The following is a 72,089-nucleotide window of genomic DNA, read 5'->3' as shown; positions in this document are numbered from 1 at the left end:
TAGGAGATCTCCTGCTATTACAACTGATCTCCAGCCAACAGAGATCAGTTCACCTGGAGAAAATGGCGGCCTTGGCAATTGGACTCTATGGCATTGAAGTCCCTCCCCTCCCCAAACCCCGCGCTCCTCAAGCTCCGCCCCAAAAACCTCCTGCCGGTGGCAAAGAGGGACCTGGCAACCCTACACATGGAAAGGGGTGGGTTAACTGCTTGTTTTAAGGAACAAAAAAATCTTATGGGTGAGTAGAAGGGAATCCTGCTACACCTCAGAGCCCTCAAGTATGCTGTGAAAGTACTTTTATGTATATTTATTCATTAAAACATCTATATCCTGGTTTTCCTCATGATTCAAGGCTGCTTACAATTATCGTTAAAAACATTTTCTGTTAAAATCAAAAGTAAATAGCAAACCCTAAATCTCTTCCTCCTCTAGGGCTGTCAGCCTCCAGGTGGGGCCTGGAGACCTCAAGGAATCACACCTCAGAGGGAAGTCCCTCCCCTCTCCAAATCTTGTTCCCCTCAGGCTCTGTCCCCAAATCTCCAAGTATTTTCCAACCCGGAGCTGGCAACCCTACCCCCCTCCCCTCTTAAAAGATGCCTTGCAGCGCCTCCGGAAGATCTCCAAGGAGGGTGAGGGGGGGTCACCTAGGGCGGTCAGGTCCCTCGTTGCCACCGGCAGGAGGTTTTTGGGGCGGAGGGCGGGGTTTGGGGAGGGGAGGGACTTCAATGCCATAGAGTCCAATTGCCAAAGCGGCCATTTTCTCCAGGGGAACTGATCCCTATCGGCTGGAAATCAGTTGTAATAGCAGGAGATCTCCAGCTAGTACCCGGAGGTTGGCAACCCTAGGTTCACCTCTTCAGGGAGCCCGTTGAATAACATGAAGTACATTTAGCAAATTGTTATTTTTGTTGATTTATTTCATGAGCATATTATTCAATGGGTCACCTTTAAAGACCTTCACAGTGTGGGACCCACATATCTGAGGGACTGTCTCCTTCCATAAGTCACTGTGCACCAGCAGCAGTGGTCAGGCAGCGTTCTGTTAGCTATCCCACCGCTGAGGGGGGCCCGTCTGGCACTGACCAGAGCCCGGGGCTTTTCCATCGTGGCTACGGCTCTGTGGAAGGGGCTCCCTGGCTTCCCCTGTCCCCCCTCCACCTGGCAGAGGCAGCTCCTTCCAGTCGAGTGGAGGGGAGGGAGGAGAAGCGAGTGGAGGGGGGAGAGGGGGAGAGAAAGAGCGAGAGGCACAAGGTCCGGGGTGCACTGCTGCTGGAGATCTGCTGCTATTACAACTGATCTCCAGCTGATACAGATCAGTTCACCTGGAGAAAATGGCCGCTTTGGCCATTGGATTCTATGGCATTGAAGTCCCTCCCCTCCCCCAAACCCTCCCTCCTCAGGCTCCGCCCCAAAACCTTCCCACCAGTAGCAAAGACCTGGCAACCCTACTAAGGGCCCTTATCTGAGAGAAAGAACTTGCCTTTTTAATGTTATGTTTGTAAAACACTGTGCACATTATTGGTGCATAAATAATAATAATAAAATAATAATGTCACTTTTTAGAGGAACAATTAACTATTCTAGTGGTTTTTCCCATTTCTGTTAACTCTCCTTCTTCATTGGGGCTTTATTTATTTAGAACTCTCTCCAATGATCTGTTCCGACACAGGGGTGACCGGGCTTCCTGCACTTTCTTATTTCTTGTTTGGAACAATTCAAATAATAAAAAATAGATTTGTGAATATACCTGCCAGTTTCTCTCTGTTACTCTTTAGGGGAAAGAAAAAAAGAGTATTCAAATGAGTTTGGGGACCTTTGTGGGAAGATCCCTGAATCCTGAAAGTTTCATGAGTTTTCTCACTGAGTTGTTATTTATTTGAAAGCACATTTTCATCCAATGAATATTTAGTATTTATTCATTTCTGCTCTCCTGTTCCATCTAGGAGGAGAAATGATCCTGTGCAATGTTTAATAGGGTTGCCAGCCTCCTGGAGATCTCCCTGACTTAAAGCTGCTCTCCAGAGATCAGTTCTCCTGGAAGAAATGGCTGCTTTGAAGGGTGGAATGTATGGCATTATAACCAGCTAAGCTTGCCAGCTGCCCGCTAATGAGGGGCAAACTCCTGGTAATTGTTGCTGATGTCTGCCGGTGCTCAGCTGGACAGTGGGTGGAAGCAGGCTGGTAAAATTGGTGTGGGGGAGCCTAGTGAGAAGAGGGAGAGCCTGGTGGGAACAAAGAATGGTACCTAGTGGGTCAGGTGAATCTAGGAACGCATCCTGATGAATATATGGCTGAAAACCTCCAAGCCAAGATTCCTTGATTCTGGCTCCTTACCAAGGGTTGCTAGCCTCCAGGTGGTGGCTGGAGATCTCCTGTTATTACAACAGATCTCCAGTAGACAGAGATCAGTTAACCTGGAGAGAATGGCTGCTTTGGAACATGAACTCTATGGCATTATACCCCATTGGAGACCCTCCCCTCCCCAAACTCCACCTTCCTCAGGCTCCACCGCCCAAATCTCCTGGTATTTCCCAAACCAGAGCTGGGAACCCTACCCTTACCCCTTGTCATTTTAGGCCTTCCCTGGAGACTAGGGTTGTGTCATAGGCCAGCCCAAACTGTCCTCCTCCTCCGAGGAAGAGGAGTGGGAACCTGGGTGCAGTCCTCCAAGGACCACACTGGAACAGCAGGAGCAGGCATTAGAGCCACCAGGACCCATGACAAGAGATGAGGGCTGCTCTTTCTGGCAGCAGAAGCAACAGCAGCAGGACTCCTCACCTGCAAGTTCTCCCAAGCCAGCTGAGAAGCAGAGAATCAGGGCCCGGCTTCAATTAAGAGAAAGAAGGCAAAATGCCAGGTGGGCCTTGAGAGAGAGAAAGGAGACAATTAAGCCTAATCAGGACGGAGTAGAATAAGCTGGAACTGATAGGCTGATAAAAGGCCAGGCAGTTTGCCAGAGCTCTCTGGGTTCAACACATGTTGAAGGCCACTGACTGAGATTGCAACCAGGTGCTCCAAGCAACTGAAGCTATCTCAGTTCACCCTGGCGTGCAAACTGCAGTCTGATATGAGAAACAAGGAGATAGAGCTGGTAAGTGCTTTGTCTGCTAATTACCTTAGTCTAGCCCGGTCCCCGGGAAGAGAAAAGCCTGCATCAGGCTCTGGTCGGCACAGCACTCCCATTGCTGTTGTTGAAACCGGAGGCCAAGCCTCCGGCCTGGTTCCTGCCTGCACACTACACTCCTGCCGTAGTACGACAGGTTGCCAGGTCCCTCTTCGCCACCAGTGGAAGGTTTTGGGGTGGAGCCTGAGGAGGATGGGGTTTGGGGAGGGGAGGGACTTCAGTGCCATAGAGTCCAATTGCCAGAGTTTTCTTTTCTCCAGGTGAATTGACCTTTATCGGGCTGGAGATCATTTGTAATAGCAGGAGATCTCCGGCTAATACCTGGTGGTTTGCAACCCTACTGGAGCCTCTGACAGATCTGTAACTTTAAGCCTAGCCGTTGGAGTCCTAGTAATCAGTGACAGCAGCAGAATCAAAAAATTTTGTTCCTGCCATAAGGTGTGGGGTGGAATCTCAACGAAAGTGTCAATATTCTATGCAAATTAATTAGAAGGAAGTGTCCATCCATCATCCACTTTATCTACTGCAGCTGTGTTGGTAAATCTGTTATAAAGCTTGCCCTTCTAATAAGACGGTGATTGTCAAGAATAGATGTGTGGGGTAATAATTTACTTCTTTTATTTCTTCGTAGGGTTCAGATTTATCTCTGGTACTCCTGAAACACAGTGGGTGAAATATAATGATCTTTATTTCTGTCTTCACTTCACCTAAAATATTTACGTAGCTCTTTAAATATTTAATGTTTACTATATTATATATTATCCGGGGAGATTCTGGGATCAATAAATTCCTCTGTCTGCCCTCAGGTATCCAAAGGCTTATTTAAGTGACATACCAAAGCAACTTAATGCTCCGGTTAACTCAGAGAGGCATGTCCCATCGGTCCAGATGGAAGGAATTCATTCAAGGTCTTACAGCAGCACGGAGTGAAATATAAACTCATGAAATGGAAAACATACTAAAATGGGAGGGGGAACATCGAGTTAAAGGCTTGGTTGCCAACTTGAGTACTTGGCATTGTGCAGGAATGGTGTATCCTAAATCTTGTGGTGAGGGCCACTATACTGATAGCTGCATTAAAATAGAATCTTGTTCCTCCCTGGAAATCTGAAATAGAACCCTTAAAGTTGTAAGCTTTATGGGAAATCTTGTAACAACTACTGCAACACGCTCTTAGTAGGACCACCTTTAAAGATGGGTGAGAATCTTCATGAGGTACAGAATATGAACAAAGATATTAACAAGGGCTTGATGCAACCAGCATATAATACCTATCCTGTATCAATTACATTGCCTCCCAGTTTGTTTCTGGGATCCAGCAATGCTGGTTTTGACCCCAGTGTTTAGCTCCAAAGGAACTAAATGACCATCTCCATTTGTAAGCATTTGTCCAGACTCTTTGTTTGAAGGGGCTCCGTGGCACTAACCTGAAATTACAAATGTATGTTTGATGTACAAGGGACTTCCTAGCTTCCCCATATCCCTAAAACTCCCTTCCCCTGTAAGCACCCTTACTTTAAGCCTTCTGATGTCAGGACAAAGAAGTTAATAGCAGCCATGTGTAGGGTTGGTAGGGCCCCCTTGGCCACTAGTGGGGGATGGGGGGGAAGTGTTGCCAGATCCAGGCTGGGAAACTCCTGGAGATTTGGGGATGGAGCCTGGGGAGGACAGAGGCCTCAGTGGGGTACAACACTACAGAGTCCCCCCCTCCAGAGCATCCATTTTCTCCAGAGGAACTGATCTCTGTAGTCTGGAGATGAGCTGTAATTCTGGGAGATCCCCAGGTCCCACATGGATGCTGGCATCCATAGCCATGTGGGTACTATTAAAATCTAAACACTCAGAACACAAGCTCCATAATGCCTTTTAATACCTGTCCTGGTTTGGAATTCTATTAAATTATTAAAGGAGCAAGGAATGTTGTTTTCAAAGTCTGCAGGAGCCTGGTTTAGCTTGGGACGACGGCATGGCGAAGGGGCTCTTGCCTCCCCCTGGCCATTTTCCAGAGGCAAAACAGCCAGGGTGGGGGGTTGTTTACTTAACTATGGAGCTGTGCGGCTCTAACTGGGAAACTGCCCTTCAAAAACATTCACTGTCATTTTGATTTAGTATTTCAAAAAGAGTGTGATTACTGTCTAAGGCTTTCACTGTCAGAGTTCATTGGTTCTTGTAGGTTATCCAGGCTGTGTAACCGTGGTCTTGGTATTTTCTTTCCTGACGTTTCGCCAGCAGCTGCTGGCGAAATGTCAGGAAAGAAAATACCAAGACCACGGTTACACAGCCCGGATAACCTACAAGAACCAGTGTGATTACTATTGTTCCAAAATTTTAGGAATATTCATTCAGTTTCATGTTTTGGGTACATTTTTCGAGTTTGGGAATTTCAGGTATCGGTAGTCCTGGCTTCTGTCTGGATTTGAGTAATGTTGCCACATTTTGCAACTGGAGGGACCTGAAATTTGGACACGGGGGTCTACCACCAAAGGAGTCATTTCCTGTGGCTTTGAGACTTAACAGCAATGAACACAGCAGTTTTCCATGAGTTGGATGGGAGGAATCTGAAAGTGCTTTATGAGCAAACTTTGTCTTTTATAGGAAGTGGAAGATGGTTTGGGGAACGGGAAAGCTTTTAAACAGAAGAAGGAGAGGACGACTGATGAATTTCAGGAAACGTGGGACAGAGACCTCACTGAACTGACCTTAAGGGGAGGCATAGAGAAAATCAGTTTAAAGTAAGAGTATTGCTCTTCCTTTTTAACTCACCATTATAGAAGGGCAACTTTCAGGTAGAGAGGATAGGGTTTATTCTTCATTTTATTTTCTTACTGCTCGGTATGTAGATTATTTTTGCCCCATGGTGTTTTATTTTTTAAACAATGACAACAGGAATGAAGTTAAATTTTTGCATTCATGCAATTGACCTGATGATGGTCTGTCTGCCTGCACCTACCAATAGAACTAACTCGACCATTGTGCTTTATGGACTATTCTACTGAGAATGAACTGAATAAGTTGGCCCATACTTACCAAGGAACAAAAAGAAGGTGGGGAGACTTCCACTGGGGTCTGAAATAATCTAACAAACAAGATTCCCAAGACTTCCCCTACATTCAGGATAATTTGAAGTAGGTGCCCAGAGAAAGCCTGGAATTCTTAACTGGAAGAAAGAGACTTTAAGAGAAGACTAAACTGGCATTTCTGTAAAAATATCTGGTGATGGTCATGGCAGTAAAAGGGAACAAATCCTCAACCGTTTTGAGGCTGTGGACATACTGGGAATTCTGACACAAGATGGTAGGTGCTGTGAGCTCCAGGCAGCTGGTCAAGGTTCTGTTTCTCAGAAGTTTGTTCTGACTGCTTTCTCTCCGTTTGTGTGATAACTGTAATCTACCAAGGGAACCAGGCTCGGCTTGGTAACCAACTGTGCCTTTGGTTTTCTGTATATGTTCCAACCTGTCTGTATTCCCCCCGGCAGAGTCCTCGTACCTTCCACTGTAAGTTCCTGCTACTCACCTTATGCTTCCCAAATAAACCAGCCTCTTAGAATACCCTGTCTGGACGTTTGGTGATTGGGATTCAACAGGTGAACTCAGACCTTACATTAGGACTCCACTCGGATTCCTTTATTCTGAAAGCCCATCATTTTGTTTTTTTCTTTGTTTTGGTTTTTTGGGGAAATGAGGTTGAAGCCTGTTCCCTGAGTTCTGCATGGCAGCAGCAGCTGAGTTCACCCTTTCCCCTGGAGGGAGGGATGACGGGTTGTCCCAGGAGGGGAGACCCGGGACAGTTACAGCCAGAGAAGTGCTTCGCCAACTCCTCCGAGAGGAGGTGAGAATACAGACCCTGCGCGCCCGAGAGGAGGCTGCGGGAAAGGACTTCCAGCGACCCATCCTGGAGGGAGATTCCTTGCTTTGGGCCATGGGCTCGGGAGAGGCCGCGGGTGTGGAGGTGGATCTAAGGTGACACCGAAGCCTAGACAGGAGTTCCCGAACTCCGCAGTGGAAGGAGTCCTGCCGGCAGCGCAGTGCAGAGAGGTTGAGGGGCAGTAGGGACAGGCTATTGGATCGGTACCACCGTGTGAGTGAGAATGCAGCCAGGGGTAACGAATGTCTCCTGGAGGGCCCCGATCCCATACCCTTATCCCTCATGGGGGAGCGAGTGGAGACGGCAGGTCCTACTCAACCCTGTTTTTGCCAAGAGACGGAATGATCATTTGCTGAAGCGGTCGATGCCCAGGCCGCGGAGCTGGAGGCGCTGGCGGCCACATAGGCATTCGGAGCACAACCCAAGGGTCCGGCGATGCCTGACACGGATGAGGGGGACTGGATATTCCACTCGCTACCCTCATTTTATGACCTTCCAAGCAGAGAGGACACAGACGAAGTCCAACATCTGCGGGCTCAAAACGAGGCGTTGCAGGAGTACATGGCTCGGATGCAGAATCAAATGGATTTAATGGGGCAGGACTTAGGCGAGATGCAGAGGGTGCAAACTCTTGTACTGATCCCGCTGTCGCCTCTACAACCAGGTCACCCAGGTGTGCTGTTCCAAACAGCATCAGGTGGGTCGCAGCAGACCTCTGCTCCGTTTCCCCCCAGCTCCACAGCCAGGAGCACCCCAGCCGGTGCCAGGATTACCGGGGGTGCCAGGACAACCGGGGGTGCCGATGCCTGGAGGTTTGGCACCACGGCAACCAAGAGGGTTGCAGCCCAGAGTCGGGGGACCCACTCCGCCACCCAGAGGTGTGGGACCGATGCCTGCAGCGCCGGGACTACCAGGGGCATACATGCAACCATGGCCACAGCCCTTGCCTCCACCGGTTGCCCTGCCAATGACTTTTGATGGGTCTGATGAAACTTTTCCCTGTTTTTTGCATCAAGTGGATAGCTTTATGAGGTAACAGGGACATACCTTCCCCACAGAAGACAGTTGGGTTAGTTTTGTCTCGTCCCTCTTGGAAGGCGCGGTGGCGGCGTGGATGATCCAACAGTTTGATTTCCGGACCCGATCCGTTCAGACCCTAAATGACTTTATGTGGGTGCTACGAAGACGCTTCGAGGACCCTTTCTGGAGTGAAAAGGCTAAGGTTGCCATTCTTCAACAGCGCCAAGGCACTAAGTCGGTCAGAGAGTATGCCAGCAAGTTCAACGGCTCGCTAGTAGAATTATGGACTGGAGCGAGGCCTCCCGGGTACAGTGCTTCCAAGAAGGATTGCATCCTGAAGTGCTGTTCTGGGCTTACATGCAGAGGGATCCACCTACACTCGAAGAATGGATTCTGCTCGCGGAAGAAGTGGAATGCCGGCGGCAAAACCTCTCCCTTTCCAGACAGAGAGCTAAGGGAGTGGAGCCGCGACCGGAGCGGGCAATCTCAAAGATGCCCGCACAGCCACCGCGGAGGACAGTGGCTCCCGTGACTGAGCGACTCCAATGGATCCAGAGCGGCGCCTGCCTCATCTGTGGAGTTGTGGGCCATTTCGCCGCGGTCTGCCCGGTACGACCTCGTGGAAACGTATTATCGCATTTGTATTCGGGAGGGGGATGAGCCATTAACTGCCTTTTCTAGTTGCTTTGGGATGTTTGAATACCGTGTGATGCCCTTCAGGTTGAAAGGAGCTCCGGGGGGTTTCATGCAAATGATTAATGAAATCCTTCATGACTTGTTTAAAGGAGTGGTGGTTTACTTAGATGACATTCTCATTTACTCCCAAACCTTGAATGAGCACGTTACTTTGGACAAAGAGGTTTTGCAACGTCTCAGAGAAAACCACCTCTATGCTAAGGTTTCCAAATGTGAGTTCCATAAAAAAGAACTAACGTTTCTAGGCTACAGGATTTTGCATCAAGGGTTAACCATGGACCCAGACAAAGTACAGGCGGTGGTGAATTGGGAGGAGCCAACTACTCGCAAAGAGGTGCAAAGATTTCTCGGTTTCGCTAACTTTTACCGGAAGTTCCTCAGCAATTTTGCACAGGTGGTGCTTCCAATTACTGATCTTCTAAAGACCAAGGGGAAGGGGGTTGCTGCTACCCAGCCTTCCGCAAAAAATAGACTGGACCCCGGAATGTCAGGTAGCCTTTGAAACGTTTACGACCGAACCAGTGCTGAAGCATCCGGATTGTGACAGCCCGTTCATTGTCCAAGTAGAAGCTTCTGAAGTAGCCATGGGAGGGGGCTCTTTTGCAAGAGGGTGAGGATGGCCAGTTATACCAATGTGCCTATTTCTCAAAAAGGTTTTCCCAAGCTCAGCTTAATTGGCCCATTTTGGAAAAAGAAGCAGCGGCGGTGAAACACGCTTTGACAGTCTGGAGACACTTTCTTGAAGGTTCTGAAACTCCCTTCCAGGTTTGGACGGATCACAAGAGCCTTGAGGCCTTACCCGGGACTCACAAACTCACCACAAAACAAGTTAGATGGGCAGACTTCTTTTCTCGATTTCATTTTGTGATCAACCACATTCCGGGCAGGAAAAACCTCTTAGCTGATGCTCTTCCCGGCTCCCCCAATACCCAGTTAAGGTGGATGGAGCGCCCCATCAAATCTCTGTTTACTCCAGAGCAAAGAGGTATCCTACCCATCCTAGCAGTTCAAATGCACGCTCAAGCACGGCAAACCCAGACCGTGAGTAACTCCTCTCCGCCCACTGAGGGGGCTTCACCTCCTGTTCCTCCGCCGTCGCTTGGAGATGCTAGCGGTAACAGCCTCCAGCAGGGAGTGAACCTGTCGTCCCAGAAGGACTGCACAGTTCCTTCCGTGATGCTTTGATCCGCAAATGCCAGGCAGAGATGAGTAACAATGCCCTACTGGTCTTGAGCGATGGGGGGGAATGTGGGTGAAAGACACTAAATTGTATGTGCCTAAAGCTTTATGGGCGGAAGTGTTAGGACTTGCTCATGGAGCGAAAACCGCTGGACACCTTGGTTTCGTTAAAACATTGCATCAGTTCCATCAGTTCTGGTGGGCGGGTATGCGTTCAGACCTGGACCCCTTCATCCGCAGCTGTTCAATATGCGCCACAGCAAAATATCCTACCGGCAAGCCCACCGGGCTACTAAAACCTTTAGAAGTGCCTCAGGGGCCATGGGAAGTCATTGCCATGGATTTCATGACTGATCTGCCATTAAGCTGGGAAAAAACTGAACTATGGGTGATTACTGACCTTTTTTCCAAACAGGTGCATCTAGTCCCTTGCGCTGGCATGCCCTCAGCTCAAAGACTGGCTCACTTGTTTGTAACACATGTTTTCAAATATTTGTTCCCGCGCAAGATAATTTCCGACCGCGGGTTGGTATTTGTAGCCAAATTTTGGAAAGCGTTCCTCAAATTAGTTGGAGTGGAACAAGGATTGTCAAGTGCATTTCACCCCCAAACGGATGGACAAACCGAGAGTCAATGCTGTACTAGAATGTTATCTCCGTTGTTATGTGAATTACCACCAAGATGATTGGGTTGACCTATTACCTTTTGCAGAGTATGCATATAATAATTCTGTTCATCAGTCCACAGGTTTCAATCCCTTCCGCATTGTGCACAGCAAAGAATTTGGACCTGTAGGTCAGGCGGATGTGTCGGGGGAGGAGGTAGGGGCGGAGATATCAGATTGGATTCAAATCATACAGTCTACGTGGCCTTGGTTAACCAAAAACCTAGAACGGGCCAAGAGACAGTATAAAGCCCAGGCTGACAAGTATCGGGCCCCTGGTTGGACATTCAGGGTGGGTGATCTGGTTTATCTCTCCACCAAGAATCTGCGGTCTCTGTGACCCTCTAGAAAGCTAAGTGAGAAGTACATCGGGCCTTTTCCTATTTCTCGAATCATTAACGAGGTAACGGTGGAGTTACAACTGCCAAAAACGTTAAAGAGAATCCATCCAGTGTTTCATGTCAGTTTACTGAAACAGTACGTGCCAGCACCTCAGTGGCACCCAGAAAATCCCCCAGAGGTTCCCGAAATGGTGTGAGGGGAGGAACACTGCGATGTTTCCAAGATTCTTGACTCCCGTTTCCATGGGGGGGCTGGAGTACCAAGTCCGTTGGAAGCATTTCAGCCCCGCCCATGACGAATGGGTTTAGCATTGTCATATCTCCGCCCCTCGCCTACTACGTCAGTTCCATGCCTCGTATCCGGATAAACCCGCCCCATCGAACGGGGAGGGGGGCCTTAGGGGGGGCAGAATGTGAGCTCCAGGCAGCTGGCCTTCAAGGTTCTGTTTCTTAGACCTTAAAGGTGCAACCATCAAATGGCTGCCACAGGAGGCTGAGCCAGTCACAAAATGGCTGCTTTTTTTAAAAAAAAAAAAGTGAAGCAGAACAAATCTCCAATGGCCATTAAGTAGGGTTGCCATATCCCTCTTTGCCACTCGCGGGAGGTTTTTGGGGTGGAGCCTGGGGAGGGCGGGGTTTGGAGAGGAGGGACTTCAATGCCACAGAGTCCAATTGCCAAAGAGGCCACTTTCTCTATCGGCTGGAGATCAGTCGTAATAGCAGGACATCTCCAGCTACTGCTTGGAGGTTAATTCAAAGAACAGCACCAAAGCTCAAAGAACAACAACTATTCTATGTATGTTTACTAACAACCAATATGCAAAACATCAAATATCACTTTCACTGCAATAAAGCTAAACACAAAAATGCAATGTGTACATTCACAATAAATCATGTAATACAGAGCAAGAATATACATAATCTGTTCAAAAGTCCAACCAAAGGCATGGGGCAGTCATGAACCACAGCAGGTAAGTGAAGAACAAGGCTCCAGAATAGAATGGTGGTAACCTGTAGTAACTGCGTGGGTGGCAAACTCCAGGTGGGAGAGAGTGTCCTTCATTGTCTGATGTTGGACTGAACAGCGGAACAGAAGTGACCAGTAGAAAAAAGTGACTAGTACCTGGAGGTTGGCAGCCCTACCATTAAGAAGCCTTGCTGGTCAAAAGCCCCATCTAGCCTTGTCCACTTGGGGACCCTTGTATTTGGGTATGGTGAAATATGGAAGTTTAACTCCTCAGAGGGGGGGAAGGGGGGTTCTAGTGGCTTTGGACCTTGGCGAGCAGGGGAAATTCCTCATCCCCTTATAATAGAAGGCCCATTCTGCCACATCCACAATTTAGAATCCCACCCCTGATCCCCGGCAGTCTCACTGAAATTCTCTTCGCTTCACTCAGCATTCCTCAGGTATTTCACCCAGGTGGGATCCCTTCAAAGTCATCTCAACATCTTGCTTCCTGTGAAATTCAGTGGATATTAAACACCTCAGCTTACTTACTTGGACGAAAGTTCTACTAACATCAGTGGGGATTATTTCAAGTAAACATATGCAAGATTTCACAGTGGGTAGCTGTGTTAGTCTGTCTGCAGTGGTAGAAAAGAGCAAGAGTCCAGTAGCACCTTAAAGACTAGTCTTTAAGGTGCTACTGGACTCTTGCTCTTTTCTACTATATGCAAGATTTGTGTTTCATTAACATTCCCAAAATATATAGGATTACAAGTAAAGTGGGAGCCTTTTGAGGAATGCCAAGGACATAAAGAATTTTGAAGTTCTGACAGAACAAAATAAGTCTTTTCCTTAAGAGAAAAAAATTCTAGCGCTCCTGAGAAAAGCAGTTAATTAAACTGGCCATTCACATAGGAAAGGTGAACGATAATGACACCAAAGGGGGAAAGTGCAGGAGGAATTCGATTGCCAAGGCTATTTGGGTGGCAGGTCTGAAGAAGGAGAAGACACTTGAGGGTTGAAAGGGCGAAGGCAGAGCGGGAGCAATCCCATGCAATGGCTGCTGGAGGTGGAATTGAGGGCAACAATTAATGCCACTCTATCATATTAAGAAGATGTGAAGCACCAGTTTAACTGCCCCCATGATTCGAGAGCATCCCTGATATTTTAGTTGAGGATATTAATTATGACTTTTGCCTCACAGTCAAGAGGCTTCTTGGAAAGTTCTCAAGTTTTCTTTTTCAAAATACATTATAGAGCATTCTAAATCTGCATTAGAATGCTGCAAAAAAGAAGGGGAAAAACCCCTCTGGATTTGGTTCCGGCCATTGATGAATGGATGTTTCCTCGCGGTGACCCCACTGACCACTTCGGGGCTTGCATTTATGCTTGCATTTTCTGACCGTCAGAGGTCACCACGCTCTCCCCAATTGTTTCTCCACATTTTCCCCTCATGTTCTGGTTGCTGGCTAAACACAAATCCAGAAAACATGGGCAAACCATGCAGAAACATGCAGGGAGAGCAAGGTGACCTCTGACGGTCAGAAAATGGATGCATAATCAAAGCAAAGCAAAGTAGTCAGTGGTGTCACCATAGGGTTGCCAACCGCCAGGTACTAGCTGGAGATCTCCCGCTATTACAACTGATCTCCCACTGACAGAGGTCAGTTCACCTGGAGAAAATGGCCGCTTTGGCAGTTGGACTCTATGACATTGAAGTTCCTCCCCTCCTCAAGCCCCGCTCTCCTCAGGATCCACCTCAAAAACCTCCCGCCGGTGTTGAAGAGGAACCCGGCAACTCTAGGTCACCACGAGGAAACAGCCATGCATAAATGGCCTCAGAGTGTAGCCCTGTTGGTCTGCAGTAGAACGGCTAGGATTGAGTCCAGTAGCACCCTAGTGTAAGCATACGGGCCGCCTAAACTCCTGGACTGGACATGTCAACCCGATATGCAGGCACATGACTACTGTTCCAGCCATGCGCCCGCCCCAAACACTACTGGGACGGCCACAGCGCACTCCGTTGAAACTGACACGGCCGCTCCTGTGCAGCCGGCAGCTAGGAAGCAGAGGCAAGGGCAACTGTCAGCCCTTGGCCCACAGAACCAGAAATCACCACAAAGTCGTATAGAGTCCAAACAGGTGGATTTTACTGATCAAATAGGCATACAGTGCAAACGAATAAAATGACAGCTATGAAAGGCTCACTAGCTGGGAGATATTATAAGGCAGGAAAGGCGGGAGATTACACGCAGGAATACAGTTTCCCAGGAGCTGAGTTCCCAGGCTTAGGCTTAGGCATGCGACCTTGGGGGGCAGACAATACAGCACAGAGACAGAGGCAATAACGAAACCGAGATAGCAGCCTGACATTCTGCTCCCCTCAAGGCCCCCTCCCAGTTCGCAAGGGGGCTGGCCTGTCCGGGTAAGCAATGTGAAAGGCGTCGACGAGGTCGGGGGCGGAGACATCCCGTGCGCGCACCCATTCGTCATAGGCAGGGGGGAAATGTTTCCAACGAACTAGATATTGCAGATTGCCATGGTGAATACGGGAGTCAAGGATCTTGGAGACTTCGAAGTGTTCTTCCCCCCCCACCATGATGGGTTGCGCAGGCGGTGGGTCCGGATGCCACCGTGGAGAAGCAACATGGGGTTTGAGGAGGCTTATGTGGAAAACAGGATGCACACGCCTCAAAGATTTGGGGAGAGCCAGTTCCACTGTGACAGGGTTTATGACCCGAGTAATGGGGAAAGGGCCAATGAATTTGGCGCTGAGCTTATGGCACGGTTGGGTGGAACGGAGGTTTTTGGTGGAAAGGTAAACCAGAGCACCCACTTGCAGATCACCCCCGGGGGAGCGATGTTTGTCAGCTTGCGCTTTGTATTTACGTTTGGCCCGGTCGAGGTTGCTAACGAGCCAGGGCCAAGTGGTACGGAGGGCGTGTGCCCAGGAGGCAATGTCGGGGTTCCCCTCCCCCTCTACATCATCTGTAGGAACGATGGGACTGAAATCTTGTCCATACACAGCAAAAAACGGGCTAAAACCTGTGGATTGATGCATGGCATTATTGTAGGCATATTCTGCTAAAGGTAGCAGTTCCACCCAGTTATCCTGGTGGTAGTTAACATAACAACGCAAATAACATTCGAGTACAGCATTGACACGTTCAGTTTGACCATCGGTTTGAGGATGGTATGCACTAGACAATCCCTGTTCCACCCCCACCAACTTGAGGAAAGCTTTCCAAAACTTAGAAACGAAACCACTTCCGCGGTCACAAATTATTTTACGCGGAAACGAATGTAAACGAAATATATGCGTCACGAAGAGGCGGGCCAGTTTCTGAGCAGAGGGGATCCCTGCACATGGAATCAAATGTATTTGCTTAGAAAACAAATCAGTAACAACCCACAACACAGTTTTACCCCCACTGAGAGGGAGATCAGTCATGAAGTCCATAGCGATCACTTCCCAAGGTTTGCTGGGCGTTTCAAGAGGTTGTAGCAGTCCCGGGGGTTTGCCCTGTGATCGTTTCGCAGCGGCACAAACGGGACAGCTGCGGATGAAGGAGTCAATGTCGGAACGCATTCCCCCCCACCAGAACTGTCTGCGCAATAAGTGAAGGGTCTTCAGAAACCCAAAGTGCCCAGCTGTTTTGGCTCCATGAGCTAAATGTAAAACGTCCTTCCGGAGAGCTTTGGGTACATACAATTTTGAGTCTTTGTACCAGGACCCCCCTTGTTCCAAAACACCAGGAGGTAGGGTATGAGCGGAACGTTCTAAAAGGCACTGGTCCCGAAGGACAGTTAAAAAGGATTCGGAGATGGGGAGTTTGGAGGGAGCCCCCCCGTCGGTTCTGGAGATCTGAGAAATAGTTATAGGGCTAGTGCTTACGTGTGGCGGCGCGCAGACTGCAGGCGGCTGAGCGGTCGGAAGGGTAGGAGGGGCGGGAACTCCGGTCTGTTGCGGTGGCGGCTGGGCAGCCGGTTGGGCTGGCGGAGCTTGCGAGGTGTGTTGATGCTGGGATCGGGTTTGCACAGCCAGCATAGGTAGGGCCCCACGTTGCATAGGGGTGAACAGAGAGTTGGTGGGTCTTTCGAGTTTTACCGGATATTGTGGTAAACGGGAGAGGGCATCCGCGAGAACGTTCTGCTTCCCAGGGACGTGCTTCAGGGTGAAACGGAACTGAGCAAAGAACTCCGCCCACCGTTGTTGTTTCGCCGATAGCTTATGGGAACCCGTGAGGGCAGCTAGATTTTTGTGATCGGTCCAAACTTCAAAGGGTATTTTAGACCCTTCCAAGAATTGCCGCCATAAAGTCAGTGCATGATGAACTGCAGAGGCCTCTTTCTCCCAGATGGGCCAGTTTAATTGAGCGTGCGCAAATTTTTTTGAAAAGTAAGCGCAAGGGTGAAGAAGACCGTCCGGTCCTTGCTGGAGGAGAGCCCCTCCCATGGCTACATCGGAAGCATCGACTTGCACAATGAACATTTGATTTGGGTCTGGGTGCCGTAGCACCGGCTCCGAAGTGAAGAGGCGTTTGAGGGCCAGAAAGGCGGCTTGGCATTGCTCAGTCCATAGGATCTTTGCGGAGGGCAAGGCAGCCGAGCTTACTTTTCCTTTAGTTTTCAGCAGGTCCGTAATGGGTAGAGCCACTTGGGCGAAGTTAGGGATGAATCCCCGATAGAAGTTTGCAAATCCCAGAAATTGCTGTACTTGCTTACGGTTGGTGGGGGGAGTCCAATCGAGGACGGCTTGGACTTTGGCGGGGTCCATGCGAAGACCTTGGTGGGAGATGATGTATCCCAAAAACGTGAGTTTGCTTTGGTGAAATTCACACTTAGCTAGTTTAGCGAACAGTTGATGGTTACGCAGGCGTTGTAGAACTTCTCTGACCAGAGTCACATGCTCGTCCATAGTTTTCGAATAAATGAGAATGTCATCTAAGTAGACCACCACCCCACGATATAGAAGGTCATGTAGGATTTCATTGATGAGTTGCATGAAGACCCCCGGGGCCCCTTTTAATCCGAACGGCATTACAAGGAATTCATACATTCCGAAACAGCTAGAGAAGGCAGTGAGGTGTTCATCTCCTTCGCGGATACGGACTCGGTAGTAGGCTTCCACCAAGTCTAATTTAGAAAACACACGGCCTTCCTGTAATTGTCCCAAAATATCCGATATTAATGGGATAGGATAGGCGTTGGTCTGGGTAACCGCATTGAGCTTTCTGAAGTCAATGCACAGGCGAAGGTCGCCCTCTTTTTTCCGGACGAAAAACGCGGGGGCCGAGTTTGGAGCATTCGAAGGGCGAATGAACCCTCTGGCGAGGTTTTTGTCCAAAAAGTCCCGGAGGACAGTGCGCTCGGAAGCGCTCATAGGGTAAATCTTACTTTTGGTTAATGTGCAGTCCTTTACTACTTCAATCGCACAGTCTGAGGCCCGGTGGGGGGGTAAGGCATCACATTCCTTAAGGTCGAAGACATCTTCAAAGTCCCGGTATACAGCGGGTAGAGCCGGTGGTACTGGGGCAGTAGAGGTTAACGCTGGAACGGGCGGAAATGGCAGAGCAAAGTTTTGCCGATGCTGGTCGCAGGTGGGACTAGCGAAAGAAATAGTGTCTGTTTCCCAATCAATACTGGGACTATGTCCTTTAATCCAGTTAATTCCCAAGACCACTTCAAATCGGATAGGGGCTATAGTGAAGTCTATTTGTTCCCAGTGGGAACCAATTCCCATTGCCACCCCTATGGTGCGATGATCAACTGGACCCCCCTGGAATTGGCTCCCGTCCATTTGAGCAAATTGGACGGGGGCGGGTAAAGCCTCTGAGTCGGCTCTGAGGGCAGCAAACGTGGCTTCGCTTATGAGAGTGCGACAGCAACCGGAGTCAATTAGTGCTTTGACGGGGATTTGTGGACCTCCGTTAAGTTGTTGTAAAACTGCATCTACGTAGACGGTGGAGTCCACTTCTTTGATTTTGGTAGGAGCATTCGGTTTGATAGGAAGATCCTGAGAGGTCTGTGGAGATGCTCCATTCACCACAGACCGGAGCCGTTTTTTGACAAGTCGAGGGGAGATTCCAGGTTTAAGGCTGGAGAAATCCAAGGGTTTTCCTCATCCGAAGAGGGAAAGCTGTCCCCCAATGGGGCACTTGTAATCCGAGACCCGGCGGGGTCGTTGGAAGCAGGCAGGGAGGCTGGGTCCCCGGCATGGAGTGCAGAGGGTGTGGGCCTTCCCGGAGCTGCGCTGCGGGTGGCCGCGGTGCCTCTGCGTGGTGGACGACCTCGGGCGCGGGTTGTCGTGCTGGGACGAAATAATTCCTGGCGGCGTGGGCAAACGGCTGCAAAGTGGCCCATTTCTCCGCATGTAAGACAGGCACCCCTCTGAAATCGGACTTCACGTTCCTGGAGCGGACGTGGGGGATTTCGTGGGACGAGCAGTGGTGCCTTGGGTTGAGGCTTTTGGGTGCCCTTCTCCTTGTGCTTTTGACGGACGAGAGAAATAAAGCGGCGGCGGCTTTCCACTTCCTCGGCTAATAGGATCCAGCCTTCGAGGGTATCGGGATCGCCCCGCATGTAAGACCAGTTCAGAATGTCAGGATGCAAGGCTTCCCTGAAATGATGGATTAGGGTGGTCTCGGGCCAACCTACAATTTTACTTGCCAGTCGCTGAAATTCATCGGCAAATTCCCGAACTGTAGCAGAGCCTTGTTTTAATTGTAAAAGTTCCGTTTTGGCTCTTTCTCCCAGGAAGGGGTCCTCAAACCTCCTTCTCAGGGCAGTCATGAAGTTGTTGAGGGAACGAATCGCACGAGAGCGGGTGTCAAACTGGAGGACCATCCAGTCAGCCGCTTTGCCTGTCAGGAGGGAAGCTACGTACCGCACCCGGCTATCTTCCGTGGGGAAAAGTTGACCTTGTTCTCGCATATAACTGTCCACTTGATGCAAGAAACAAGGCAAAGTCTCAAGAGATCCGTCATACGTAGTCCTCAATTTGAGTTGCTTCCAAGGGCCGGGCGCGGGCTGACCCGGTTGCACGGGTGGTCCGGGCAGAGGAGCAACAGGAGCTCCAGGAGGCAAGGGTGGAGCAGGCACATTAGCAGGTGGTTGCACGGGTGGTTGGAGCGGAGGAGCAACAGGTGCTCCAGGAGGTAAGGGTGGAGCAGGCACATTAGCGGGTGGTTGTACGGGTACCGCCTGACCCGGTATCGGAACGGGCTGTCTCTGAGCTATCAGGGTTTGTTGTAATTGCCTGTTCTCGTGAAGCATAAGTTCCATTACTTCTTGGAGTTGATCCACACGGTCGGAGAGCTCCCGATTCTGGGCTCGTAAAAGATGAACCTCCTCACTTGGGCCCCCAGTAAGATGAGGCTTACTGGTTCGGAAGCTCGTGGCCCATTGAGAGCTATCCCCATATAAATCCTCGTCTTCAGACTCATCTGAGTCTCGACGTCGGTCAGCCAAACGGCGTGCGCGTTGGGTCGTACGCGACGGGACAAACGCCGGGGAAAAGGTGAGACCTGATAGTCCCAGTACATAGTCCTTGGGGCGCGTGTCCACGTTCGCCTGATTCCTTGCTGCAGCCGCCCTGGCTGCTTCCGCCGCCTCTCTCTCTCTTGCGACCCTAGCCGCTTCGGCGGCTTGCTGATCCGCAAGAACTTTGGCGTTCTCAAGTCTTAGGGCAGCCTCTGCCGTAATGCGCGGCAAAAGTTCTGTCTCGAGGAGCAAGAGTATGGGGTCAGGTTCCCCGCCCAGCAGAGGTTGTACTCGAACCGCCAGTGCGGATGCCTCGGCTCCAAACGTCGGGGTCAAAACTTGAGCCAAGGTGGCTACCGGGGTGTCCTTTGTACATTCCACAAGGAGAAGAGCGGTGCTAATAGCGACTCGCTTGGCCTCAGCCTGGCAGCTGGCCGCATCCGGGATCAGGGAAAAACCCTCCGGTGGGGCTCCCGCCATGGTAGAAAGAGTTTGTCGAGAAATAAGATTATCCAGAAGTCCAGTTAATATTTGTAAATCCTCAGTCGCCAATCGGGCATCGTCCAGTAATTGATCCAAGTCCTGAAGATCTAAACGAGCATCAGTATCCTCCGATGTTAACATCCAGAGACGTCCTGTAAGAGATTGCCACTGCGCGTGTACCAGTCCCCTCAAGCGGCAAACCTCTCGGTTCGTCCGGAAAAGTTCAGCAATTAAGTCTTGTAACAGAGTAGGGTCCTCTGAGAAGGGCTCCAGGGTAGTAGATCACCTGGAGAGCTGCATAGCTCCCATCCAAGTGGCAGGCGAACCCCCCTGGGCTCCAGCCTGGCTAGGAGAACGGTGAAGATGTGAGATAGCTGTCATAATGTCAGCCCTTGGCCCACAGAACCAGAAATCACCACAAAGTCGTATAGAGTCCAAACAGGTGGATTTTACTGATCAAATAGGCATACAGTGCAAACGAATAAAATGACAGCTATGAAAGGCTCACTAGCTGGGAGATATTATAAGGCAGGAAAGGCGGGAGATTACACGCAGGAATACAGTTTCCCAGGAGCTGAGTTCCCAGGCTTAGGCTTAGGCATGCGACCTTGGGGGGCAGACAATACAGCACAGAGACAGAGGCAATAACGAAACCGAGATAGCAGCCTGACAGCAACCTCCAGTGAACCTGAGAGACTCCATGTTCCTGTTCGTCCCTGTTCCAGCCGCAGCCATGTCATGGAAAGCAGACAGTCACATAGTCAGTGCCAATATTCCCCCCTCCCATTGCGACATCAGCAGCATAATGGGCAATCAGCAGCGATCCTGATATCAGCGATGAGTCGTTCCTCCAGCTCTGCAGCAGCGATCCCCAGACGTTAGCAGAGATCGCGCCTTTTGTTTAAGAACGTTAATCACTTCAGCAAGGATCTCCCGGTTCCTCCCGGGTTGCAAAAGCCATTGGAATCAGAATAGATTTCCAAATTCTCACTACCCCGCCCCAGCAGCCAAAGATTAATCTTTTTGTCATCTTTTGTCACCTGGGAACCTAGGAGGGGTAATCCCATCACCCCGCCCCCAGAAAAACAGTATATCTGGGGTGCCCACCGCCCATAATGTTACCTTAGGTCTTTCCTGGCATACTTAGGTCTTTCCTGGCATACTTTCCTGGCATACTCTGTTGGTCTGGTTTTGCTCAGCTTGACCACGCTCCCTCCCGTCTTGCTGGCCGAGTCTACAGGAACCCCTTGCCCCCGCCTTTGCTCTTATTTTCTGCTATCTTAGTCTATTGGAACTTGGACAACTGCTCTTCAAGAATGGTAACTATTACCCCACCAACGATCCCTGCCAAATGGGCATCTGTCTGTATTCTACTACCTTTTGAATTCTTAGATTCTGTGTATGTTTGTGTTGCACCACTGAATGCTTGAATACATAAACACTATTTTATTTGGATTCCTTTTGTCTCTGTCTTGATTTCAAAGGTCACAGATTATTGACTCTGGTATACATAGGCTATATAAATATTAAAGTTACCGATTGCTCAAGCTAATTTCCCCAATTATAGAGCAATTCGGCTAACATTAGAGACCAACAAGATTTGGGGGGTGGGGGGGAATGAGCTTTGACTCGCAAAGCTCATAACCCAAAAAACTCTTGTTGATCTCTAAGGTGCTACTGGACTTGATTCTAGCAGTTCTGCTGTATATAATCTCTGAAATCAAACTTGGGGAAGTTTACCATTTGGAATTACACTGAGAGCCAGTGTGATGCAGTGGCTAAAGTGTTGCACTAAAGTCTAGGAGTCCCAGGTTCGAATCCCCACTGTGTCATGGAAGCTGGCTGGGTGACCTTGGGCCAGTCACACACTCTCTGCCTAACCTACCTCACAGGGTTGTTGTGAGGATAAACTAGAGGAGAGGAGACCAGTGTAAGCCGCATTGGGTCCCCATTGGAGAGTAAGGCAGGATATAAATAAATAAATATAAGTGTGTGAGGGTTTTTCAAATAAAGTTGGCAGGCAAATTGCACATAAAAGACATTTTTGAGGTGAATGTGGAGAGTCCTACTCAGATTAATCTTCTATAAAGGGAAATTCAAAGAACATTGATAAGGTTCATAGAATTTCTTGAGCTATCCCACCCAGTTCTGTAGTTGCATCTCCTGTACACTGAAATTCATGGCAAATGGGGGGGGGGCTGTTTATGTTAAGAACCCTTTGCAAGTTGGGCATTTTATTGCACCCATGCTCCCCCCATGTTTTTTCCATGGTGCAGAAACGAGGGGAAATGCAACACAGTCCTGATGACGGGTTTCCCAAAGCCTGGTACACACATACACATGTGTGTGTGTGTGCATTGAGTCACCATATGGGGCAGGACACCAGGCGCAAGCACACTGGCCCTGATCCCACCTCAGCGTAATTGCCTGCTTGTCCGCAGGGTGTTACTGTGTTAGAGGAAGTAGCCCCCTCCCTGTGATCAGCAAGGCTGCTTCTGGAACATTGCTGACCACAGGGAGGGCGTAAGGGTGTAGCCATGTCCTCCGTGCGCTCGGCTGATGACCAGGCAATTGCACAGAGGTAGAGGGTGGCGGGAAGCTTGCTCGTGGAAGGGGTATGGATCAGTGGCAGAGCATCTGCTTGGCATGCAGAAGGTCTCAGGTTCAATCCCCGGGAAGGAAGTGATGGGAAAGAACCTCTGCCTGGGACTTGGGAGAGCCACTTCCTATCTGAGTAGACAGTACGGACTTTGATGGACCAAGGGTCTGATTCAGTATAGAGCAGCTTCATGTCTTCATGTGCCTATTCTGCCCCCCCCCTCCGACACAGCGAGTCAACACACATGTGGAGGGGGTTCGCCTGTACCTGGCTACACTACTGTGCAAAGTACTTTGGCCCCCTGTCTTTGGACTGATATCTGCCACAGCCATTTATGATCTGCTCTTCTCATAACAGCCTCTGGCAATTAGAGAGGCAAAGAATCAAACGGTAATAAGCGTCTAGGCACATACAGTGGTTCTCCTTCAAAACCGTTAATGACACCTCTTGGCTGGAATAATAAATCAGGTTGATACACATAGCAGTCCCCTGGAGAATATTTTGAAGACTTTACAGTCCACAAACACAGCATCCAATATTGAGCCAAGAGCAGCCGTCACCTCCGGGACTAGACCTCAGGTGTTATGACTTCGTGAAATTCCAAATGCCAAAGTCGTCTCAAGAGTAAGTCCAGCCATTGCATTAGAATGATAAAAGGAAAGATTTCCCCCCCCCTAAATTGGCTTGATCTCCCTTCAAAGTGCACAACAGCCTTCTTACTAATCAGAAGAAACCACATTGAGGTTTGTGATTTAAAAGAGCATTATATATATATTCTTCTATCAGTATGTTTATTAGAACATCTGTGAAGTGAGATTTGCCAGCGTACATAACAAGTACATCCCATAGTTTCATTCATTAATGTTTCTAGTCTTTCTCTTTTTGGGGGGCCAGATATCACCAAGAACTGTGGAATTGAGTGCCAATGGATGTAAGGATGACCCCAAGCATTGATGGCTTCAACAGGGGGTTAGACAGATTCTTGGAGGAGAGGTCCATCAAGGGCTTCTAGAAGAAGGAGAAAAAGAAGGAGGAGAAGGAGAAGAGTTGGTTTTTACATGCCGACTTTCTCTTCCACTTAAGGAAGAATCAAACTGGCTTACAATCACCTTCCCTCCCCTTCCCCACAACAGACACCCTGTGAGGTAGGTGGGGCTGAGAGAGCTGTGACTAGTCCAAGGTCACCCAGCTGGCTTCATGTGGAGGAGTGGGGAAACAAATCCAGTTCACCAGATTAGCGTCGGCCGCTCATGTGGAGGAGTGGGGAATCAAACCGCTCTTAACCACTACACCATGCTGGCTCTCTAGCCATGGTGACTGAATAGAACCTCCATCTACAGAGGCAGCAAACCTCTGAATCCTAGTGCTGGGAGGCAGCCGCTGTGGTGGGCCTCAGCCGCTGTGCGTGGTTTGTTGGCCCAAAGTCATTTTAGTTTCCCTGTTCTGCCCCTTTCCTGTTCTACAATATCCTTTTTTCAGATATGACCGTGAAAACTGTACAGGCTTCCACATACAGCTGCACCACAGATCTACATAAAGGAATTACAATAATACACGTTTTATTTTCAGTCTCTTTCCTACCACAGAATTTGCCTTCTTCATTTCTGCTGCACCTCAAGTTGACATTTTCATCAAGCTATCCACATGACCCCAAGATCTCTTTCCTGGTCAGTAACCTTGGGCTAGTCACTCTCTCTCTCTCAGCCTGGCCTACTTCTCAGGATTGTTGTGAGGATAAAATGGAGGAGGGGAGAACTGTGTGCACTGTCCTGAGCTCCTTGAAGTAAGGGCAAGATTAATGAAGCATTGAATGAATAAATAAACTTCCTTTGCCATACTGTTTCCCCCTTATCCAGTCTGGAGAGGTCCTCTTCACAAACTGCTGTGTGTGTGTGTGTGTGTGTGTGTGTGTGTGTGTGTGTGTGTAAAGTCCTGTCAAGTCACAGCTGACTTATGGCAACCCAGTAGGGTTTTTGAGGCAAGAGGTGGTTCGCCGTTGCCTGCCTCTGCCTAGCGATCCTGGACTTCCTTGGTGGTCTCCCATCCAAGGACTAACCAGGGCCGACCCTGCTTAGCTTCTGAGATCTGACAAGATCAGGCTAGCCTGGTCCCGTGAAAACTTGACCAGTTCACACTACTTACTTCCGATTTCATTTATGAACAAATTAAAGAGCACTGATCCTCAAACTCCTTCCTGTGGGACCCCACTACTTACTTCTCTCCATTGCAAGAACCGTCCATTTAATCCTGCTCTCCACTTCCTGCTGTAAATCCAGTTTTTAATCCATGAGATGAGTCCAGTAGCACCTTAGAGACCCACAAGAAGAAGAAGAAGAAGAAGAAGAAGAAGAAGAAGAAGAGTTGGTTTTTATATGCCAACTTTCTCTTAAGGAAGAATCAAACTGGCTTACAATCACCTTCCCTTCCTCGCCCCACAACAGGCACCTTGTGAGGTAGGTGGGGCTGAGATCGTGTGACTAGCCCAAGGTCACTCAGCTGGTTCCATGTGCAGGAGTGGGGAAACCTATCCCATTCACCAAATTTGCATTTGCCACTCATCGCTCTTAACCACTACACCATGCTGGCTCTCTAATATTTACTCAGTATCCCTTGACTACATGATTGCCAATACTTTCAAGAATATATGAAAGGTGACTTCTCTTTACAGAACTTCTCTTTACAGAAGTCATGCTGATCTTCCTTCAGCAGGCTTTGTCCCTCTGTGTGTTTATTAATTCAGTCCTTAATAACAGTTTCCAGTAATTTACCCAGGATATATGCTTGGCCAGTTCTAGCAACAGTGCATACTTTTTGTTAGGAGATCAACCAATTTGCATTTGAGTTCTTTAAGAACCCTCAAATGTCTATCACCCAGACCAGCGGCCTGGTTAGTTGCTGTTTTGCCAATTAGCACTGGGACACAGCCTCTTCTCATCTCTATTTGGCTCAATTTTTCAAACACCATTCCTGAAAACAACAGCTCCAGGGGTTATAACCACCCCACATTTTCTGCAGGGCAACTCAGTCCATATCCTTTTTCTTTGAGCAATCCATTCACCCTTCTCTCATTGAAGGGCCCCGCTGCCGTCCTGGCTGGTTACCAACCTTATTTCCCTGCTGTGAGCTCTAGTCCCATGATAATCCCATAAACAGACATCAGCAGACAAGCAGTCCAAAGAGAGTTGATTTATTGGAAAATCCACAGGTTAACAGAAGCTAAGAGTCAGATGGACACTAGTGAAAACTACGGGAATGGTACAGGGCATATATGGGCAAAGGGCAAATCGGGATGGAACTGGCTACCATGGCAACCCCCCTCCCAGGAGCTGTCGGGGTGCTAGGAGTCTTCCCACGGGGAGTAGTCTAAACACACTGTTTACAGGATACAGAACTGGCCAAGGCCAGCACCTGGAGAAACCACGACATTCCTTCTCAGACCATGTCTGACAACTGCACACAAAGAGCCAACCACGTGCAAGGTCACAGAAGAAAAGCAAAGGGTGGGGGGAGACCTCCCTCTCTTTTAATGAAAATATAATGTGTTTCTAGGCAATTAGTAATCACTCTAAGTTTCAAGAAAATGTTTGAAATTCTTAGCATACCTACAAGCAAATTATCTAAAAGCCACAACAGCTCAGTGGTTAAGTGTGTAGTATGTGTATTTAGAGTTTATCATTAAAAGTTACTGCATATAAATTAAGAGAAACTGCCAGATGTGCTTTAATAAATTTGAATGAGGTAAAGATTCTGCGCCCCCCAGAACGACACACTGTTGCAGTAACGCGACTTGCTGGGTGAAAACATGGTATGGAAATTCCTTCACCTGCTGTAATTGGAAAGGGACCCTCGAAAACCTCCTCCCCTTTGTTAATCAGCTAATCCCAACTGACTTTGATTTGTGTTTCGAGACGCCCCGAGCTAAAGTGCAAAGTTAAAGTGCAGCGGGGGGAAATGCCAAGAGAAAGAAATTAGCACCCACCTGCCTGGAGAAATCCCATCCCTAGTTACACATAAAGCAACATATTGTGAATATTTTATAAATGCTGGCCTTCTGACTCCCTCACTGCATATCCACATTGCTATGAACACGAGACCATTTATGTCCTTCTCATAAGGACAGGAAAACTTTCCATAGCAGAAAAACTTTCCATAGCAGGAAAACTGGGCAGGAAAACTTTCCATAGCAGAGAATCTCTAAATCTAAAAACTAGCTATAAACTCAGTTCCCATAATGCCTTGCATTCCCCCAACATAATAAGCCTTTTCAGTCATTGCATTTTACCTCACATATGGAGAGAATGCACCACACGTGATGCTCCTCATAGGTGCAAACGTCATTCCCCTTTGCCCTAGAATGTATTCTCAGCTTTGCTACAAAGCCCTAATTTTGCAGGGTTCTGGTTTGTGTGTACTGAACCAGAATATACATACGTTGCCCCTCACATTTATTTAGGGTTGCCACTGCCTAGTTGGAAAATTCCTGGAGTTTTGGGGGTGGAGTAGGGTTGCCAGGTCTCTCTTCACCACCGGCGGGAGGTTTTTGGGGTGGAGCCTGAGGAGGGCAGGGTTTGGAGAGGGGAGGGACTGCAATGCCATAGAGTCCAATTGCCAAATTGGCCATTTTCTCTATCGGCTGGAGATCAGTTGTAATAGCAGGAGATCTCCAACTAATACCTGGAGGTTGCAATAAATGCAATCATGCTGTGAAAATAAGCATAATTGGAAAAAAGAATAGCACTATGGCCCAAACAATTATGTCAAAAATGCAAAAAACGCATAAGGTGCTGAATGCCCAACTTCTATATTGTGATGTTTGGCTTACACATGAGTAATAACACTAAGAACTATCTGCTATCACCTATAAAGAATCTCAAATACAAAAACATCCTAAACATGAAACTGATATGCATACAATAATACAAAAGACTGGAACGTGAGAGTGGGACACTGTGTGGCTGTAATATTTACAGTTCAGTCCAATTGTTCATTGTTATACCGGAGCATGGGCACATCCGAGACCGCGATGCACTTTTCTTCTCTGAATGTCAGGCCTCTGCTTGCGATACTTAAAGGGGCAATGCTCCCAACCGCAAAAGTATTGAATGCAGCCAAAGCGGCTGGTGAGGTGTATGATCCAAATTATACAATTATAAGGATAAGAATTGCGAAATAGGGAGGGATCCAGTTATCCTATTTCGAATTGTTACTTCTTCAGCAGCATTTCATTCATAAGTCAGAGCATACTATTGCAATTTTGACGCCCAAGAAATGTTGGCAGTTTGTATCCAGTCAGGATTATTTTCACGGATTGTGGAGTCTTATCATTTTTGGAGGGATACTTGGCTCACCTTCCATCAAAAGGCCCAATAAACCCGAAACCGAAATTTACCTTTTTGCTTTTTTTTTCGCGCAATCTTATTATGAACAGTCTGTGACTGAATTCTGCAGAAGTATTTGAATGATGGGAGGGACAGTATTGTTTGTTTGTTTGCAAAAATTTTATGCCACCTCCTTGTAGAACTACTTGAGGCAGCTCACAGAGTAAAAATACACACCAAATAAATCAGACATAAAAACAAGAACCAAAACATTATTAATGTTAAAACAAGCTACAACAGTAAACCAAGAAGAACCTGAGGGGGCACAAAAACAACACCAGGCAGCCAAATATTACACCTGTAAAACAGCCCTAAGGCGAGAAGCAGGCCATAAAGATAGCTTTCAAAGTCCCCTGTTCACTGAACCAAGGTTTCCTCTTGCCACTTCCTAAATACGGTGACCGGAGGTGCCCCCCCCCCCAATAATCCCAACCCTGTATGGTAGTCATCTCTTCCTTCCAGGGCAAATACAAACATTAGATTATTTTCACAAGAGAAGCCGTCTGAGTCGCACTTGCCAGTCCCTTCTGGCTTCTCATAACCACACTCACTACGGCTGTGACTGAAATGCCATTTCTCCGCTCTCCTGAGAAGGCCTGACATTCACAGCTTTATGAGCAATATTTACTCGAGGGGAGGGGGAGACAGAGAGCGAACAATACACACAAATCTCCAAAGGTCAGGGCCACTCTTCGCTGAAGCTGCTTGAAAGAAGTGTAAAGTCCCCGGAATTTGCCTTGCTGTGGTTTTAGATGGAGTGGCTTGCCTGGAAATCCAAAGATGCTTTGGTCAGATTTTGGCATTCTGCTTGGGCTTTTGCCAAGGACTCCATGGAGTAAACTTTCTGGAGATGAAATTCTTTCCTTGACCCCTGACAGAAGAAGAGGACCAACTAGGGTTGCCATCCTCCAGGTACTGACTAATCTCCTTCTAAGGAATGAATATCCCAACACGCAGCCACTTACAATTCTTTTGTTATTTTTATATTTTTCCAATGCCTTATGTGCCTTTAAATACCAGTTCACAAAACTTTCATAACACGATTCACAAACACTTTAACAACAAAGACAAGATTGATAAATTGTCCACAAGATCTCACTCTTCCAGTCCTCAAAGAGAAATTATGCCGACGTCATGATTCACAGTGTTGTATTGCAATGCACCTTCTGAAGTTCTGCTGATGATAGCTGACCTATAGGATTCCTCTTTGCACAGCCATTCCACAGTTCATGCTATTTGTCCACCGTGGTGGATGAACACGAGCTGATGCAATAGTAGTTATGACAAGCAACCGGTTATGCCTTGTTTCGCTGGTTTTTGCTTCCTCAGATAATTACAATTCCATCCGATCACAGTTTTGTGATTCAAAGTTCCATTTCTATGAGCCTTGTAGGCACCTCCAGGTACTAGCTGGAGATCTCCTGCTAATTCACCTGATCTCCAGCCGATAGAGATCAGTTCACCTGGAGAAAATGGCTGCTTTGCTAATTGGACTCTATGACATTGAAATCCCTCCCCTCCCCGAACCCTGCCCTTTTCAAGCTGCTCCCCCAAAATCTCCCGCCAGTGGCAATGAGGGACCTGGCAACTCTAGGACCAACCAATCTCTGTATCCAGCACCATCTCTTTATGAGTCACCTGGTAGGGTTGCCAGGTCCCTCTTTGCCATCAGTGGGAGGTTTTTAAGTGGAGCCTGAGGAGGGCGGGGTTTGGGGAAGGGAGGGACTTCAATGTCATAGGGTACAATTGCCAAAGCAGCCATTTTCTCCAGGTAAACTGGTTTCTATCTGCTGGAGATCAAGTAGTAATAGCAGGAGATCTTCTGCTATTACCAGGAGGTTGGCAACCCTAGTCCTTGGTGGAAGGGGAACTCCAATGAGGTACAATGTCATAGAGCCCAATTGCCAAAGTGGCTCTTTTCTCCAAGCGAACTGATTTAGGTCGACTGGAGATAGGGTTGCCAGCCTCCAAGTGGTGGCTGGAGATCTCCCACTATTACAACTGATATCCAGCTGAAAGAGATCAGTTCCCCTGGAGAAAATGGCAGCTTTGGCAACTGGACTCTATGGCATTGAAGTCCCTCCCTTCCCCAATCCCTGCCCTCCTCAGACCCCACCCCCAAAATCTCCAGGTAATTCCCAACCAGGAGCTGGCAACCCTTCCTGGAGGTCAGTTGTAATAGAGGGAGATGCCCTGCCTCCACTTGGAGGTTGGAAGCCCTACCTTTGCTCTCCGCGGGAAAATGACAGCAGCCGTGTTCTTTCCTGTCCAGCTCTCCTCCTCCTCTTAGGAGCATGTTATTTACACTTTCCCTCTGGATCTAAGCAGCCATTTACCTCTTCTAGTGAAAACAAACAGGCTGCAGTATTCTTCTCATTTGCAGGGCAAGTTTGGGATAACTGGAGAGTAAAGTTTTCCCCACTGCAGAGCTGCTTGGGAATGCTGTAATGTTTGTACAAGTCACCATTTTGTGACTGGCTCCACTAGCGTTGCCAACCTCCAGGTATTAGCTGGAGATCTCCTGCTGTTACAACTGGTCTCCAGTAGATAGAAATCAGTTCCCCTAGAGAAAACAGCCGCTTTGGCAATTGGACTCCCTGGCCTTGAAGTCCCTCCCCTCCCCAAACCCCGCCCTCCTCAGGCTCCACCCCAAAAACCTCCCACTGCTAATGAAGAGGGACCTGGCAACCTCACACTGGCTCAACACTCCAAGCTACATTTTGGGGACTGCTGACTCCCTAGGCTCTTTAAAAAAATTAAGTCGCTCCCCTTAGATCCCTTTAAGGCCAGAAATATTTTTTTGAACCACATGGCAGAATTTCCAAGGAGGATGCAGGTAATTTTACTCTATTTAATGTCAGAGGCAAGGACTCTTTTTGCCAGACTTTTGAAGCAGAATTTAGCCCCAAATATACAGGACAGGATAGTGAAAACCAAGGAGATCTAAGATAATTTGAGGCTTACTTATATACAAAGAGGAAGATGCTTGGCTAGATGTTTTTTGGGGAGGAGCCTGAGGTGGGCTGGGTTTGGGAGGGGAAGGACTTTAATGTCATAGAGTCCAATTGCCAAAGCTACCATTTTCTCCCAGTGATCTGATCTCTATCGGCTGGAGATCAGTTGTAATAGCAGGAGATCTCCAGCTACTACCTGGATCATGGCAACACTATGCTTTATGGGGTTTTGTAATTAATTGGATGACATTGCAATCTTTATAATTGCTTTATGGTGTTCATACTTCAATTACGTTTTGTTGTTGTTTCAGATATAATAAAATTTTAAAATACTAAGCTGTTCTTGCTCTCCCCTGACTTAAGGTGTACTTTGTAGCAGCTTAAATATTTTCCCCTGATGCACAATATTTCCAAATGGGTAAAAATTGGACACAGACATGGAAACAGTACATATCAAAGCACATCACTGCTACAGCTCATCCCTTATTTAATCAGATTTTTCTCAGCTCTGCCCAGATGATGTTCTCGCTAGATAAATTCTTCAAACTAAACTTCACGCCGATGGTACAGACCATTTTGACTGCAGGATCAGTAGAATTTCCACCAGTCTGACTGGAAAACACTGAGTGAGAACAGACTTTAGAAGGGCCCTGTAAGACCACCACCACCACCACCACCACCACCAATGTTTGCATTCGGGGGAGGGTAGGACACGGACTGTGCCATCCTGAAGGGGGTGCTGAGCTGCATAGGAGCCCGTGTGAACCCTGCACCAGTGTCCATGCCACTTGGATGCCGGCGCTGGGCCCCTGACATTAGTCTGCTCACAAAGCCCTTTCACCCCGGGAAAGGGACATTTTGCAGGCATCAAGTTACTCCTGCAAAATAGCTGGTGTGGTAGCCATTTTGTGATTGGTCCTGCCTCCCATGGCAGTCATTTTTTGGTGTTGCCTTCTTCCCTTTCTCAAAATGTCAAAAGTGCCCACAGGTCCAACAAGATGGGAGACTCCTGGATTTAAGAATGGCATCTGCATTCATGTTAATTGAGGTTTTTTAAAAATAGGAAAATTACTAATTTTCTGGAATTGATTCACTGAAATGATAGGGATGATCCAAATCATTTCTGGATCTATACCTTCTGGCACACAGAACTGTATGTATGCAAGGAAGAGTCTTTGTTCATTATTCAAAGAAAAAACTTCAAGGCTAACTCACATATTTCCATAAATCCAATTGTATCTGCTTAAAGAAAGATGGAAGTAGTTTGCAATGTGGAACAACTCTGATCTGTGCATAGGGAAAATGTGAGGTTTGTCTTGTGATCTCATGTTTTAGATTTTTTTTTTAAATTCACCAAAGTAATCCCTCTGTAGTTATGCACACAAGTACTGATAAATGAATGCAAGTCTGTGTGCAAAATAATGCATTTCAAGAAATAAAATTATAATCAATAATCAGTTATAAAACATTACCAAGTACTCATTTTCTGTAATTCTACAAAATTGATAGATGCCTAAATAAGGACGAATCACCACTTGCATCCACTAGATGTTTCCGGCATAATGCCGAATTGGGGAGTGTTTTGGAGCCCCCCACCCTGGCCATTCTTGGCATGCAATACCCAACCCATGATACTAATATTATGATGACCTTAGCATACAATCAAACACACAGAGACGGTAGCTGGAATGGAAATGGCCACAACTTTATTGGTTACAGCATCAGGCATTGGCATTGCATAGGGGCTGGATCCAAGACATCGGCCCAACCCGCATATCGGCCGATGCATCCTATTCCCAGCCCACCTGCTGGGAGTAGCCTGAGATGGCAGTATGTGGGACCTGCTTGAGTGGCAGCCTGCTGTGTGGGTCCCCTGCCACTTGGAGGGAGGCCACCACCCAGACAGCCCCCAACTGGGCATGTCCTATCCTGACAGCCCCCGTCTGGGCATGTCCAATCCTGACAGCCCCTGACTGGGCATGTCCCTGTTCCGGGTCTCCCCCCTCCCAAACCCCTTATTAGGGTCCCCAGAATAGGGAAAAGGGGGCACGCAGGCTGCCTTTCCCCCCCAAATGGATCCGGCCCCATGCCAAAAACCCCAAGAGTTGTGACAAATTTGACATAACAACCAAACAGCCCAAGTATAGGGAGGGAGGGACAAATTAGGAAGTAGATTCAGCTGGGGAAGGGGGACAGCTTCTTAAATACCTAGCTGGAGGAGCGAATGCGGAAAAAACTCATGCCTGAGCCTGCTTGCTGGCCCCCCGCCCCTATTGACCAAGGGCCTGATTGGTCGTTTGCAATATAGGGCGGGCCAGGAAGGTATGCAGCAGGGTGGGAAAAATTCCCGCTGGAGTTATAGAAGCTATGGCTGCTTCTCTGGCTTCCACTCCAGCAGCCATTATGTGGCAGCATGCAGGCTGTCCAGCTGAGTCCTTGCCACCACAGACAAGCCCCTGAACCTTGTGCCAGCTCCCCACCCCTCCCCAGCATATGCTAGAAACTGGGCCTGTAGATAATTCTACGCCTGGCTCTTCAGAAACAGGAAGGGATGAAATGCTGCAAGCAGTTGAAATTGTGAATGGCAGGCCATAATTAAATTAAAAGTGCTAGCCAGAATCTTCACATATATATGAGATAATGTCTTATTTTCTCTTTGCCTATTTAATTTTTCTCTCATCACAGAAATTACTTTCTTTGCAAGTGATGTTAATTACTTACTAAGAAGGGTTATCATTGCCAATAATTCATCCTACATTTTAATGCTTCATAGTCATTTCTAGCAATTAAAACAGTACTTTATAGCTTACTTTTTTAAAGACACAGACTCATTCAGAGAGAGATTGTGAAAGCATTAATAGCTCCCTCTGCTGTCTCGCAAAAGGCAAAAGGTAAGACCTCCCCCCTCTACATGCTGATATCAGATCTTGTCAGATGTCAGAAGCTAAGCAGGGTTGGTCCTGGTTAGTACTTGGATGGGAGACCACCAAGTAAGTCCAGAGTTGCTACACAGAGCCAGGCAATGGCAAACCACCTCCGGACATCTCTTGCCTTGAAAACCCCTTGAGGGGATGCTATAGGTCAGATGTGACTTGACAACGCTTTCCACCACCACCACCATGCTGATGTAAGTATTCTACGTATGTGAATGTGACACCTAGCTTTGATCCTTAAGCACATGTTGGATATCAACGTAAGTGCAGGGTGACTAAGTTGATGGTTGTGCTGGAAAGCTTTCTGCTGCACTGCAGCCCTAGAACAGGGAATGTAGCTCCTTAGGAGCAGGTTCCAAAGTCCACACCCATGGACCTGCCTCTCTCCAATAAGAAACAACTTTCAGATTCAGAGCACAGTTTGGATGCAGAGTGTGGGAATTGCTGGCCCAGGGTTAGTATCTGGGGGGTAAGCCTCTTAACCTTCTTAACTTTTAACAATAAAAACTCAGAACCCAAATTGGAAAATGGCAACGGCCACAACTTTATTTTCTTCAAACAGCTGTAAAGGCATGGCGTAGCATGAGGGCTGGATCCGGGTAAAGAGGCCGACCCCAATGTGGCCTGTTATGAGGCAAACTGGGAGAGGTTCAGGATGACACTGCTGGGATACCACCTGAATGTGAGCCACTTGGTGGTTCTCCATGCCACTTGGGACGAGGCTTCAGGAAACACCCATCCCCATAGGGCGTTCCAACCACCCAGCCTCTCCCAAAATCCCTTAATGGGATCCCTGGATGCATAGGGATCCCATCAATGCATGAATATAGAAAAACCAAGAATACACTGTACATGGATTTTATGTATGTTCACTGTTACTTTTGAACAGGGCTTCTGGGTATGGTGTGCACTTAATTTTTATTTATATATGTGTGTGTGTTGAATAAATATCATGTTATATTTGTTAGGTTCAGGTGTCTGTCCCTAGCATCCCTTAAGCGAACTCATCCAGGCAGATGGCTCTGAAGTAGTAAGACTTTATTAGGAGCAAATAGATCAAAGAGACTGACTGCTAAAAGCAGAAGAAGGCTAGTAATGACGATACATGATTCAGGTACAAGTATAAAAGCACTGCAGGCTTGAGAAAGTAAACATGACTAACAATTCAGAGATAACACTTCCCAGGCGAGGGAGACATAACAGGAGGGCAGCTGTGGAAACGAAACTGTACACAGGATGAAGGTCTGGGAACCAAGGTCATGACGCAGAGCCAACCCCGGGCCTGCTTATGGCAAGAGCTTGTACTCAGGTTAGGGTCTGACAAAGGTACCTTAGCAGGCCTGACAATAGCAAAGGATTGACAATATTCAAGACATGTACAGCTGGACATGTGATTTAACTCCCACATTTATCTAGGTATTGACCCTTGGTTAATTAGTAAAGGAAAGGTGCAGAGGCTCTTTCTTACAAACCAATGGATACACATACATACAAGATATACATGCGTTCACTGGAAGATGTGAACAGGGCTTCTCAGAGAGTTCAGAGTTTCCAGTCTGAAAGTTTTATAAACCTTAAACAGAAGGTCTAAGTTCTACTGATTCCTACTGGTTTTTATAGCCTCACTTGTAAATTCCTGTTCTGCATAATTTTTTTAGAAATCTCAGAGAGTTCTGAGTTCTACATTGGCTTACAAATATATCTGAGGTAGAAAGTTATGATTCTTGGTTTTTTAGTGGGCAATTTTTACAAGTTTCAGCCAGAGAGAGCTGAACTCTTTGATTCCAGATGGAGAGATCTGGTGACTTGGATCCCTTAGAGGACTATATTTCTTCAGTTCCACTGGTCTGTAAACAAAGTTTTCAGACAGAAGGCTCTGAAACTATTTGCTCCTTTTCTTTTTGGAATAAAGAAAAGAGCCTAAGGCTCTAAATGTAAAGAATATGCAACCTTTTTGGTAGAGGATATGAGGTTTGAACAATTATTTGGACAGGTAATAGATCCCAGCTACTGGGATATGAAGACATGGTCCTCACCCTTTTAGTTATTCAATTTTGCAAAAGCTGAAGTGGTATTAGATATGACATATGCCATAGAACATCCTAACTGAATGCTGTGATGTCTTTGCAGAGACCAAGAGGCTCTGTGAATGTATCTTTAGAATACTTGTCAGTTTTCATGGCCATGATTACTTGTGACCTAGAGGGCTAAAGGTTCATGATACCTCTACTACTAACCCACAAATAATCTACTAACCCACAAATTTGTTTAATGCAATGGGTGAATACAAGGTGTTCTATGCTTTAACATTTGCTGTCTGCCAAGCAAAAACATTTTGGAGACTTTCATTCTTTTTAAGAGAAATAGGGTGCTATTTACTAGCTTCCAGGATTTAGCACCCTACTTCTCTTAAAAAAAGAATGAAAGTCTCCATAATATTTTTGCTTGGCAGACAAATAAATAGTAAATAGACCTTTAATTAAGGACTGGAGAGAAAAATTATGGTTATATGTGTGGATGGCTAAATTAACAGATTCCCTTCATGGGAAGGATGTGGAAGAATTTAAAACTATGTGGTTAAAAGCCTTCGCATAGTGGGACAAGCTGTCAAAAATGAATTTTATTAATATAGTGAACGAGTTGTAGATTCAATTTTTGGTAATTTAGATTATTGTTGAAATAATGTATTAATAAACTGTTTAGACACTTCTCCGGAAGTTCAACACGGTGGTGGCTGGGTAAGGGTACACTGGTGGAGGGCGGTGAGAATAAAATGGGTAGGATAAATTTAATAAGAATGTAATAAATGTATTTTGGGTTTTCTTTTTACTTGTTTATATATATATATCATTCTTATTATGTAGCTTTCCATATTGTTATACCTTTTTTGTATGTATTTTTTTCTTTGTATGTTTGAAAATATAATAATAAAAATTTTTTAAAAAGAGAAGTAGGGTGTAGGGCTGTCGATTCGGTTCGGCCCGACCGAAAAACAGCCAAATTTCCCCTGATTCGACAGTTTTTAGTTCGGGACGAACCGAACTAAAAAATGGCGGGAAACCGGGGGAGCCGAATTTAGCGAGTTCGGGAGTTCACGAATAAATCCGGCAAATTCGGGCCGTCAGTAAGCAGCATTCTCCTCCCCCGGCCAATCGGTGGCCAAGCTGGGTCTTCTTCTGGCCAATCAGTCAGGATTGAGTACTGGAGGAATCAGCTGATGTGCGGCCGGGCCGGGGAGAGAGAGAGAGTGAGAGAAATCCTCGTGTGTGTGTGTGTGGGGGGGGGGGTGCTTGTGCACATTCGCTCCTTTCCGTGGCTGCAGAGGGTGTATTTTTGGGGGTATAGACCCCAAACTTTCAGCAGAGCTTCAAACAAGCCTTCTTAAGAGACCTCCCAAGTTTTGTAAACATTGGGTTTGGGGGTCCCGAGATATGGGCTCCCCCTTTTTCTCTTTCTGTGGCTGCAGGGGCCGCATTTTTGGGGGTACAGACCCCAAACTTTCAGCGGAGCTTTAGACAAGCCTTCTTAAGAGACCCCCCCAAGTTTTGTAGACTTTGGGTCAGGGGGTCCCGAGATATGGGCTCCACCCCTTTTTCCTCCCCCCTTTTCCATTTCCGTGGCTGCAGGGGGCGCTTTTTGGGGGGTGCATCCCCCAAACCTTCAGGATATCTTCAGACGAGCCTTCTTAAGAGACCCCCCAAGTTTTGTAAAGATGGGTTCAGTGGGGGCAGAAATATTGGCTCCCCCTTTTCACTTTCCGTGGCTGCAGGGGGCACATTTTTGGGGGTACAGACCCCAACCTTTCAGTGGAGCTTCAGACAAGCCTTCTTAAGAGACCCCCCAAGTTTTGTAAACATTGGGTCAGGGGACCCCGAGATATGGGCTTTCCCCTTTTCCCTATTGGGATGAATGGATCACCCGATCCTGTATGCATCTCCAGAGCAAAACGTCCCATGCTTAAATGGAACCGTCTTGGATTACCCAGTCCTCCTCCCAGCCCCTCCTGCTGGAACAGAAGACAGCCACAGTAAGACCCCTTTGGGGGCTTTAATCTGTACTTTTTCTCCTGTGTGTGTGTGGGGGGGGTAAAGCAGAGTCTGTGTGTGTGTGTGTGGGGAGGGAGCAGTTTCTGTGGGGGGGGGAAGCCAAAGGGGGCTTTCGCCCGTTCTGCCTGGGGGGGTGTGCCCCCTCGAGTCTCTCTCTCCCTGGTTTGAGGGGGGGCTTCAGTGTGTCCTCAGGTTTTCCCTCATTCATAAGATCGGTTAGGTCTATTTTGATGCTTGCTCAAAACTGGTTTTCAAATGGTGACTTAAAGAATGCATTTGCCTGGTCCCGGGTCTGATGCAAAAGGGGAAATTCCACCCCCTCCTGCTCATTATGCATAGCTAGCTGCCTCTGTCCCTTTCCATGGTTTGCAAACTCCCAGGTGTCAGGTGTTGCTTTGCAGTTGTGGGTGTTGCTTTGCAGTTGTGTTTGCTTTGCAGTGTTGCTTTGCAGTTCTGTTGCTTTGCAAACTTCTTAGCACCTGCCCTGCCCTTGCTCTCATCAGCTGTTTGTCAGGGCTGGGAGCTTTGTGCGTGGGCGGCAAGCTCTGCTCAGAGATGCACATTAAGGGTGGGGGGACCCCTTTCAGGGCCCATATCTCAGCCCCCCCGACCCAATCTTTACAAAACGTGGGGGGATGGCAAGAAGGGTCCTTTGAAGCTCTGCTGAAAGTTTGGGACCTCTACCCCAAAAAATGCCCCCCCAGAGCCACGGAAAGGCATGGTTGTGTTTTTAATGGCTTTATTCGGCCGAATTTTTTCCCCGAACTTTGAATTCCCGCTGAATTGCACGGACCCGAAGTGGGGGAGTTCGGACTTCGGCATATCCCGAATCTAAACGGGCTGAATTCAGCCGAATCCGAACTATACTGAATTTTTTTTAATTCAACAGCCCTAGTAGTGTGCGCACTGTACGTTTGGTCAATCAAGGGTACTGTTATGCACTATTGACAGCACTAGTTAAACTATATTACATTCACATGTGTAAATGAATAGGCCCTGTATCATGCCAATAAAGGTGACTGAACATGAATAGGACCTGTACATTACTAACGTTTTCTTGCATTTACTGAACATGTTACCTTTGTGCAAACATGAAGTCCACTATATGGATTACAGGCAAGCTTCACAGCTGGAACTACTTGATTGAATCATATACAAGTTTGCCATACAATAGTGATCATGCCCATTTGGGGAGCGCTATGGCAAAGATAGCCCCAAAGAATGTGGGATGGCCAGTGCTTTAGAAGCCTAGTTGGATTATATCCCGGTGAAGATTTTATTTCAAAGAACAGAGAATATGCTTTGTTCCAATATGCTTAGAAACTGCTAATGAGTGATTCCCCATTGCTAGAGCTATCAAGGTAAATATCTTCAGTTTGTGCATCTTTTTTTACAAGGCTTTAATTCAAATCTGCTAATGGCTATGCATTTCAGGAAAAAATTAGCATCCTTTGCAGAATGTGTTCAAGTGTCCTCCAGGGCATCCAACCAACAGATTTCAGTAAGGGATTAAGAACTGTTTCGAACATCTCATATCATTTCTGTTTTGTGAAAAACACCAGACCTTAGGTGAAACTGAGATTTCTTTTCTTCCCTGTTTAATTAATCTAAGTTTTTTTTCAATATGAGGTATTAATTTTACAATAAATCAAACCCTAGCCCAACGATTTGTTGTTACCAGTGCTCAAATGTGTAAATGTTTGGCTATTTTAGTCTTTTTTTAATGTTCGAGAAGCCCTCCTTGATCCTTCCCTTTTTTTCAAAAAATCTGAATTTGGCTGATTCTTCTATGCTAACATCATAAACTTAGTTTTTATCTTTTCTTTTTTTGCTGTTTTGGTTTTTAAATGTCTAGGTTTTTTAAAACTAGTTAAAATTTGTTCCTTTAAATAAAATGTTGGAAAAAATGTTTCTATTCCCTGGATTGTGAATGGGTTGGCAACAGGTTCGACTTGTCTGATTTCCTTCCCTAATGCAAACTAGAGAAAGGAGTATTAATTTCTTCTTTGGAAATCAGAGGAGATATTCCTCTATATTACTGTTAACAGGGTCTCCCCTCTCCACCCAGAATGAATGTTTACATGCCATTTCTCTCTTTTTCTGCTTTCAAGAAATCAGCTTATTTCTTTTTACGTACCAAAGGTTTTTAATTAGTCATTTAAACAGACAAGTTTTGTTTATAAAGAGCAGTTGCTCTTTATTTGCACATACAGAGATGCACCTGCCCCCTCCCTTCAGCAAGGAGAGGTCAGCTCCACCCACTGAATAAAAATCAACCAACGATTTTGATCCACGAAATGAACAAAGGTCTGCGTAGCCCATATATGCCAATGTGGTGTGGTGATTAAGAGAGGCAGAATCTAATCTGGGTTCATTTCCCCACTCCTCCTGATGAAGCCTGCTGGGTGACCTTGGGCCAGTCACAGTTCTCTCTGAACTCTCTCAGCCCATGCAGAGGCAGGCAATGGCAAGCCACATCCAAATGTCTCTTGCCTTAAAAAACCTATGGGGTCACCATAAGTCAGTCGTGACTTGATGGTACACACACACACACACACACACAGCCCACATATGCAGCAATACAATTATTTGTTTGTTTATTAACAGCCCATTCCTGAGCTGATGGCGTATGGAGATGGCAGGGAAGAGGCATTTCGCTTACGCCGTTAAACAAAACAAAAAAGCCATTTCGCGGCTTTTTTCTGTTTAACCAGGGTCTTTCACCCCATAGGAAACAGTGAGGCTGCACCTTCTAAAAAGCAGGCGCAGCACTGACATTCCCGGTGCCAGCATACCGGGCCCATATATGCCTGTGGTGTGGTGATTAAGAGAGGCGGACTCTAATCTGGGTTCATTTTCCCACTCCTCCTGATGAAGCCTGCTGGGTGACCTTGGGCCAGTCACAGTTCTCTCTGAACTCTCAGCCCATGCAGAGACAGGCAATGGCAAGCCACTAGGGCTGTCGATTTGGTTCATCCAAACGGAAAAAACAGCTGAATTTTCCTCGATTCGGTGATTTCTAGTTCGGATGGAACCGAATTCAAAAAAGGCGGGAAAACAACGAGCCGAATTCAGCGAGTTGGGGGCAATCATCGAATAAATTTGGCAAATTTGAGGGCTCCGAATCAGCAGCATAACCATAAAGGCATTAAAAACACATTCACGCCTTTCCGCTGCTCCGGGGGGGGCATTTTTAGAGGTTGAGGCCCCAAACGTTCTGCGTAGCTTGAGGTGACCCTTCTTGCAAGAACCCCCAGGTTTGGTGATGATTGGGGCAGGGGGTACCAAGATATAGGGCCCGGAAGGGGTCCCCCCATGATCTGCCAATTACAGCCTTTAAAAACACATTCGAGTTGCAGTTGGGCCTTACCATTACCCCAGCCTGGGGGTCTGGTTGCCTCGGCAGTTGGGCCATACCATTACCCCGGCCTGGGGGTCTGACTAAAAGGCAATTAATCCTGAGTTATGGGGTCCCCCCATCCACCCATTGGAATGAATGGGAGTAGACAATCCTTAATGTGCATCTAGAGAGTGGCAAATGCAAGGCAAAACCTCCCGTGCCAGAGAGTATGTGTGTATGAGTCTGCTAGAATCATATTGGATTACTCCTGAGTCCTCTGCTCCTGATACAGTAGAAGAGAAGAAGACATCCACAGTAAGACCCATTTGGGGGCTTTTCTCTATAATTCTCTATAATTGTGTTTTTAATGGCTTTATTCAGCCGAATGTTTCCTCGAACTCGGAACTTGGCGCTGAATTCTACGGATCCAAATCGGGGAAGTTCGGGCTTTGGCATTTCCCAAATCATAATAAGCCAAATTTTGCCGAATCTGAATTTTACCGAATTTATTTTTCAGCAGCCCTATAAGCCACCTTAAAAAGTCTCTTGCCTTCAAAAACCTATGGGGTCACCATAGGTCAGTCATGACTTGATGGTACACACACACACACAGCCCACATATGCAGCAATACAATTATTTGTAAGCTGATGGCTTACGGAGATGGCAGGGAAGAGGCACACTGTGTCTCCTCCTAAACCGTTTCGCATATGCTGTTACACAACAAAAAAACCTTTTTGCAGCTTTTTTCTGTTTAACCAGGGCCTTTTGCCCCATAGGGAACAGCGAGGCTGCACCTGCTAAAAAGCCTGCTAAAAAGCAGGCGCAGCACCGCTGATCCCAGCGCCAGCGTACCAGGCCAAACCGGGATAGGAAGCCACCTAACCGGTGGCTCCTCCCCCCGGAATGCCCCCGGAACACCCCCCCCTGCGCAGGCGCAGCCACTCTACGTGATTGCACACATGCTGGCGGCGAGGTCATGCCGCCTCCTAAGAGGTTTCGGCCGGAAACCTCAGGAATGCGCATTTAGAATGTGTATATGCCACCTCTCCAAAGTCCAGCTCTTACAGGACCCAATGAGACAATTGGTAGGAATCCCCGAGAGAATACAACCAGCAGGGACCATAAAACATTCCTGGTGACAAAAGAAAGAAACAAAGGTAGTGGTGGAAGGCAGAAAAAAGATAAAAAAGAAACATAGAGGATAGGAAAATGAGATAGAATTACAATAGAAATATGATCAAAATATACCTCCATTGAAATTTCAACAAGTATGTGTGTGCGTTCTCTATTCCACAGTACAAAATAAACCATTCAAAACACCATGGCTTGAGTCAAGGAGAAAAACATGAGACTTTTTTAAAAATCCCCAACCCACTTACCACAAGATATTCTGACTAATTCTGCAGCCAATGGTGGCACACAACCAGGGATTATTCAAGGGACAACAGAAGCCTTATATCAAAATGCAAAGAATGGGGCTACTCCCTCTGACTGGTTAGCAAGAGACTTTGGAGATGGGAGACATTTTGGAAAAGGAAGCATTTCGCCCAGCAGTAGGTATTCAGGAAGAAGACAAGACCATAAAAGGGAGGTAAATCACACTTGTCTTCTCAACTACATTCAAGTCCAGTAGCACCTTAGAGACCAATAAGATTTTGGGGGTATAAGTTTTCCAGAGTATAAACTCCCTTCATCAGATTTTTGAGGTACAAGCTATCGAGAGAATCTCTTCATCAGAAGGAAGCTTTGAATCTCAAAAGCCTGTACCCCGAAAATTTTGCTCGTCTCTATGGTGCTATTGGACTCGACTCTAGTTGCTCTACTGAAGACCAACACAGCTGTCCTCTGAAATGTGTCCTATCAGAATCTTTAAAAAGACATTGCTAACTGAATCTTGCTTGGAATGTCCACTCTACTCTGCACATGTGCCAGATACTTCATTATCCATCATTTTTGTCCTTTTCTATCATTTCTATGAATTAGGGCTGTTGAATTAAAAAAAAATTCGGTATAGTTCGGATTCGGCTGAATTCGGCCCGTTTAGATTCAGGATATGCCGAAGTCCGAACTCCCCCGCTTCAGGTCCGTGCAATTCGGTGGGAATTCAAAGTTCGGGGAAAAAATTCGGCCGAATAAAGCCCCATGGCACAGAGTGGTAAGCTGCAGTACTGCAGTCCAAAGCTCTGCTCACGACCTGAATTCGATCCCGACGGAAGTCGGTTTCAGGTAGCCGGCTCAAGGTTGACTCAGCCTTCCATTCAGGTAGCCGGCTCAAGGTTGACTCAGCCTTCCATCCTTCCGAGGTCGGTAAAATGAGTACCCAGCTTGCTGGGGGTAAAGGGAAGATGACTGGGCAAGGCACTGGCAAACCACCCCATAAACAAAGTCTGCCTAGGAAACGTCGGGATGTGACGTCACCCCATGGGTCAGGAATGACCCGGTGCTTGCCCAGGGGATTACCTTTACCTAAAGCCATTAAAAACACAACAGCGCCTTTCCGCGGCTCGGGGGGGGCATTTTTTGGGGTAGAGGTCCCAAACTTTCAGCGGAGCTTCAAAGGACGTTTCTTGAATGACCCCCCAAGTTTTGTAAAGATTGGGTCAGGGGGGGGCTGAGATATGGGCCCCGAAAGGGGTCCCCCCACCCTTAATGTGCATGTCTGAGCAGAGCTTGCTGCCCACGCAAAAAGCTCCCAGCCTCGACAAACAGCTGAGAAGTTTGCAAAGCATTGCAACACGACTGCAAAGCAACACAACCTTGTAAGCAACAGCTTTGCAACTGTGCAAAGCAACACCTGACACCTGGGAGTTTGCAAACCATGGAAAGGGACAGAGGCAGCTAGCTATGCATAATGAGCAGGAGGGGTGGAATTTCCCCTTTTGCATGGGACTCCAAATGCATTCTTTAAGTCACCATTTGAAAACCAGTTTTGAGCAAGCATCCAAATAGACCTAACCGCTCTTATGAATGAGGGAAAACCTGAAGACACACAACTGAAACCCCCCCTCAAACCAGGGAGAGAGAGACTCGAGGGGGAACACCCCCCCCAGGCAGAACCGGCAAAAGCCCCCTTTGGCTTCCCCCCACCCACAGAAATTGCTCCCTCCCCACACACACACAGACTCTGCTTCCCCCCCCACACACACACACACTCATGAGAAAAATTATAGATTAAAGCCCCCAAAGGGGTCTTACTGTGGCTGTCTTCTGTTCCATCAGGAGGGGCTGGGGAGGACTTGTAATCCAAGATGATTCCAATTAGGCACGGGACGTTTTGCTCTGGAGATGCACAGGATCAGCTGATCCATTCATCCCAATAGGGAAAAGGGGAAAGGGGAAAGCCCATATCTCGGGACCCCCTGACCCAATGTTTACAAAACTTGGGTGGTCTCTTAAGAAGGCTTGTCTGAAGCTCCGCTCAAAGTTTGGGATCTAAACCCCAAAAAATGCGCCCCCTGCAGCCACAGAAAGAGAGAAGGGGGGAGCCAATATTTCTGCCCCCACTGAACCCATCTTTACAAAACTTGGGTGGTATCTTAAGAAGGATTGTCTGAAGCTATGCTGAAAGTTTGGGGGCTGTATCCCCAAAAAAGCGCCCCCTGCAGCCACGGAAATGGAAAAGGGGGGAGGTAAAAGGGGTGGAGCCCATATCTCGAGATCCCCTGACCCAATGTTTACAAAACTTGGGGGGTATCTTAAGAAGGCTCATCTGACGCTCCACTGAAGGTTTGGGTTCTGTACCCCCAAAAATGCGCCCCCTGCAGCCATGGAAAGAAAAAGGGGGGGAGCCCATATCTTGGGACCCCCTGACCCAATGTTTACAAAACTTGGGTGGTCTCTTAAGAATGCTTCTCTGAATCTCTGCTGAAAGTTTGGGGTCTGTACCCCAAAAAATACACCCCCTGCAGCCACAGAAAGGAGTGAATGTGCACAAGCACCCCCACACACACACAAACACTAGGATTTCCCCCCCTCTCTCTCTCCCCGGCCGGGCCGCACATCAGCTGATTCCTCCAGTACTCAATCCTGACTGATTGGCCAGAAGAAGACCCAGCTTGGTCACCGATTGGCCGGGGGAGGAGAATGCTGCTTACTGACGGTTATGCTGCTTACTGACGCCCCGAATTGGCCGGATTTATTCGTGAACTCCCGAACTCGCTGAATTCGGCTCCCCCGGTTGCCCTCCATTTTTGAGTTCGTTTCGTCCCAAACTAAAAACCACCGAATGAGGGGAAATTCGGCTGTTTTTCAGTTCGGGCCGAACCGAATCAACAGCCCTACTATGAATAGCATGAAGAATATGGTTAAAATCTCCCAGCTGCTTTGGCGAAAGGGGATGTAATGAGGGAAGAAAGTGTCAGAAGGTATTTTATGCTCTTGTTTTCTCTGAACATAGAAACTTCTAGTGCCTGGAGTCCCATCAGCAAGGATTTTTGCTGCAGTATGAGAAAAGGCTGGAGGGAGGAGATGGTGAAAAACGACATGAGAACAGAATGTCCACACCTTCGGCTCTTTTTTGAATTCCCTCTTACAGAGAGGCGGGGGGGGGGGGAAATGGCTGTCCTCAAAGGTAGCCAATGGTGATACTTTAAAATCAAAGTGCTAACTAAGTAAACAGCTATAAAAAAGGCAGCTCCTGGCTGAAAAGAACCCTTCAGAACGAAGTACCAAACAGAATTTAAACCGCAGAAAGCAGACATTTCCCATGCACGGAGAGCTGGTTTTAAACAGTTTCCCACTGCACTCCTGTCTGCAGCTGATGTTCATTAGATCTACAGGAGATTTATCACATTTGAAATGTAAATTTATATCAGTGGAAGATGCTTGGCCCTCTATGCCTTGATGCGACCACGTGTCCCATACATTTTTAAGATACCCAATGTATAAATTCTGCTCGGGCATTTACAGCTGAATGCATCTCAAATTGAAGTCAAAAGGCAAAGATATAACAGCACGCTCCATTGCAGGACATGAAGGAGAGAAGAAGAGTTGGTTTTTATAACTTCTTTTTCTCTACCGAAAGGACTCTCAGAGCGGCTTACAATCACCTTCCCTTCTCCCCCTTCAACAACAGCCACCTTGTGAGGTAGGTGAGGCTGAGAGAGTACTGCAAGAACTACCCCAAGGTCACCCAGCTAGCTTTATATGGAGGAGTCCAGATTAGAGTCCGCCACTTGTAACCACTACACCACGCTGGCTCACAGCTTCTTATGGCTGTGAATATTTTCCCACTGTAATAATTGGAACCAAACTAGTCACTTTAATGTATGGATCTAGATAGAAGAAGCATGCAATTGCAAAAAGGAACAGATATCATGACAATATCTTACAATCAAAGGGGACATTTTCATTATGCTGGCTGTTTCTCATCACATTTTTGGAAAGTTGAAAATTTTAAACTCAAAGCAAAAATGACTTTACTACATAGCTTTTTTAAAAAAAAAAATCAGGATTAAGCATGACATTTTAACAGAGGAGAGAAAGCTTCAAAAATAATAGAAGGAATTCTTTAAAATTTGCAATGCAAAGTAAAAAGGATGATAGTAGTTTCCAGATGAGTGCTTCTCTGGTGGGTGCCTTTCTAAGCTTAGATCAAATATTTCAACCCAACATGCAAATCATCTGATCCTCTGGAGAGGCAGCACATACATTGTATTAGTAAATAAATAAATAAATAAAATAAGCCATCCATGAAAAGTAATGCTAACCAGTCATTTCATCATGAAAGGCAAACTATGTATTATTTTTAGATACACATGGGAAGGAAAATCCACCTGTAGGTTTCTGTTGCAGAAAGAAGAGAAATAGTAGCATTGTTCACATGTTACAGTGAGCACACATACTTTCTTACTGTTTGTAAGAAACAGCCAATGCATGTAGGGCTGTCGATTCGATTCCACCCGAACCGCAAAACCGCCGAACTTCCCCTGGATCGGTGGTTTAGCGGTTCAGATGGAACCGAACCACAAAATGGCGGGAAACCGCGGTCCCGAACTCGGCAAGCTCGGGGAACCGCAGAAAAAATTCAGCAGGTTCGGGATCCGCCAAACCTGCCTTTTCCCACCTTTAAGGAGCTCTCTGGAAGGCAAGCAAGCTTGCCTTCCAGAGAGCTCAACCCGGCAGCGGACAGGATCGCCTTCCCTTCCCCCCCCCAATCTCCCAGGTGATCCTGGCACGGGATCTGTTCCCCCAACCTACGCGCCTTCAGGGGGCTTCCCTGAAGGCGCGGGGGGGCCTTTAAAAAGATCTGTGCCTCCCAGCTGGGAGGCACAGATCTGTTCCACCACCACCCCCAGCTGGAAGGCGCAGATCTGTTTAAAAAGCCCCCCCACACACTTTCATGGAAGCCCCGTGAAGGCCCGCGGGGGGGGGGGGATTTTTCCCCAAACTCCAGATCTCGCCTGAATTTCGGGGATCCGAAGCGGGGGAGTTCGGACTTCGGCACGGCCCGAACTTAAAAGGGCCAAATTTTGCCGAAGCCAAACTGTACCGAATTTTTTTTCAACAGCCCTAAATGCATGTTCACTTTGCAAATGAAACCATGGACCAGTAGTTTGTAATGTATCGCATATTCAACTGAACATGCGTTGACCATTAGCCATTTATTTACTAGCTCCTTTGACCAAAGGTCTTGAGCTTAACCATAACAATAATACATAATACAACAACACATAATCAATTTACAACACCCAACGTATACTTAAGGTTAAAACACAGTAGAAACAATTACTAAACATAGCATCACTAATACCATAACAATATATTCCCCCTGAACAACATGCGTTGACTGTAACATCATTCCTAAATTCATGTATAAAGAAAAATCAAGTGTACACTGACAAAGATAATACACACATTCATTGTAGCTTGTAAATAGGGCTAGTGTCACTCAGATAAGGGCAACAGGAATCCTGCATGCATCGGGGGCCATTCTTATAGACCCCAAATGGAGGCACTAGCTTATGAACCAATTGCCTCTGAGCAATTCCTGACAGACTCTGTCCATATGAAGACAAACAGATACACGAACTGGGCCTCTATGACTGGTAGCTGCAACTTTCTGAGGAAAAGGAGATAATAGTTTACTTTAAAAAAAAGCTGGGAATTCAGAAGAACAAGTAGATTGTGGCAATAGATTGTTATTATGTGCCTATAGTAAATGCTCTCTCATATACACTGATGGGATCTGTGCTGGCAGCGACAGACCAAGAAAGGGATCTTGGGGTGGTAGAGGATAGGGCTGTTGGGGGAAAAAACCAATTCGGGCCGGTTCGGATTCCACCGAACTTTAAAGACCCACTTTAAAGACTCACCGCCCCCCTTCCCTGGACTCCCGGGAAAGCGGGCGGTGGGGGTTTAAACTGCTCCGCTCTGCCTGGGCAGGCAGCGCGGAGCACTTTAACCCCCCCCCGCCCAGCTTCCCGGGAGTCCCGGGAAGGGGGGTTGGGTCTTTAAAGTGGGTCTTTAAAGTTCGGCAGAATCTGTACCGGCCCCCGCCCAACAGCTGAGCGTCGGGACCAGGCAGCGGAGCAGTTTAAAGTGCTCCGCACTGCCTGCCCAGGCAGAGGGGAGCACTTTAAAGACCCACCGCCCGCTTTCCCAGGACTCCCGGGGAGGGGGGTTAAACTGCTCCGCGCTGCCTGACCAGGCAGCGCAGAGCACTTTAAACCCCCCCGCCCTACTTCCCGGGAGTCCCAGGAAGCCGGGTGGTGGAGGGGGTTAAACTGCTCCGCTGCCTGGTCCCGACGCTTAGCTGTTGGGCGGGGTCCGGCCCAACAGCTGAGCTTCGGGACCCAGCCTTGATAGGGCAGGGGATGTGGCTCAGTGGCAGAGCCTCATCTTTGCATGCAAAACATCCCACGTCCAATTCCCGCCATCTTCAATCAAAAAGGAGCAGGTAGCAGGCGATGTGAAAGGCCTCCATCTGAAATCCTGGAGTGCAACTGCCAGTCTGGGTAGACAATACTGACTTTGACGGCCCAAGGGTCTGATTCAGTATAAGGCAGCCTCATGTGTGTTCATGTGGTTTCTGAGTCTTTGACAGCCCTGTCAGTAGTGTACTAGAAAAGGAACTCTAAACACTTTTTGGGCAAGTTTTTGTTCCTTCCAAGTTGAAGCACTCTCAGATCTCCCTTTGTCTTCCTGTGTGTGATGAGCTGGCTGTCGAATGTCTTCATGTCTTGTAATTGATAGCTTTGATCTTAAAAGAATGCATAAAAATGTAAGGGCAATTACACCTTCAGGTATTGTTCTCCCACCATCAAAAACAACGTGACATGATGCTTGTCAGAGCAGGTTTTAATTACTCAGCCTCTATTCACTAAACATCTCTGTGGGAAGCAGTTTTTGGCAAATATTATCAATGTTGCTCATGGGTGTATTGAGCAATGTACAGAGAATGTAATTGAATTATAATTAGTTATGCTAGATATAAATATATAACACTTCAATTTCTCTGTCCCCACAAGGACATTCCCACTGAGCTCTTGGGAGTTTTCTAAATTTTCCCTCCAGGGCTGCTGAGGGAAGCATGGAACCTCTAGCAAGGGTGTTAAAGTTCGCCTTTGCTTGTTTACTTCTATAGTATGAATATACTGAGCAGGAGCCAGCTGGCATCTTACCTTGGAGGGAGCAAGGTAAGTTGGGGGGCACCTAAGATCCATTTGTCTTTCGGTGTTGTATAATCTTTGTGTGAGCTCTTGACCCATAGAACCAGAAATCACCACAGAGACAATCAGATTCCAAGCAGATGGCTTTTACTGGTCAAATAGGCAATACAGTGCATTGAGGATAAGATGACAGCTATGAGTTGTCTTGCTCGTTAGTTGGAAATATAAGGCATAGAAACGGCGGGAGATTACAAAGCATAAACAGAGCACTATTTCCCAGGAGTGGCTTTCCCAGGCTTTGGTATGTGGAGCCGTCCTTGAAGTCTGGACGTTTCAGCAAAGGAACGAAAGGAAACATCTAAACCGAGATAACAGCCTGACACTTTGCCTCACTGTCAACTTTGCTTGTTCTTTATTGAGTGTTATTAATAATTGGGGAGAGAGACCCAATAGCTCTAATCTTTTAACCGATTCCATCCACCATTTAGATTTAAACTGGTCCAACCAAAGAAAGGGAAGTAAGCCTTGTGAGTAAGCTTCATGGGTAAAAATACTTACAAAATAGTTTGTATGAAGTAGCCCTGCTGGTTTGAAAATGCCGTTTTAGGGTTCCATGAAAATATGTAGTAACGTTCACCTGTCAATGTCCTCTCTTCCCATATGTACTTGTTCTAATATTAAATTCATCTTAATAGTTGGTACTCCCCACTCCACCACCACCAACGCAGGGAAATCACAATGATGTTGCTTCAGGGAGAGGGAGGTTTTCAGCTCTGTAGGCTGAGAAATGGTTCCTGGCTCTAACAGATGTTTCTGATATAAAGGCCATTAAGAATTTTATGGGCCTTTACTTACCTCGTTCTTCTTGCCATGGGATTTGCTAATAGGGGCTTGAAATTAATGTAATAGTTCAATAAATTTCTCTACTTTTTGGAGCCAAATGCCTGTGATATTAAATATAGAAAGGGGAAAATTACACTTTTTAAAGCCAAATTCTTATTATATTAAATGTCAAAAAAAGAAATAGAGTATTTCTATGTTGCAACACAAGGCCTCTTTCACAGAAAGTGAGAGCCCCGCCAAATCAGATCAGTGGCTCATCTAGTCCAGCATTCTGTGTCACACAGCAGCCAGCCAGCTGCTCTGGCAGGGTTGCTATGTGGACAGCAGAAAATGTCACACCTCTCTAGGAATTGCTGGAAACTCCATGGTTTTACCCACCAAGTACATTGGATACACTCAAGTTCCAGTATTAAGGGAGAAGGAGAAAAAGCTTTCTCTATTTACTTTCTCCACCCCATTCATAATTTTATAAACCTCTGTCATGCCCCCCACCCATTAGTCGTCTTATTTCTAGACTGAAAAGTCCCTGAGTCTTCAGCCTTTCCTCAAAGGAATGGTGCACTGACCCTTTATCATCTTGGTTGCCCTCTTGTGCACTATTTCCAGCTCTGCAACATCCTTTTTACAACAGGCAGAACACACAGTTATGACAGGCAGAACTCCCATTGAGGGCACACCATAGCTTTATAGAAGGCATTATAATATTGGCCTGTTTGGTCTCAATCTTTTCCTACTAATCTCCATCACAGAGTTTGCCTTCCCCCCCCCCAACTGCTGCTGCATACTGAGTCAATCTTTTCATCAAGCTTTCCACTACAAGCCTGTGACCTCTTTCACTCTTGGTCTTGCCCCCATTCCTAGGGGAGGGGCTGCGACTCTGTGGTAGAGCATCTGCCCTACATGCCTAAAGTCCCAATTCGATACTCGGGCTCTCTGGTCAAATGGTTGCAGGTGATGTGTAAGACCTCTGCCTGAGACCCTGGAGAGCTGCTGCCAGTTAGAATCAGCAATACTGACTTTGATAGACAAATGGTCTGATTCAGTAGGCAGCTTCATGTGTTCTGTTCAGACTACATCAGCATATATTTAATATTAGGATTTATGGGTTCAATATGTATCACCTTACTCTTACCAATGGTTGTTTTTTTTAAAAAAATTGTTAAACCAAACAAAATAAAAACAAGGGCCTAAAACACACATTACTGAATACATTGACATCGAGATGTACAAGCTCAAACGAACTGCTCATTCTGGACAGAAAAATATTCCATTTTCCAAACTTTTGGGACTTTTGGCCATGTAATAGACAGGTTAAATTACACAGACGAGTGCACTCTATCAGTTTCTCCAATCATTCCTCCTTCCACAGGATTAGATTCTTTCAGTTTTGGGCAAGTATTAACCTTGCCAATGTTGCAGAATTAAGCACCTTCAGAGATCACCATAGTAATCATATTCCAGCATTCTATACACTTACCCACGTTGAATTTCATTTGCCACACTGTTGCCCACTCACCCAATTTATAGAGATCTTCTTGGAGCTCTTCACAATCCACTTTGTTTTTGACCATCCTCAACAATTTAGTATCATTTGCAAACTTGGCTGCTAAACTGCTCATCCTAATTCAAATAATTTATGAACAAATTAAATAGCACCAGCCCTAATACTGATCCTTGTAGGATCCCACTGTTTACTTCCCTCCATCAGGAACTGTCCATTTCTTCCTACTCTTGGCTTCCTGTCACTTAACCAATTTTTGATCCATAAGAGGACCTGTCCTCTTATCCTGGGACTGCTATCTTTATTTAAACAAACCGTGCATTCCTGAGCCGTGCCGGCAGCCCACACCAAAGTCTTCAGGAGGCCGGCGAAGGCCCACACCGACATCCAAATTTCGGCAGAAGCCGCAGCGGCAACCAGGGAGGCGTTCCTGTGGCATAATGGCATCCGGGAGGTGTTCCCGGGGCATAACAGCATCTCAGGAGGTGTTCCCAGGATGTTATGGCACCGGCCAGAGGGCGGGGCCACCATTATGCAACCTCCTGAGCCGTTTCGGTTTGGGAACGCCCCCTCCCCCCCTGAGATATGCCACCTTTTAGGTGACATATCTCCCGTGCAACCCTATGAGGATTGCACTATTTTTTTGCGCCAGGCGGAGGTTTCGGCCAGGCCGCTGTGTTGCCTGCTAAGCCCGGCGCAGGCATTCCAGTCAGGAATGCGCTGTTAGTTTTTTGGTAATTTATGGAGAGTTTTTCTTCTTGACGGTATACGGTGAAGGCGCGGAGGGCTCTTCTGAGGCCCACTTGTGAGTAGGACAAGATGACTGTATCATCCGCTTATAATAGGGCAGGAATCATTCTATTAGCCAGCTTTGGTGGATGGTAGCTCGGGTTCCTTAATTTTTGCGCCAGGGTGTTAATATAGAAGTTAAAAAGTAAAGGGGCCAAGATACAGCCCTGCTTTACTCTTTTTCCAAGCTGGATCCTGCTTGGAAGATGGCCTTGGGAAGTATATCTTACTTTTAGGAAATTCCTTTCATGCAGCGTGCGGATGCAGCAGGTTTAGTCTTGGGTCTATTGAGGAGTTCTCAAATTTTGACCACAGACTGGACCTAAATATACTGTCAAATGCTTTGAAATCCACAAAGGCTGCGTGTAGTGCTCCATTTGGTTTGGAGCTATATTTCTGTCAGGATCAGGCATCTGTCCCTAAGCAAACTCATCCAGACAGGTAGATCTGAAGCACTAATACTTTATTAGGAGCAAAAGGACAGATTAAAGAACTGACTGCCTCCAGGCAGGTGAGGCTGGTAATGGCAAACACAGGCCAGTCACATGTTTAAAGGCCCCACGGGCTTAAAGGTAAACATCCCTAGGTAACCCTGAGATAAGCGGTTCCCAGGAAGACAGACTAAACAATACCACAGCTGCAGAAAAACAGGACGAGCGAAACTGTACACAGAAGTTTACAGGCATGAGAACCAAGGTCTCGACATGTAGCCAGAACCTGGCCTAACTCATGTCAAGAGGCTTACACCAGCTAAAAAACAAAAGGCCTGACAATTTCTCTGCGAGGTGATGGAGTACTAGGCACTGGTCTATAGTGGATCATCCAGCTCTGAAGCCTGCTTGTTCTTCCAGTAGTATGTTTTCTCTATCAATATTCTTGTTGCCAAATTGGGAAAATGTGATTTAGATCCTGCTACTGTTAGATGCATCTGTAATTGGGTGACAGATCGCACCCAAAGGGTGCTTGTTAATGATTCCTCACCCACTTGGAGAGGAGTGACAAGTGGAGTGCCTCAGGGATCTGTCCTGGTCCCTGTGTTGTTCAATATCTTCATAAATGATTTGGATGAAAGAATAGAGGGGATGCTTATTAAATTTGCAGATGATACTAAATTGGGAGGGGTAGCAAATACAGTAGAAGACAGAGCCAGGATACAGGATGATCTTGACAGGCTGGAGAATTGGGCTAAAACCAATAAAATGCATTTCAACAGAGATAAATGTTCTGCATTTAGGTAGGAAAAATCAAATGCATAATTATAGGATGGGGAGACTTGTCTCACCAGTAGTGTGTGTGAAAAGGATCTTTGGGTCTTTGTAGACCAAACACTGAACATGAGTCAGCAGTGTGATGCAGTAGCTAAAAAGGCAAATGCAATCTTGGGCTGCATCAAAAGTATAGTGTCCAGATCACGTGAAGTGATGGTATTGCTTTACTCTGCTCTGGTTAGACCTCCCCTAGACTATTGTGTTCAGTTTTGAGCACCACAATTTAAGAAAGATGTAGACAAGCTGGAACGTGTCCAGACAAGCTGAAACATGTCCAGAGGAGGACAGTAAAGATGATGAGGGGTCTGTGGACTAGGGCTGTCGATTCGGTTCGTCCTGAACCAAAAAACCGCCGAATTTCCCCTGATTCGGCGGTTTCCGGTTCGGGACGAACCAACTTCAAAAAAAGGCGGGAAACGGGGGAGCTGAATTCCCCGACTTCGGGGTGTTCAGCAAATAAATTTGGCAAATTCGGGGTTCTGTGTAGCAGCATAACTATCAGGCTCCCCCCCCCCCCGCGCACCTTCAGGGGGCTTCCCTGAAGGCGCGCGAGGGGCTCTTTAAACAGATCTGCGCCTAACAGCTGTTAGGCGCAGATCTGTTTCCCCACCACGCGCGCCTTCACAGGGCTTCCCTGAAGGCCCGCGGGGGGGCCTTTAAACAGATCTGCACCTCCCAGCTGGGAGGCATAGATCTGTTTAAAGGGCCCCCTGCGCGCCTTTAGGGAAGCCCCGTGAAGGTGCACAGGGGGGGAAACAGCTGTTAGGCGCAGATCTGTTTAAAGAGCCCCCCACGCACCTTCACAGGGCTTCCCTGAAGGCGCGCGGGGGCTCTTACCCCCCCGAATTTCCCCCGAACTCTGGATCTTGCACCGAATTTCACGGATCCGAAGCGGGGGAGTTCAGACTTCGTTACATCCCGAATTTAAAAGGGCTGAATTTTGCTGAAGCCGAACTTTACCGAATTTTTTTTTTCAACAGCCCTACTGTGGACCAAGTCCTATGAGAAAAGGTTGAAGGAGCTGGGTATGTTTAGCCTGAAAAGAAGAAGACTGAGAGGGGATATGATAACCATCTTCAAATACTTGAAGGGCTGTCATATGGAGGATGGCACTGAGTTGTTTTCTATTGCCCCAGAAGGTCGGACCAGAACCAACGGGTTGAAATTAAATCAAAAGAGTTTCCGTCTAGACATTAGGAATAATTTTCTAACAGTTAGAGCTGTTCCTCAGTGGAACAGGCTTCCTCGGGAGGTGGTAAGTGCTCCTTCCCCAGAGGTTTTTAAGCAAGACTAGATGGCCATCTGTCAGCAATGCTGATTCTATGACCTTAGGCAGTTCGTGAGAGGGAGGGCATCTTGGCCATCTTCTGGACTTGGAGTAGGGGTCACTGGGTGTGTGTGGGGGAGTTAATTGTGAATTTCCTGCATTGTGCAAGGGGTTGGACTAGATGACCCTGGTGGAAACCTCCAACTCTATGATCCTAGTATTCCTCACTTCCAGCTTGTTTACAAGTCTGCAATAGGTAATAAGCATGAGGAGACTTTCTGGTATATGAGTATGTTTGTTCATATGTTTATTTATTTATTATATTCTGAAAAGTTATCTACTTTTTATATTGATTCCTTTTCCTTTCTTTTCCTTTTTCTCGTGTGTTGTTTTACAGGATATTTGGATAAATTTGTATGTGACGATTACCTTTATATTAATCAAAAGTTGTTTTATTGCACCATCGAGGAAGGTATTTATCTGAAATACATTTGGTGTTTTTTGTTGTATCGCATCCTTTGACCAACTGCGATTTTTATGGTGTATGTGTAATTTATCAATAATTATATGTATTTTGAGGTTTGCTTAATTAACCCTTTGGGGTGATCTGATTTGTTTTCAGGGTTGAGGTCCCCCTTTTCTTTTTGACTCTATTCCGTTGTGTTTGAGGGATTGACTAAAATCAAAGTAAAAAACAAAAACAAAAAAACCCTTCACCTACTATTAACCCTGGTAGGAAACAAGACAGACCACCTGCCCTTCATGGATAAAGAGAATGAGGCTGGAGTCTATTTTAAAGCCAAATGAGACTAGGTGAGCCAGGGAAGCTAACCACTGCTCCTTTCTGCCCTCTCCCTCCCTGCATCCACCTAGCTCGCTTCCAGTGTTGGCGCCTGGGTGGAAGAAAATTATTTCAAGCACTGAAGCTTAGCTAGGTAAGGAGCACGAGGGGAGAATAAAATCCCCTTCCCCAGATACTCCATTTTGTTTAAAAATAAAAAACACCCACATTCTAGACTCACACAATTCTTTTATTTATTACATTTATTTATTTTCTATTATTTGTGTTGACCTGATTTCTTGGGTTGTCACACATCTGTATGCTCTTCAAGGGATAGCTTAAATGAAGCAAGGGGTGCTTTCCTCTGTCTTCCTGTCATTTGCCTTTGGGCGAGGCATCCGAGCTGGGGCAGATTGGCCATCAAAGCTTCCAGGAAAAGTCCCAGTGGACTGAAGTTCTGGGGAACTGCCCCCTGTGGGACTACCCCAGCCCAAAGAGAGGAGCAGGTGTGATCCCTCCAGAGGCTCTTGCCTGAGGGGCAGTGAAGGACATGCCCGGACCATCTGTTGCCGCACCCAGCCAGCCTCACCTCGCCCAGCACAGCAAAGGATGTACCCCACTTGGCCTCTCTTGTGAAAAACACACCTTGCCCTGTCCAGCAAGCGATGTGTCTGGCCTTACCCTGCCTTAGGGTTGCTAGCTCCAGGATAGGAAATTCTTGAAAAATTGAGGTCGGAGCTTGGACAGGGCAGGTTTTGGGATGCAGAGAGACCTCAGCAGGATGTAATGCCATAGAGTTCACCCACCGAAGCAGCCGTTTTCTCCTGGGGAGCAGATCTCTGAAGCCTGGAGATCTGTTGTCATTCCAGGAGATCTCCAGACCCCACCTGGAGGTTGGCAACCATACCCTGTCTGGCAATGGACACATCCCGCCCTTCCATTGCTATGCCTGTCCTGGCCTCTGTCAGGCATAGCCTGAGAATGGTATGTTGTGGGTGAGCCAGATGCCAGCCAAGGCCAATGTGTTATTCCTTTTCCTAAGTGTTTTGACTCCCTTCGTGGGAACCTCTGGAAGCCGCTCTTGGGAGGGGGTTACCATGGTACCCTGGGCTGTCTGTCTTTTGATTATCTATTTATGCCATGCACTGTACAATTGATCCTCACTAGTATCCTCTTGATTCTTGGCTTCTGTTACCAGTTGATCTTTCCTAATAAATCAGCTTTCGTAGGATTCCCTGCCTGCTGAGTCTGTTTATGGGATTATCACGGGACTTGAGCTCACAGCCTCACTCTGCCCAGCATGGGAAAGGATGGGCCTGGCCCTTCTCAGCAGGTGTGGGACCTGCCTGGTGAGGGATGCACTTGGGTTGTCCTTTATTGTGCCCAGCCCAGCTTTGCCATGCTCAGCCCCCCACACCTGGCCTGATGTGGTGAGCAAGGAGCCCAGCCTGCCTCACCCTACCCGGCTGCATGAACTGGCCGTGCACCAGCTACTCAGGGCTTGCCAGGCAGCCTCTCCCTTCTTCGGTTGGGGGGCACTGGCTGGGGGCAGGAACATTTCCCACCCCAGTCCACCTCTGGGCACAAGGCTTGATAATTCATCTAAATTGCTCGAGATACACAAAATTACAGCCAGAACTGTGTTTCTCGTTGAAATCAGCAAACATGATAAAATGATTTTAAAAAAACAGATTAAAAAGAAACAAAAATGAGGATTAAATTTTTTGTATGCATCCCTAACAATGGTTGGTTATGAGAAAATAACAGTTACAATTATCCAGATGTAGTTGGCATATTCTGATTTACCAAAGAAAAAGTGCTTTTGAACGCCCTCTGCCATAGGGTCCCCAACTGTCGGGTTGTGGCAGGCAACTGTTCATCAGCTGTTCGGCGTGCAGAAGCAGGAAAGGGGGAGCGATCCCCTCCCCCACGTGCTCTCCCAAGAATGCTCCTGCCTCCCTTTCCAAGCTGCATGCCATATCGGTCCCGATCAGGAGGTGAGAGCCTTCCTCCTAGCCCTGCTGTGCACATGCTCTGATGCTACAAAGTACGCACACAGTGGGGCTAGGAAACCAGAAGTAGATTCAGGAGCACGTGCAAATCCCTCCACCCAGCCACACCCCAAAAGAAGCTCCTGCCAATGGTAAGTGGGGACCTAGGAACCCTGTTCTGCCAACTGTTGAAACATGTTGCACAATGTTTCAGAGGAGGGAAGGAGGCATGGTAAAGCCCGATATTGTCAGATCTTACCCCAAGCAGGTTCGGTACTTGGATGGGAGACCACCAAGGAAGGCTCTGCAGAGGAAAGCCATGGCAAACCACCTCTGCTTCTCACTTGTCTTGAAAGCCCCTTGCTGGAGTCACCATAAGTTATCTGTGACTTGATGGCACTTTACAGACACACACACACACAAACACACAATCTTTCAGGCCAGACAATGGCCTTCTCCAGAAAAGCTGAGGAGTAATGAGGTAACTTTGCAAAGAAATTTACTACATTATTTTTGTTTGTTATTTTTTAGCCATCTTTGCTTTCCTCCCCAATTTCACAAGTTTTTGTTTTGACTGATGATCAGTGAGTTGATGCTAAACCAGATATTAAACAAATGCACATTCATTTAAACCGCTGTGATTTCAGTGGGACTTCCGTTCAAGTGGGGCTGGGATCACTTTAAAAAAATGTTTCTTTACAAGTGGACAGTGTTAAGCTATGTTAATATTTATCAAGAGGTATGATTTCCACCCCTCTCCTGAAGATATCCACAATTATGACTCATTTCATATAGTAAGATTCAGATATTAAGGAGATTCGCTGTGCACTCCTGGTAGTTGTGTTTGAGATACTGGTAAAGGTACCATACCACCGGTGTGAAGATACAACGTTAGAGACTGTTTATGGGATTCACTTCCCTCTTTTTCATATTCATTCTGACTGTGGATTTGAAAAAGGTTTTACCTCTGCATATCATGTGGAATCTCATTATGTGTGAATATCTTGTATGCATGATATTCAATGCTTTAACCTTCTGTGCACATGACTTTCATTGACTTGTATATTGTACTTCACATACACAGAGACAGGTAATAGCATGATAATACTCTTGGATCGATGGCCTTTCGGCAGTGGAAAGTACCAAAACGTTGCAGCTGAATTAAGGTTCTCAGTGCAAGAGACAAACAGAGGTGGTCTGCCATTGCCATCCTCTTCATAGCAACCCTGGACTTCCTTGGTGGTCTCCCATCCAAGGACTAACCAGGGCTGACCCTGCTTAGCTTCCAAGATCTGATGAGTTGAGATCATCCTGGGCCATTCCAGTCAGGGCCAGTGGCCTTTACTGGTGACTATTTCATAGCAATCACTGTAGCCTTGCATAGTTTCCCTCTCCAAACGTAAGCCACGTTTGCACAAATCTGACACAGGAAAATTAAAAAGTAAATATAAACTGCATTACAGAGACCATCTATGGAGTTTGTATCACCCTACAACATCCCTTGGTTAACAGCCATTGGCTATTCATCTACCATTTCACAGTTTTAAAAAGGGAGAAATGTAATTTAATTTTTCCTTGACACTAAAAAGCAAAAAGTTGCCACATCTCTCACACAATTAACTGATCTACTTGACAGCAGATAAAGCTGTATCCACTTCTCAGAAAGCATCTTTAGTTGTTTTATCCAGGGTGATATATTTATTTTGTGCATTATTATTTTGTGGACATGATAAAACAGTGTGGGTTAGGGAGTCTACTTGATGAGGGCAAAATGGACATTTTCGTTCGTCTGTAATAATTTTATTGTATCATCTCGACTGAGTCTAAGGCATTTCACCTTGCCAATAAGAAAACTCGTCTAAATTTATGGATTTCTCACCAGTGGAAATAGTCTAGCACAGAGAAAGTTCTGTTAAAGGGTATCTGGAAGAAGCGGGGTGAACATTTATCATTTGCGTCCTTAAATACTAAGGACCAATCCTCATTTAAGATCTTGTTTTGTGATTGTTTACAGCTTGCTTTCCGAATACTATGCCTTGCAGCTTTCAGTCGCTCTATTGGAAGCGAAAATCTTTTGTCTAACCTACTAGCCCAGGTGGACACAGAGATATCTGAGATTAACAACTGAAACATATCAGGAGCTGTTGATGGCTCAAAGAGGGAGTACCAAAATCTAATAACAGATTGATATATAATAGATGATACATTTGGGAGCTCCAGTTCTAACTGTAGAATGGAAGAGGAGATGCATTGTGGAATACCTAGCATGTTTCTGAAAAATTTAACTGGAAGGTTATCAAGATGTTCTATATTTTTTTGAATTCCACTGAAATAATTTTTCATAATTTGGCTTCTGGAATGCCAACAGCATGTAACTATTCCTGTTGGATGGCGCTCCAATTCCATCAGGTGTTTCGATGGATCTCCTGTTATCAAGCACGGTGTAGTTTTAGTCCTACTGTGCACAGATGTCTGCCAGTATGTGGTTTGCCTTGGAGCAGAAAAAGCCTGAAGGGGAGCCTGCCAAATGTTACTAGCTATGCCCAGTTCATTGGGAGATTCTGCTGCTTGGATAGATGAGTGATATCCATCTGTCCTCTTGAAGGATATAAGTTTGCAGCCAGGCCCCCTTTGGAGATGTCTTTTGAAAGGTCATCTTATTTCAGCCTGGATAACCTCGCTGGTGCATATATATTTTTTATTCTGTATAAATCTGAAGAGTTTGTTTCTTCTGGATATTTTAAAATAGCAATCCCAGCAGCCAGCTTTTCCCTTTGCAAGCCGAGCATGATGGCACCAAGTGCTCTTCTGCCAGCTGGTGGCTAGACAACGGAGCAGACATGGCCAGTTACGAGGGCCTCTCGATAGCTGGAGCAGCCGTGTGAACATTCTGAACATTACTGGACCAAGGATGGAGGTTGGGGCTTTTGAGGAATAAGCGGCATGGCTGCCAAATGAGCTGAAAGGGATTGGCCTCCCATCTGGGCCAGAAGGAACTCCGCCAAACTTGTTAAAGATGTAAATTCTCTGTAACTTATGCCTAACAAATACTTACAGCATCTTCTCTGGATGGCCCAGGCTAGCCTGATCTCATCAGATTTCGGAAGCTAAGCAGGGTCTACCTGGTTAGTACTTGGTTGGGAGACCAACAAGGAAGCCCAGGGTCACTAAGCAGAGGCAGGCAATGGCAAGCCAGCTCTGAATATCTCTTGAATTGAAAACCCCATGGGGGTTGCCATAAATCGGCTGCAACCTGACAGCACTTTCTACCACTGCCTTCTCTGGCTGAAACATCTGGAGGACACTGGGTAAAATAGTACATGTTCTGCAAAGTATTTATTTATAAGGGGGGGAAAATGTCCTGCAACAAGTGGACCAACACAGTAGAATTTAAGCCTTTGTTCCTGCTGTTTCTGTGTGGAAAGACCAAGGGGCACAAGGGTATCTGTATGCTTTGACATGCCAGGCAGATCACAGTGAGTCCAGATTAAAATACACTTCATCTTAAATCATCAAGCAGCACAATCAAGCACCATTCTCTTACACCTGTCGTAAGTACCCTGCCAGGGGCCTTGGCTTGCTATGGACAGGCTGGCTCTTTGTGGTTTGCTCAATGTAAGCAGCAAAGAGGAGGAGGAGAAGGAGAAGAGTTGGTTATTATATGCCAACTTTCTCTGCCACTTAAGGAAGAATCAAACCGGCTTACAATCACCTTCCCTCCCCCTCCCCACAACAGACATCCTGTGAGGTAGGTGGGGCTGAGAGAGTGTGACTAGCCCAAGGTCACCCAGCTGGCTTCTCATGTAGGACTGGGGCAACAAATCCAGTTCACCAAATTAGCGTTCAAACCCGGTTCTCCAGATCAGAGTCCCCTACTCCAAACCACAACTCTTAACCTGCCAAGCAGGTGGCATGGTAGAGAAAGCGTGTTCTCTAGTGGAGTCCTGTTGGGAGACCCTCTTGTCCTACTCTCCACATTTGGAATGGTGAATATGCAGCACCTGTGCTAGAATAAAGAAGCTAGCGTAGGCTCTGATGGATGACAGGCTTACCATGGCAGGCTGAAGACTTTATGGAGACCTCGCTGTGGGAACATATACAGCCAGTACTTTGCCAACTACACTGGCTCCAGCTGGAGTATCGGATCAGGTTCAAGGTGCTGGTTTTGACCTTTAAAGCCTTATGCAGTCAGGGACCTTCATACCTTCGGGACCACCTCTCCTGGTACACCCTGCTCTGGTTAGTCCTTACCTACAGTACTATGTCCTGTTTTGGGCACCACAATTTAAGAAGGATGTAGACAAGCTGGAATGTGTCCAGAGGAGGGCAACAAGGAGGGCAACAAGGATGGTGAGGGGTCTGGAGACCAAGTCCTATGAGGAAAGGTTGAAGGAACTGGGTATGTTTAGCCTGAAGAGCAGAAGACTGAGAAGGGATATGATAACCAAGCTGCCGCTGGCTGCCCTCCCATCTGGGAGGAGGCTCCACCCCCAAAACCTCCTGCCGGTGGTGAAGAGGACCTGGCAACCCTAGCCTCTCTCCTTCCTCACCCCCGCCAGGTGATCTACACCTGGGATGGCCCCTGAATGATGTTATAAATATGCAAATGGCCCTTGGCAGAAAAAAGGTTCCTCACCCCTGCTCTATGGCATTGAAGTCCTTCCCCTCATCAAACCCCACCCTCCTCAGACTCCGTCCCAAAACCTCCCGCTGGTGGCAAAGAGGGACCTGGCGACCCTAAGGCCAAGGCCTCAATTTAGGGCTGGAAAGACCCCCGCCAGATGATTGAATGGCTGTGGGGGGAAGGGCGCCCCACAGGGATAGATCCCCCACCTCCAGCGGGGTTTCCCCCCATTCCCTGTCCTGGAGCAGCTGCTGCCTTTCACCGAGTAGGTTAGACCTCCTCTGGCGTCTGCTGCTGCCTCTGTGCCATAGGCGCACATCATATTTTCTCCGTTAATTTTATATCGCTTACTCCTATTGATTTCCAGGCAGTTTTCTGGACTTTTTTCAGACAGTTTTCTTCTCTTGAGCTACAAGTCTGGTTCTCAAATTAAACGAACAATATCCATACTACCACAGTTATAAAGCAGATCAATGCCTTGCGCCCTTTGTTCTTCAGATGTTAACCAAAGAACCTTAGGCCTGAGAAGGCTTTATAACCAAAAATTGCTTCCAAGTTTATTATTCATCTTAACCCCATATCTCAGCCAATTTGCAACACCACCATATGTGCATAAAACTCCCTCTTTCTCGTTGACATTTCGAACATCTGTCTTTTATTTCTTCTGCCTCATGTAGTTGGTATGCTAAGCACTTTGCGCTTCTAATACAGCTTGGTAACATTGGCTAATAACTGGTGAGAAGAGTGTAGCATAAGAGCACAAGAGTAGACATCCTGAATTTGGCCATCTAATCCAGCATCCAGTTTCCAGCTGTGGCCCATCAGGTGCCCCAGGGAAGCCCACAAGCAGACCATGCTGACAAGAGCCCTCCCCCTTCCAACTGCCCCTGAACTCGGAGGTCCCATTCGGTGTGCAAGGCAAACAGCCAGGGACAGATCTTTCCTCCAGCCCTCTTTTCAATCAATCAAAACCAACAGCTACCATCATATCTCCTGGCAGGGAGTCCTACAAGCTGAGTCATTCTTTGATGTAGGACTTCCTTTTGCCTGTCTTGAATGCCCCAATGATTCACTTCCTTTTTCATTTCTATTATCAGTGGCAGCCCATGAAGTTTAGCTCTCTGGATAAAGCTGTGTGTGTGTGTGCCATCAATAGGGTTGCCAACCTCCAGGTACTAGCAGGAGATCTCCTGCTTTACAACTGATCACCAGTCGATAGAGATCAGTTCCCCTGGAGAAAATGGTTGCTTTGGCAATTGGACTCTATGTCACTGAAGTCCCTCCCCTCCCTAAACCCCACCCTCCTCAGGCTTTGCCTCAAAAACCTCCTGCCAGTGGCAAAGAGGGACCTAGTAACCCTAGCCGCCAAGTCTCCACTGATTTATGGCAACCCTGTAGGGTTTTCAAGGCAAGAGAAGTTTGGGGATGGTTTGCCATTGTCGGCCCCTGTGCGGGCTGAGAGAGTTCAGAGAGAACTGTGACTGGCCCAAGATCGCCCAGCAGGCTTCATGTGGAGGAGTGGGCAATTGAACCCGGTTCTCCAGGTTAGAGTCTGCTGCCTGGATAAAGCTTGGGGAGAAAAAATTTTTTGCCGGGAAAAGCAAAAAGTTGAGGAGAGGGTAAACCATGCTGACAGCTGGAACCAATCAGCTACCATCTTTTTCTCTGAAAGGAATTACACCTCCCCACCCCCAGGAACGTGGTCCCTGAGGCCTGGTGACAGGAAGTGTGTCCCTAGTGTGAAACACGGCAGGAAGGCAGGAAGCAAGCATCAACTGGGAGACAAAATTTAAAACTATAGGTTAGGGATCCCAGCCTCCAAGTGGGACCTGAAGATCCTCCGAAATTACAGCTCATCTCCAGACAACAGAGATCAGTTCTCCTGGAGAAAATGGATGATTTGGAGAGTGGACTCTCTGGCATTGTACCCCACTGAGGTCCCTGTCCTCGTCAGGCTCCATCCCCAAATCTCCAGGAGATTCCCAGCCTGGATCTAGCAATCCTACGCCCCCCACCCAATTCCCCACCGATGACCAGGGGGGACCTGGCAACTTTACTATAGGTAGTTAGTAGGGTTGCCAATCTCCAGGTGGTGGCTGGAGATCTCCTGCTACTACAATTGATCTCCAGCCAATAGAGATCAGTTCACCTGGAGAAAATGGCCGCTTCGGCAATTGGACTCTCTGGTATTGAAGTCCCTCCCCTCCCCAAACCCCGCCCTCCTCAGGCTCCACCCCAAAAACCTCCCACCGGTTGTGAAGAGGGACCTGGAAACCTTAGTAGTTAGGCTGAGAAGGATTCCCAAGGAATTCCTCTGGATGTCCAGAAGATGGATTGAGAGAGAAGGGAAAGGAAAGGGGCAACCCCCTTCCCTTGATCTGAGCATAATGCGTGTCTTACTCAACATCTCAGCTTTCCCTGTCTTTCTGCGATCCTCCAAAGCCTTTTAATTGAAGAAGCTTTGTTAGAACAATTAAAGCCCAGGGTTCAGATTACTAGCGGGAGATCAGTGCAGGTTGGTACCCAAAGTTAAAACATTGGATCGTCCTTGCCTTCATTCATAGAATCAACAGTGGATCAAGCGTGATGATTGTTGGCAGGAAGAAATGGACAACCCCTAAGTCAATTTTAGACAGGGCAGAAATTATCTGTGACTCTCTTAACCTGTGGCTAACCTCTCTTTAAAACGAATGGCCTTCCTATTGATCATAAGTCAAATGAAGGTTCATGTACAACATTGGCTGAGCACATACACAGGCAGCTGGCGAATGAATCTCCAGGCTACAATCTGAAATTATGCAGACATCCTTGTAGACAATCAAATAAGATTTTGACCATAAATTATCTGGGTTTTAAACAATGAGTCTTAGAACTGGAGCCTAGCCTGAAAGTTACGGTGGACCTCTGAAAGCTATCTTCAGGGACAGGATGGAACAGAATGGTGCAAATTGACCCAACAACTGACAAGTGGTATGAAACCACACTTCACACTAAAGAGGGAAAGGCTGTCATGCTTAAGAGACCCAAGAGTTATCAAGGGCATGCAGAGTAGCTGGCCATCTCCTGTTTGGGGGAATTCCTGGAGATTTGGTGGTGGAGCCAGAGGATGGTGGAGTTTAGAGAGGGGAGGGACTTCAACACATTTAATGCCATATAGTCCACCTTCTGAAGCAGCCATTTTTCTCCAGGGGAACTGAACTGTTGTCTGGAGATGTGCTGTAATTCTGGGAGATCTCCAGGTTCCACCTGGAGGCTGGCAACTAATGCAGAGGCAAACAACAACCAGCCCACCTACTCCATAGGAGGAGTGACTAGGGTTGCCAGGTCCCTCTTTGCCACCGGTGGGAAGTTTTTGGGGTGGAGCCTGAGGAGGGCGGGGTTTGGGGATGGGAGGGACATCAATGCCATAGAGTCCAATGGCCAAAGCGGCCATTTTCTCCAGGTGAACTGATGTGTATCGCCTGGAGATTGTAATAGCAGGAGTTGTAATAGCAGGAGATCGCCAGCTAGTATCTGGAGGTTGGCAACCCTAGGACTGACGCACCATTGGGAGCCCATTTTGCTCTATATTATATATAGTCACATCCTTTGGTGTCCTCTCAGCAAAAAGAGAAGGTTCATTTCATTACTAGAGTTTACAACCTAAAGGGAGACAGCAAAGGAAAGAGATACAAGAAAATAAGAAAAACCAGAATAGCAGGGGAAATAAATGGTAGTTATGAGCAAATGTAATTACATGTACATAGATGTCGTTTTTGTTGGGGATGAACTGAACTGAACCATTTTGGGTCAACTCAAGAGATGCGATCTTGGTGTTCTCTATTCCACACTGTGTAAGAAGTACAACAATTATGCAGTGATTCATCCATCCCTTGCCCCTGGTGTTTGCATTTCCATTCTGATTACACATCCTCTAAACACATGCAAATGTTGCCGTGAATACCCATCAAAAGCAAATGATTTCCTCAATCTGAACTTCTATACTTGCTTGTGCCACCTGATACAAGAAGGCTGTGATCCTTAGATTTTTTTTTAATCTTTCTTCCCTCTCACATTAAATTTGTGCCTAGCTCGAGGACAGGTGTGTTTGGTGATGGCACGGCACGGAAAGCATCCTCTACATAGGAGGGATTTAATTGGATTGTGCTTTTTTTTTAATTTCACTTTTTAATTCTGTGTGGCAGGCCTGGGTGTCTCCAGGGCAACCTGTAGCAATGAGGCCATAGGAAGCTGGATAAAGGTCTAGATTCCAATGGTCCTGTTCCCCCAAGCCAATACAAGTGTCTGAAGCAGAGTTGCCACCTCTGGGTTGGGAAATTCTTGGAGATTTGGGGGTGGAGCCTGGAGATTTGGGGGTGGGATTTGGGAAGGGGAGGGACCTCAGCTGCCATTTTTTCCCCTGTAGTTTTGAGATCAGCTATAATTCCAGAAGAACTCCAGGAGGCCGCCTGGGAGGTGAACCTCTCCTTTGGTGTCCTCGCCTAGCAAAACTATTTGCATGTCAAAACTAGATATTTGTACTATATTCAAACAGTCTGATTTTGAGGTCTCCTTTTTGCACAATTCTAATTCATACTCACAATCTTCCTGTTCCAGAAACAACAGGGTTCAGCAAAAGTGGAGCCTTTTATACAACTACGGCAGAAAGACACCTAGTAGGTTGCCTGTAGGGAGTGAAATGAAATGTAAACGTTCAGCTCTGCAGCTTCTTTAAGGAGAAATTAAAAGTAGAAAATGCCAGGAGTGCCTTTGCAGATGTCAGGGGTCTGAATAAAGTAATTTCACCACAGGGAGAATCACAGAGAAGTTTAAAGGACCAGTAAAGCAGTGGTGGCATCTGAAGAGTTTTTGCCATGAGCTACTTTCAGAGGCTTCGTGATAACTATAGTAAATTTAAGAAAATAAAAAGAGAAGAACAGCCTCGGTTGACTGGAGCAATGGTCCCTTTAGTCCAGCAGGCTGTTTTCTCACAGAGGTCAGTCAGGTAGCCCTGGAAGGTCACCTAAGGTTGCCAAGTCTTCTGCAGTAGAGAAGACCTACATCCTTAGTTGGGGGTTGCTATCCTCCAGGTACTGGCTGGAGATCTCCTGCTATTACAACTGATCTTCAACCAATAGAGATCAGTTCACCTGGAGAAAATGGCTGCTTTGGCAATTGGACTCTATGGCATTGAAATCCCTCCCCTCCCCAAACCTTGTCCTCCTCAGGCTCTGCCCCAAAAATATCCTGCCAGTGGTGAATAGGGACCTGGCAACCTTAAGGTCACCGCCTCGCCCAACACTGATACGCAGAGGGCTTCTGCCTCTACAAATGGAGATTCCATTTACTAATTGTGACTGTCAAGGTACTTGGGGTTGGATAATGTAGTTAGGCCTTAGGCACTTGCTTCCCAGTTAAAAGGACAACTCGTTTCTCTTCAAATCCAAACAAAACAGTATTCTTTAATATTTAACAGCAACTGATAAGAACAATAGAAAACTGCAGAACTGGATACAGGAGAACAGTCTTTGCTATTATTCTATATTAATTCCAATTTATAGTCTTCTGAGGCCTTTTCTGCCAGTGTTATCATGGGGAGGAGGGTTGCCAGCCTCCAGATTGTGGCTGGAGATCTTCCGCTATTACAACTGATCTCCAGGCGACAGAGATCAGTTCCCCTGCAGAAAATGGTTGCTTTGGCAACTGGACATTGAAGTCCCTCCCTTCCCCAAACCCTGCCCTCCTCAGGCTTCACCCCAAAATCTCCAGGTATTTCCCAACCTGGAGCTGGCAACCCTAATGGGGAAGGGAATCTCCTCTTCCACAGACTTCAATGTAGCAGCTTTGTGAACTGCCTTGAGACTGGCTGCAGTTGGGCTGCCGGAGGCCTGGCTCAGCTCTCTCCACTGCTATTCAGCCCTCCCTGCTCTACAGCTTTCTCAGCTCTCAGGCTCCTTCCACCTCCAGAGGGAATTCTCTGCTGCAGGTATCCGAACTTCAGCTCAATCCCTATTTCTGAAGTCCTTCAGAGCTCTTCCTCTGTTTCTTTGGCTGACTAAGCTCATTCTACTTAAGAATATAAGAAAGGCCATGCTGGATCAGACCAAGGCCCATCAAGCCCAGCAGTCTGTTCACACAGTAACCAGGTGCCTCTAAGAAGCTCACAAACAAGACCACTGCAGTAGCATTGTCCTGCCTGTGTTCCACCGCACCCAAATAATAGACATGCTCCTCTGATCGTGGAGAGAATAGGTATGCATCATGAATAGTATCCATTTTGAGTAGTAGCCATGGATAGCCCTCTCCTCCATGAAAATGCCCCCTCCCCTCTTAAAGCCTTCCAAGTTGGCAGTAAAAATACATATACATTGAAGGGGGACTGAAAAATTTAAGTTTTGATTGGCTGCTATCAAAGTTTGCTAAGGGGCCAATAGGATTGCTACATTCTCCTTGCTGTTGGATAGGTTCTTCTCTTAGCAGGCTAAGGACTAGGGTTGCCAACCTCCAGGTACTAGCTGGAGATCTCCTGCTATTACAACTGATCTCCAGCCAATAGAGATCAGTTCACCTGGAGAAAATGGCCCCTTTGGCAACTGGACTCTATGGCATTGAAGTCCCTTCCTGTGAGAGTCCCCAACCAAGCTGTGCTAACTTCGCAAAATCACTTGCTCAGACTTAGATGCAGAAACAAAGGATTTATTGAAGGCTTCAGTTGGTACAAGGCAAACACGAGTTAAAAGTTGCAAGTGAGCTAGCTATCAGAGTTACAGAATATATCTCCTACAGGGCACTAAGGTTCACACCTTTGTTATGGGAAGCTACAAGATAGATTGGTACAATACAGACATCAAACGGTCCCCGGGGAACTGTTAGGGCTATCAGATCTTCAAGGCCGAATCTGGCCTGAGGGAGTGAATACAGAGAGCGCGGCAGGGAGGGGGAAGGCGGCATCTGGGTCCAACGGATGTGGCGCCTGAACCCAGGGAAGCGTTAGAAGGTGTGAACTGCTTTTACGAGTTCAAAGCAGGCAGGAGGAAAGGGTAGACAGAGAGGAGTCAGAGATACACAGGTCCTCACATTCTGCCCCCCTTAAGGCCCCCCTCCCTCGAGGTCGGGCGGACGAGGCTTATCAGGGTAGGCAGTATGGAATTCTCGAATCAGGCGGGGAGCGGCCATGTGAGGAGCCGCCACCCATTCATCATGTGCAGGGCCCAGATGTTTCCAACGAACCAGATAGAACAATTTCCCCTTCTTCAGTTTGGAGTCTAAGACCTTGGAAACTTCTAAATGCGTCTCCCCTCCCACCACCGTAGGAATCTCCGGCTTGGGGGGGGAGTGGAACTGAGGCGCAGCCACGTACGGTTTAAGCAGGCTGATGTGAAAAACGGGGTGTACGCCCCGAAGGGATTTTGGGAGCTCTAATTCCACAGTAACATCATTGATTACTCGAGATATGGGGAACGGCCCTACATATCGATCGCTTAGTTTTTTGCAGGGTCGGAGTGAGCGTAGGTTTTTTGTGGAGAGGTAAACCTGCTCCCCTACTTTGAGTTCCCACCCCAAGGACCGATGTTTATCGGCCTGGTCCTTGTATTTACGCTTGGCCCTTTCGAGGTTCTTTTGTAACCAGGGCCAAGTGGACTGGACTACTTGTATCCAATCCTGCATCTCCTGAACCTCCTCGAGCTCCGGAGTGATGGCGGTAGAACCGAATGGACCGAAATCCTTCCCGTATACCACATGGAAGGGGCTGAAACCAGTGGAAGAGTGGGGGGCATTGTTATAGGCATACTCGGCAAAAGGTAACAGGTCCACCCAATCATCCTGGTGGTAATTAACATAACAGCGGAGGTAGCACTCGACCACAGCATTTACCCGTTCTTTCTGACCATCAGTCTGGGGGTGATAGGCAGAAGAGAGACCTTGTTCCCCAACCCCCATGAGTTTCAAGAAGGCTCGCCAGAACTTGGCAACGAACTGGACCCCCCTGTCAGAGAGGACCTTCCTGGGAATCGAGTGAAGTCTCAGGACGTGATTAACAAACAATTTAGCCAACTTTTGGGCTGAGGGGAGCCCGGCACAGGGAACAAAGTGGACCTGTTTGGAGAACAGGTCAGTGATCACCCACAGTACTGTTTTACCCCGACTGGGTGGCAGGTCGGTAATAAAGTCCATGGCGATCACTTCCCAGGGCATGGTGGGTGTTTCCAAAGGTTTCAATAGTCCCGGGGGTTTTCCCATCCTCTTTTTGGCCATGGCGCAGATGGGGCAACCGCGAACGTACAGTTCCACATCGGCCCTCATGCCGGGCCACCAAAATTGCCGTCTCACCAAATGCAGAGTTTTCACGAACCCAAAATGACCCGCAGGTTTGGCACCATGAACCATCCCAAGAACCTCTTTGCGAAGAGACTCAGGGACGTAGAGCTTTCCCCCTTGTACCCACCAAGAGTCTTGTTGTTACATGCCCGTGGGAAGGGTTTGCTGCTCCGCCTCCTTCAGAGAAGCGTCCCGGAGCCGTTGCTGAAAAGCTTCCGGGACACCTCGGAGCAGGGGGCTTTCCGGTTGGCGGGCATGGGACCGGGTGGTCACGGCGAGACCCGGAACCTCCCCCCTTTGCTCGGGGGTGAACAGAGAGTCTACTGGGCGGTCAAAGTCATTGCGGTACTGGGGAAGCCGGGACAGGGCATCCGCTAGGGCATTGTCTTTCCCTGGTACATGTTTTAGGATGAAACGGAACTTCGCAAAAAACTGAGCCCAACGAATCTGTTTTGCGTTGAGCTTTCTCGCTCCCTTGAGAGCTTCAAGATTCTTGTGGTCGGTACATACTTCGAAAGGAGACTCTGCCCCTTCCAAGAAATGTCTCCAGATGGTGAGGGCATGCTTAACGGCCGCTGCCTCCTTCTCCCAAATAGCCCAGTTGATTTCAGACTGGGAAAACTTTTTGGAGAAGTAGGCACACGGTCTCAAAACCCCATTCTCATCCCGCTGCAGGAGAGCCCCCCCCCCCCATGGCTACGTCCGAGGCGTCAACCTGGACTACGAATGGTCGGTTGCAGTCTGGGTGAGCCAGCCCAGGCTCGGACGAAAAGAGCAGCTTAAGTGTCTCGAAAGCCTGCTGGCAGGACGGAGACCATTGCAACCGGGCAGAGGGTAGAGAGGCGTTTGCTCCCTTTCCTTTGGTGCGCAGGAGGGAGGTGAGTGGGAGGGCCACCTGCGCAAAATTGGGGATTAAAGTTTCGGTAGAAATTGGCAAACCCCAAAAACTTCTGCAGCTGTCTACGAGTAGCGGGAGGTTCCCAGTCCCTTACTGCCCGAACTTTCTCGGGTTCCATTTCCAAACCCTGGTGGGAAATTACATAGCCCAAGAAGGTGATAGAGGGCTGA

Source organism: Euleptes europaea, chromosome 11, assembly GCF_029931775.1.
Source record: "Euleptes europaea isolate rEulEur1 chromosome 11, rEulEur1.hap1, whole genome shotgun sequence".
In the NCBI taxonomy this organism is placed as follows: Eukaryota; Metazoa; Chordata; class Lepidosauria; order Squamata; family Sphaerodactylidae; genus Euleptes; species Euleptes europaea.
Note: the sequence above shows the minus strand (reverse complement) of the source record.